Here is a 71,195-nt window from a genome sequence, read left to right on the forward strand (position 1 = left end):
ATCATGACCTGAGCCCCAATCAAGAGTCAGACACTCAACAGCCTGAGCCACCCAGGTAGTCCTCTTTTTTTTTTTTTTTTTTTTTTAATTAAACCAAGCGTGGCTGGCTCAGTCAGAAGAGTGTGCTACTCTTGATCTCTGGGTTGGTAGGTTCAAGCCCCACATTCAGTGTAGACATTACAAAAAAAAAAAAAAAGAGAGAGAAAGAGAGAGAGAGAATAAATAAAAACATTCATTTTTCTATGTTCATGAGCACAATCCTTTTTATTTAATTTTAATTTCACTTATTTTAAAATAAGCTCTATGCCCAACGTTGCCTCGGGACACACAATCCTAGAAATCAAGTGTCATAGGCTCTCCTGACTGAACCAGCCAGCTGCTACCGCTCCCCTCCACCCCCGGCCACCCCAGGATATACTTTTAAGTAGAAAAAGCAAGTTACAGAACAAAATGCTTGATGGTATTCCATATTAGGATAGGAAAAATAGGTTATAATTCTATTGTGTGTCACGTGTACACATGGAAATGTCTGGAAAGATAATATCAAAGTTAACAGTGATGTTGAAAGTTAACTTTATGTAATGATCTCTTAATATTGTACAAATAGCTTTTATTTTTTTAAGGGAATGACAAAGTCACACTGAGATGTAAGAAAGAGCCCCCAAACTTAATATTTCCCTGTAGTTCAATGACCTGAACTTCACCCTGATGTTCTTCCCGTCAGAAATGTTGTTAAAGAGAATATTCAAGAAGGAGACCATCTCAACCTTGGCCGATACATTTCAGGAAAATAGGAAATCTTTTTTAAGAATGCAACTATAGGAGTGGTTGGCTGGCTCACTTGAAAGAACATGCGACTCGATTTTGGGTCTTTGAGTTTGGAGCCCCACCTTGTGTGTAGAGATTACTTAAATAAATAAATTTTAAATAATGTAATTATCGATTTTTAGGATTCTTCCAAATAGATATATACCTCTAAATTCTGACATGCAAAGAGGTTGAAGATATAATGCTAAGTGGAGCAAAAAAAAAAAAAAAAAAAAACACCTCTCAGAAGAGAATGTATGGTATGACCCTGTTACAATATATATAAAAATTCGCATAAAATCACCCAGGGGGTGCCTGGGTGGCTCAGTTGGCTAAGCATCTGACTTTGGCTCAGGTCCCGATCTCACAGATTGTGAGCTCTAGTCCTGCATCGGGCTCTCTGCTGTCCGTGCAGCGCCCTCTTTGGAGCCTCTCTCTGCCCCTCCCGCTCTCTCGTGCACGCATGTGCACACTCTCTCAAAAATGAAAAAATTTATGAAAAAGACCATCCAGGGGCACCTGGGTGGCTCAGTTGGTTAAGCGTCCGACTTGGGCTCAGGTTATGATCTCACGGTCCATGCGTTCAAGCCCCGCGTCCGGCTCTGTGCTGACAGCTCAGAGCCTGAGCCTGTTTCAGATTCTGTGTGTCCCTCTTTCTCTGACCCTCCCCTGTTCATGCTCTCTCTCTGTCTCAAAAATAAATAAATGTTAAAAAAAAAAATAAAAAAAAAAAAAGACCATCCATATGACATATACTAAAATACCTGTAGAAATTAAACTGTGCTTACTAGATTTGATTTATTGTTCATTTCTCTATTATTTAAATTTGTTCTCCATAGCACGTTTTAGTTTTGCAGTCAAAAAGGTCCAGGCAGCTTCTTTCTGCCTGTAGGCGTCCTGTGCTTTGATAAAAACACCTTTCTGTACTGGGGTGGGGAGGGTGGGGAGAGGCCCAATCTCTTAAAAAAGATAAACCCAGACTCTGGTTCCCTGATGATAGTGGGGTTCCCTGAGGTGTTTTGTCTTTACCCTGACAGGTGCCTGTTTGAAGACACAGGAGGTGACTGGCATTTCCAAAATGGCTAATCCCCAAAAGAAAACGCTAAACACCAGAAATTCTTTTTTCCTTCTTTCAATCCTTCTTTTCCCCTTCATTTTCAGAACCATGTTTTAAATGTAACAGGTGTTCTGCCACTCTAAATCTTTAATTCTTAGCCATTCCCTTGCCTATTCCCAATGTCTTATAGCTGAACTTAGTCCAAAGCAGAAACAAGCAGCGATCAAGGGTGTAAAAACATCTGTTACATGACAATGTTCAGTACTAGAGAGCTAACTGGAGTTTCTGAAGACTTTGCGGGGCCTGGGTGGCTCAGTTGGTTGAGTGTCCGACTTTGGCTCAGGTCACGATCTTGCAGTCTGGGAGTTTGAACTCTGAGCTCTGTGCTGACAGCTCCAGGGTTTGGAGCCTGCTTTGGATTCTGTCTCCTTCTGTCTCCGCCCCTCCCCCACTTGTGCTGTCTCTCCCCAAAAATAAAATTTTAAAAAATTAAAAAAAAAAAAAAAAAGACTGTCACTTTATACTAGCTATTTTCCCAAGGTCCTAAGTTCTGGTCCACCATTTAGTATTTCCTCATATGTGTTGGCAATTCGTTATGTGCATTTAGTTTTAGAGCAAAGGATTTCATAAAAATGTTAGTGACATATTATCTTTTTTTTTAAAGTTTATTTATCTATTTTTGAGAAAGAGAGAGAATGGGGGGAGGGGTGGGGTGGGGGGGACGGAGTATCCGAAGCAGGCTCCACGCTGACAGCAGAGAGCCCAATGCCGGGCTCAAACTCACCAACCGGGAGATCATGACCTGAGCCAAAGTCCAATCCTTAAAGGAGCCACCTACGGGCCTCCCTTTTTTTTTTTTTTTTTTTTTTAATTAAAAAAAAAATTTTTTTTTTTTCTTAATGTTTTTATTTATTTTTGAGACAGAGAGAGACAGAGCATGAGCAGGGAAGGGGCAGAGAGAGAGGGAGACACAGAATCGGAAGCAGGCTCCAGGCTCTGAGCCACCAGCACAGAGCCCGATGCGGGGCTCGAACTCACAGACTGTGAGATCATGACCTGAGCCGAAGTCGGACGCTCAACCGACTGAGCCACCCAGGCGCCCCTCCCTTTTCTTTTTTTAAAGTAAGCCCTACACCCAACATGGTTTGAACTCAGGAACCTGAGTCAAGGGTTATCCGCTCCACTGACTGAGCCAGCCAGGCTCCCTAGTGACATATCTTAAAACGCTCTAATCTCTTAAAAAAGAATTTTTCCTTCACTCAATACACTTAAATGAAAAGGCCAGGTGGCAGAACAGTGAAATCACATTTGTAAAAAGTCATACTGGGGGGGGGGGGGTCGGGGGGCATCTGGGTGGCTCAGTTTGGCTCAGGTCAGGATCTCAGTTTGTGAGTTCAAGCACCCCATTGGGCTCTCCGCTGTGGGCACAAAACCTGCTTCAGATCCTATCTGCCTCTCTTTCTGCCACTTCCCCAACTTGTGCTGTCTCTCAAAAGTAAACATTAAAAAAAGTCATATTCAAATTTGCTTGAATAACAAAATGAAAATAGTAGGGATTTAGAGATTTCATGTACTATTTTAATTGTTCAATCAATGCTTTGTTTTCATGATTTACTCAGTTCATAACGTGCTTGGCACAAAATTCAACTATCTGACAACTTTTAAAAGAATATTGTGTTGTACTTAGGTATAGGCAGAAATTACCCCTGATGTCATTTGTCAAATGTCTAGAGAATTTGGATGGTCCCACAGCAACATTGGAAAATTAGGGAAACCATGAGGGAAATGACCAGGAAAACTGCCTAGTGGACCGGTCTCTGTGTCTGCTTCAGAAAGTAGATGTTGCCATGGAGCAAGAAGGCAGTGGTGATTAAAAGTGCTCTGATTCAGATCAATTCGGGGTGAACTGGGATGGAAAAGGATAGTAAAAAGAACTATTAGTATAGTTCATAGATGCCTACTCTGCTTCTTCTAAGGGGAAAACATAATTTACCTGGGAAAAAAGTATTCCCAACTAGCCTCAGAATTTAAACATGTCTCTGATCCAGTTTATGTTAACACTAATATATTTGTAGATTTAAGTTTTTATTTTGAGAGAGAGAGAGCGTGCGCACCAGCAGGGGAGGGGCAGAAAGGAGAGACAGAATCCCAAGCAGAGCACAGTTCGAGGCTCGAACTCATGAACCACGAAATCATGACCTGAGCTGAAATCAAGAGTCGGAGACCTTATCAACTGTACCACCCAGGTGCCCCTATACTTTATTTTTTAAAAATTTTTTAATGTTTATTTTATTTTTTTAAAAATTTTTTTTTAACGTTTATTTATTTTTGAGACAGACAGAGACAGAGTATGAACGGGGGAGGGTCAGAGAGAGAGAGGGAGACACAGAATCGGAAGCAGGCTCCAGGCTCTGAGCCATCAGCCCAGAGCCCGACGCGGGGCTCAAACTCATGGATTGTGAGATTGTGACCTGAGCTGAAGTCGGAGGCTTAACCGACTGAGCCACCCAGGCGCCCCTTAATGTTTATTTTTGAGAGAGACAGAGACAGAATGCGAGTGGGTTGGGACAGAGAGAGAGGGAGACACAGAATCCGAACAGGCTCCAGGCTCTGAGCTGTCAGCACAGAGCCCGATGCGGGGCTCGAACTCACGAGCTGTGAGATCATGACCTGAGTTGAAGTCGGACGCTCAATGAGTGAGCCACCCGGGCGCTCCTATACTTTATTTTTTAAAAGATTATTTTAAGAGAGAGAGAGAAAGGGGAGGGGCAGAAAGACAGGAGCATCCCAAGCAGGCTCCGCACCGCCAGCAGGAAGCCCAACGCAGGGCCCGAACTCAGAAACCGGAGAGGTCTGGACCTGAGCCAAAACCAAGAGTTGGATGTTCTAAAACATTGATATTGTGCTTTGTAGCTTGTCTATAAACTTAAGTCCCCTTTTAAATAAAAGCTGGCATTAAAATGTTTTAAAAAAGCTTATTTCCACACAGTGCCTTCTGGCACAGTACAATTGTAGAGAAGAGTGGACACATCCCTGGTGTGAGTTACAGGGTGAGATTCCAATTGGTTGACCTTTTCCCCTCCTTCTCCAGTCTTCTCTACCTTCCATTATTACCTATTCCCTGGCTGCCCTTTATTTAAGCCTCTTTACAAACCTAAGAGCTCTGTTTATCACTTTTCTGCTTCTAATCTTCCAGATGGGGCACTCGTCTTTAACTCCCAAGAACCACAAATTTTATTGTTTCAATATTATTACACACACAAGGAGGAAAAAAGTTTGTTGAGATTTAATTAACTAGTCACCTAGCTTTGTATACTTAGCTATCTTTTCCTTACTCTTTTTTTTTTGTCCCTTTACTTTTGTCCCTTTCTAAGAGCAGCCTCTTAGCAGAATCTTAAAGAGATTTCAGTTAATTGGTCCTTCCCACATCAAAAGACTCTAATAAAGACCCGTGTTTAGTCAAGTTTTTTAGTCACTGAGCTACTGGTAAAATCAGGGTAGAGACAACTAAAAGATAAAGTGGGTATTTATTTGTACTTAAATCTATCATAAACCACTAGCCAAACTGGTCCTATCATCACGACACATTAAAATATAAAAACAGCTTTCTACAAATACTGGAATAACGAACACGTCAGGAGTTGTAGTTAAACCAGCACAGGGGGCAGAGGAAATCAACGACGCACATTATAACTTAACCCTCCACCATTAACAATTGAGGTTGTTAAGCCTCACTATCTCAGAAAATACAAATAATCCTTCATCACATCTTTGTATTTTTACTTCCTATTCTTGTGGTTAAATTCTGGAGCCTAAAGATATACAAATTAGTATTGTATCTAGTTATCTAGAGCCAGAAACATATTTCCGCATGTTGTTCAAAGCAGCCAAAGCTACGGAATCCTCTTTGATGAGACTCCTGCCGTTCCCCCTTGATGGACAGAATAAACATAATGAAAAACAGAATATCAAGGCAGAGATACAGACAAATCCTAGAAGTAATACAGCCATCGCCCAAATGGAGATGGATTAATACACTCATGATCATGCGACTTCAGGCTGTATGTTCAGGGTAGTTTGGGAATAAATCCATTATTTGCTGGGTACTAAAATACTTAGCCGTTTGCTGTATTACACTGTGGCTTTCCCCAGTTGTTTCTAAGAGGGACTGCAAATCGCTGACAGAGTTTTGCTGTAACTGTATCTGGGGCTGCGGGGATTCCTCTCCACAGTCGTGCAGCTGACTGTTCCAGGCCTGGCCATTCCAGGCTTGGGGGCACCAGGTCTGACTGTTCCAGGTCTGGTTGCTCCACGACTGACTGTTCCAGGTCTGGTTGCTCCACGACTGGCTGTTCCAGGTCTGGTTGCCCCATATTGGAAGGTTTCCGGAAGTGTTCATCAGGTATCCCTGGTGATAGGAATAGAAGCCTGGGTATTCTGGATTTGCAGAGCTGTTCTGAAAGAGAACGGTAGATCAACTGAAAGGCTAGAAAGAAAATCAGGATGGTCTGCAGCTGGGGTTCTAACTCATCAGCAAGGACCAAAACGAAAAAGCCATGGAAAAGAAAACAGAGGCATGCCTGGCTGGCTCAGTCAGTAGAGCATGCTACTCTTGATCTCAGGGTCGTGAGTTCAAGCCCCACGCTGGGCATGGAGCCTACTTGAAAAAAAAGAGGAAAATACGTTTCCTGTTACCTGAGTCACAGTGTTGTTATTCTTTGGCCAGTTGTTTTTTTGCCACCTCTTACATTTCATTCTCTGGTTCTGGAACCAGGTCTTAACCTACAAAGAAAAAGGTGACAGGAAAACAGGAAAACATAAAACACCAGTAATGTGGATGTACTAGGGATCAAAGAATATTGTTAACAATTCTCCTCCCCCCCCCCCCCCCCCCCCGACCCCGTCCGCAACTACAACTATTTAAAGCTCAGGAAACTGAAACTTCTAGAGTACTTTCTGAAATCTTGAAACCATTTTCTATGAATGAGTGTCACAGCCCCTCAAGTCAGTTGGCTGCTTTATTTAATAAACCTAACCAGTTTGAGAAAAACCACTGCATATCTATTCTAGAACATTCACATTAAATATGTCTACCTATCTCCCTTTTCATAGTTTACCCACGCCAGTAGTCAGCTAAAGGTACTTTGTCTGCAATAAAGAAGGCTCCCCCACATAAGCACACTTCCATTTAACGTGATAATGGTGGTCATTTCAACTCAAGAAATATGAAATATACCACAAGGACAACTATTTGGAAAATATCAAATCTATTTAAGCATCCAAGAGGCTTAAATTTCCAGGTGATTTGTAAGGTATAAGGTAGAAAATGACATTAAGGAGGACCAGAAGTATTTATATACTTAGACTAAGTATGGCACCAGTGACAGAAAACCATACAATATCTGTCTGACTGCAAAATATGCAAGAATATGGAAAATGATTAACCTCACTAGTAATGAAATGCACACAAACAAGAGATTCCAGTTTTATTTTAATGAGGAGCAGTGTTGGTTAGGGACTCTCCTAACCTGGAAGATGGGAATACATGCATCTCCTTTGATTAAGGAAAAATTGGCAACATTTTCACGATTTTGGCTTGTGCAACAGGGAAAAGTGGTTAAATAAACCATGGCATATTAACACATTACAACGTTAAAAAAATGGTCACGGGGGGCGCCTGGGTGGCTCAGTCGGTTGAGCGGCCGACTTCGGCTCAGGTCATGATCTCACAATCCGTGAGTTCGAGCCCCGCGTCGGGCTCTGTGCTGACAGCTCAGAGCCTGGAGCCTGTTTCAGATTCTGTGTCTCCCTCTCTCTGACCCTCCCCCATTCATGCTCTGTCTCTGTCTCAAAAATAAATAAACGTTAAAAAAAAAAATTGAAAAAAAAAATGGTCACGAAACATTGCAAAGATCCTACTCTCATATGAAAATTATCTGTAGGCGGTACCTAAGCCTACAAGATGCACACACAGATGTTAGGAAATGCTCATCTGCAAATTGGGTTTTTTATTTCGCACTGCAAGAACAAGTAGGCAAACTCTACCTGCTTATAGCTAAGGTTCAGAATGTTGGAAAGTTCTTGCATCTGCTGGAGACTGAGGTATTTCTGTCTCTGAAATCTATCATTGAGTACATATAGCTGGGTCTGAGAGAAGACGGTTCTGATCTTCTGTTTCTTGCCCTGAGCTGGATCGTCCTTCTTCGCGGTGATCTCCTCTGCAGAAGTGGGCAGCACTTTTACTCTGGGGCTGGTGGAAGAATCGGGGCTGTCCTGAACAAGTAGATCCATGCAGGAAGGAAGAGGAGAGACTGTTGGGAATAAAACAACACTTTTCTCTAAAACCTTTCAAATAGCAAATTACTTTCGCAAACCTATGGTTGTCAAAGCATTTTTTGAGAGCCCTCAACCTCAGGTAGTAGGTAAAAACAGAGGTGATAATGGTGGTCATTTCAACTCAAGAAATAGGAGTGACCCCCGAACACTTCGCTGATCTTTGTAGGAGGCCAATCCAATAACTTACCAGTCGCTGCCATCTTACAACCAAGGGACATGGCCAATGGCTTACTAGTTGGGAAGCAGAGTGGGACTCAACTTTTTTTTTTTTTAAAGACTTTATTTTTTAATGTTTGTTTATTTTTGAGAGAGCAGAGCATGCGCATTTGGGAGAGAGAGCGGGGGAGGAGCAGAAAAAGAGGACAAGGATCCCAAGTGGGCTCTGCGGGAGCCCAACACAGGGTGGGGAGGCGGGGTGGGGGGGGTGGGGGCAATTCAGGAACTGAGCCGAAATGGGACACTTAACCAACTCAGCCACCCAGGTGGCCCAAGATTTTATTTTTAAGTAATCCCTATGGCCAACATGGGGCTGGAACTCACAACCTTGAGATCAAGAGTCACATGCTCCACTGACTGAGCCAGCCAGGTGCTCCTCAAACCTCGTTGACAAAAGCTTTCTACTGCAAATCGATGCTCAAGAGTCCATGCTGTGACTGTTCAGAAAAGTGGGAATGATCACTGGAGTCCCCTCCCGCCCCTATCATGTCCCTTCCTAACTTCCTTTTGTAAAGTTAATCATCCCTTACATCATACTTAATACTGTAGGATCAGTTTCTGGGGACCCTTTAAAATCCACAGTTTAGGGGCGCCTGGGTGGCTCAAGTCGGTTAAGTGTCTGACTTCAGCTCCGGTCTTGATCTCCGGGTTGGTGAGTTCGAGCGGCCCGCATTGGGCTCTCTGCGGTCAGCAGAGTCCGCTTTGGACCATTTGTCTCCATCTCTGTCTGCCCACCCCCACCCCCCGCCCCCGCTCGCGTGCGTGCTTCCTCCCCTCCAAAAAAACTAACAAATATTATATTGCCTAGATTTAGTAGCCGTTTAAACTCTTTAATTTCTACCCTAGTCATGGAATAAAGAGACAGCCTTTACGAGGCAAAAATTCACAATCTTGTGCTTCTTGTAAGTGGGCGAGACCAAGGACTTCAGTGGGGGCATCTCCTAAAAAAAACCGGTCTCTATAAACTTGCACTTGGCTTGCTAAGGAGGACACGCCCACTTGCTCATTCCCGAGCCATTTCTCACAATCCAGCGCTGTATTTTCAATGTTCGGAATTATAAAAGGGCATCGACATGAAGTTTAGGGAAACCAGGGAACATTAAAATCCAACAATCCAATAAAGCAGTTTCTTAGTCCTTCTCCAACAGCTTGGTTTTAGAGGTAATCATGTAAACAATGTTTAAACGATTATTTTTACCATGAATCTTAAAAGTGGTTTTTCTTGGGTAAACATTCGTTTACGTTTTCATTTTTAACAATTACTGCCGAATTGATTCACAAAAAAGCGGTGCGGACTTTACAGCAAACTGATCATCCCCCACGCCTGCGGTTACCATGTAGAAGCCAACCTGAGTTTCAAATTTGGGCTCTCGCCCCTGAATGTCAGCAGGTTAAACCTTCTGGGATCTTCTACCATAAAATGGGGTGGACATTTCCTCAGGATATAGGAGACTTGAGCATAGCAGGCTCTCAGAAATTCGGAGCTGCCCCAATTACCACCCACAGAACCAAAGAGGCAGGAGAGCCACTGCCGCTGTTGTACGAAGGTAGAACTTTTCAACAAGGTGCGATTCATAATTGGCCACGCCATTTCTGGAACTCCTTGAAAACCCGACAAATCAAAAAGGTGATGCTCGCGGCATCCCCTACGCCTAGCTGTGATGTTAGCACTTCTGACTTAATAGTAACATTTACTGTTACTATGTGCTCAGCACCCAGTCTGTTAAGATGTATATATCAACTCATTTTTCACAACACATTTGTGTTTCCACAGGGCCTATGCACCTAATGCCTCACTTACCCAGTGAGCCATTGAAATGCCAGCGTCCTGCGGCCCCTGTCGCTTACCTGACACCTGGGACCTGGGTGCAAGGGCACGCACCCACCAAGTTACAATTGGGACAGGTGTCGAGAGGCTTAATAGAGGACACCTGCTTTCATTAATGGGCTGTAATTGCTCACGAGGGAAACGAATGACCCTTCCCCTCCTCAGATTTCACTCTCCCTCAAGGAAATCAGCCTTTCAAGGATTAATTTTCTCTTACCGGTCTCCGTGTGGGGGGTCTCAGCAGATGACATTTGCAAGGGTGCATAATTTTCTTCAGGCCCATCAATCTCAGGCACTGGAGAAGAGTCCCTAGAATCGGGCGCTTCGGGGCAAGGCGGGCATTGGAGCTGAGCTGGATCCGTATTCATGTTGCTGAGTTGAGGGAAGAGAGAAAAAAAAGAGGGAGATGCAGGCTTACGTGTCTAGGTGGAAGAACTTAAAAGAGAAATCTGAAGATCTCCAGATGTAAGAGTATCAGAAAGACAGGATGCAGTGGCGTCACCACCGAAAGGGCCAAGCGCCAACCAACCCAATTTAGTAAAAGGTGAAGATTCTGGAGTCTCTAGATTTATAAGGAAAGTTCGCCCATCCTTAGACCCGCCCCTCCCCGCAGCCCCACGCCCACACACACCCTCGAGAATTCTCAGTTAATCCTGTCTGCCAGTCTCACCAAGGCCATTGTCATGCAAAAGGTAGCTGCCGGGTAGTCCAGACTGGGTGGGGAACGGGAAAACTGGGGCCACAGGACCTAGGAGCAAAAGTAAACCAGGCAATTAAATATTTCTGGGTTCACCACGTTTCCGTCTTTTAAAATCAAAGATGCACTTGAGGCACCTCAGACGACTGAATCTTCCACTCGGGCAGTTAATATCTTGATCTAAGGCCCCGTAGGGTCTCAACATCGAGCTGGTTATGGCAGAAGCTCCAACCACGTAGCTCTATTTTCCTCCTGAGTCCCCCTAAGGTCACAATAAGACACACATTGTATGTTGCTAAGGCGTCAGTGGATGTTAAAAATAGTACTTGTTTTCAACTCCCTCTTCTTGTTTTTTAGCTTTGGAGAGACAGGCTTGTCTTTGCCCCAGGACTGTTGTCTCCTTTAACAAAAGCCAGAGGAGGGGACCTGTGGCCTGCTGATCTGTAGCTGACTTTGGTGCCTCGTAGGTAATTATGCATTCGCCACCAGTATGGAAAAATTTTCAGTAGTTTTTAGACATGCGTGGCTGGATAGAATCTTGACTCGGTATCCTCATCTGTACCTTGTCTGTGTTGCTATAAAAATTAGAGGAAATAAAGTACTGAATCCTCATAATATTTGACACTCAGTGATCTACAAATCGGGGCTATTAATAGGAATTCTGTCTTTATCCTATGCGCTCATGAGCTCCAAGTTTGAAATTACCTTTTTGTTGTGTTTATTATTTTAATGCAGCGAACAACATGATAGATTGAGAGCAGTCCTTTCTTATTTCACCTGGGACGTTCCTAGATCTAAAATAATGAAATTTATTGACCTGTAAACCAACCCAACTGAAAAGAGAAAGGTAGAGAAGAACATCCTCCAAGCAAATGATATTCCTGTGAATGGATTTGCCAACACATTTGCGACAAGTTTCTTTTAGAATCTGTGTTGGACCTCCCGTCTCTTCTTTTTTTTTTTAATGTTTATTTATCTTTGCGATATAGAGAGAGACAGAGCGTGAGCAGGGAAGGGGCAGAGACAGAGGGAGACACAGAATCCAAAGCAGGCTCCAGGTTCTGAGCTGTCAGCACAGAGCCTGACGCGGGGCTCGAACTCCTGAACCGGGAGATCATGATCTGAGCCGAAGTCGGCCTCTCTTTCCTGCTCTGGCTCTTTTTTACGTTAGCTTTTCCTTCCCTGGCCTGGCAATTCTGTCATGTCCTGCAATCCTACTCCATCCCCGGCTTCAATTATTTTTTTTGTTTTCAGTCAGTTTTCCAAAGGAGCAGTTTTTAGGGTTCGGTTTTAGCAGTACATATTTATAGACAAAGATTACAGTCTGCAGCTTTCAATTCTCCTCCCTACTCCTGAATTCAATATTAGAGAAACCTGAGGCACCTGGGTGGCTCAGTTGGCTAAGCTTCCAACTGGCTCAGGTCAAGATCTCAAGGTTCATGAATTCAAGCCCCGCGTCAGGCTCTGTGCTGACAGCTCGGAGCCTGGAGCCTGCTTCGGATTCTGTGTCTCCCTCTCTCTGCGCCCTTCCCCCACTTGCACTGTCTCTCTCTCTCTCTCTCTCTCTCAAAAATAAAAATAGACATTAAAAACATTAATATTGGCGAAGCCTAACATTTCTTCCTCTTTTCCAATCTCCCACCCCTAAAAGTAAACCCTTAGCAAATTCCAATTATGTATTTTTCTGAGCTGCAAGCTGATTACACCTGTCACATTCTCTGCTACTTGGGTCTCCACCTAGAGCTGCTGGCTTTGCTTCCACGCAAAGAGAGTTTTGCTCATAACTTGAGATTGCCAATTCGTGAGCATAGGAGTACTGCTGGGACCAAAGCATGGAGATAAATTCTATGTAATCTTTTCTTTGTCTTCTCAGACCGTCCTGCTGGAGGGGAAAAGAATACAAATAGGAACATCAAGGAAAAGATGGGTGGAAATACAGTGTGCTCAGGCAGACAGTCTCTGTCTCATTACAAATAGAATATGATTTTTTTATACTTTTTAAAATGTTTTTTTATTTATCTTTGAGAGACACAGCATGAGTGGGGAAGGGCAGAGAGACAGGGAGACACAGAATCCGAAGCAGGCTCCAGGCTCTGAGCTGTCAGCACAGAGCCCAATGTGGCTCAAACTCACGAACTGTGAGATCATGACCTGAGCCGAAGTTGGATGCTTAACCGATTAAGCCACCCAGGTGGCCCCATAGAATATGATTTCTTTTAATCAAGGGAATGTAATGTTGGATGTGTACTAAACTTATTGTGGTAATCATTTTGCAACATATCGTACATCAGTTCATTATGCTGTGCGCCTTAAACTAATACAATGTCAAATGTCAATTACATCTCAATAAAACCGGGAGAAAAGTAAATTAAGACGCGGAAGGGGCGCCTGGGTGGCTCAGTCGGTTGAGCCCGTGGTCCATGAGTTCGAGCCCCGCGTCGGGCTCTGTGCTGACAGCTCAGAGTCTGGAGCCTGTTTCAGATTCTGTGTCTCCCTCTCTCTGACCCTCCCCGGTTCATGCTCTGTCTCTCTCTGTCTCAAAAATAAATAAAGGTTAAAAAAAATTAAAAAAAAAAAAAAAAAAAGACGCGGAAAACTTGACTTCCTGCCTCTCAATTCGCACAGTTGGTAAATGAGTGCAGTCAAGGCCACCAGACGCCTTACTTTGCCCACAGCTCTCTAAACTGCAGGTACCAGAAGCTTTGTTCTTTGCTGACTGGAATCTTTGCATGAAAGCCTGGGCTGAAGTCACCCCTCCCCCATCTGTGTCTTATTGTATCTAGGGTCGGAGCCTCCGGAGAGAAAGACCAAAGGTAAGGGGGCTGGTAGCTAGAAGGCAAACTTAACTACATTCTTTGCCCAGGAAAGCAATTTGAATAAGGTTGAGCATGCTCTGGTAGGTGTTGGAGACCTAGGAATTGTTGGGGTGGGCTGCGTGGGTGGAGGAGGGGTGTGTTACAATGCGCTAGAGTCCAGGGCTGCAAATGCAAAAGTGATTTTAGGTTTTGTTTTCCTAGGACCGCCCTCTGGGAAAGAGCTGAAAAAAAGCTAAAAATGAAAAGTATTTTTCAGACAAGATTTATTCCTCACTTTAAAGTTAGGAAACGCACGTTGGGTGACGTAATCCTTTCAGAGCACAGGTGTCCCAACTTTGCACCAGATTTTTGCTGACCTGTCACGAAAAAGAGGAAGTGACAATCATCAGGAGGATGAATATTGACTTCACTGCTCCTCAGTTTAATGTATACATCAAACATGGAATTAATTTCTCACGGACGGGATCGTCGGATTTATTATTGATGCATCGTTGTTTTTACCCTGCACCCATTGTCCATTTGAGTTGACTTGGATGTATCCAAACTGATAGGCATTCACCTGTTTTCTTTTCACTTAATTCTCACGTATGTTTCTGCTCCTATTTTCTCTTTACGTTCTTTCACTCTGGCTAATAAACCCATTCTATAAGTAAGTAACTGTTTCTTGCCTACATATGTACAGACATAGTGTATGTATTTATTTACTTCTTATTCAACTAATAATTCATGAGTGCCTATCATGTGCTAGAGAGAAAAGAAATAATTAAACATCATCTTAATTTTGAGGAGGTAATAGTTTAGTAGAGTAGATCAAAACAGACCAAAAAAAAAAAAAAAGAAAAAGAAAAAAAGAAAGAAAAAAAGAAAAAGAATGTCCTGGGATGAGTATTGAAAAGAAAAATAAATCCAAAAATGATGTATGTACTGGATGCTAAGGGGGCCCAAACAAGAGAAGGTGTGGTTGGGGAGGGGAATCCGCAAAACCTTCTTGGAGGATTTTCCGTTGAACCGAGATGGAAAATTGTTGAGAGAATAGGGGAGGGAATTCTAGAAAATGAACACTTTTGGCAAAGAATCATTATTATTTTAGAAAAATAATGGATGGTTAGGAAGAATTATTATTATTATTATTTTAGAGAAGATAATGGGTCATTGGAAAATAGGGACAAGAGACCTGACAGGTAATGAAGTGACCACAGGTAGCAAAAAAAATTTTTTTAAATATATTTATTTGTTTTGGGGAGAATGCAAGCAGGGGAGGGGCAGGAAGAGGGGGACCGAGGATCTTCGTGCTGACAGGCTGACAGAAATGAACCTGGTGGGGGCTCAAACTCACGCACTGAGAGATCATGACCTGAGCCGAAGTTGGACTCCTAACTGACTGAGCCACCCAGCCGCCCCAAGAAACTGTAAGTTTTGACTTAAATCTTCTTTCTTTAGTTTATGCTCTGTTGGTGTCCTACCTAATGGCCTGATGGTTCTCTCTCTGTCTCCTTTCTGATTCTTCTCATCTCCTTTCATCTAAAGGTTAGAGGGTACCAAAGCTTAGTTCTCAAACCTCCTTTCTATCTTGACTCACTATAGTGGTGATCTTATCCTGTCTTATTACTTTCAATACCGTCTATATGCCTTTGACCTTCAAATGTACATCTTTATCCTAGACCTAGTCCCCAAACTCAATCTCGTATATTCAACTGCCTACCTAACATCCCCACTGGGGTTTCTATAAGGCGTCACAAAATTCATATTTCAAAAACCAAACTCCCAATATTCCTCTTTAGACAGGCTCCTCCTACGGTCTCCGTCTCAGTGTATAACAATTCCATCTTTTCAGTTCAGGCCAAAACCTTAAGGCCATCTCTGTTGATGGTGCCTTCAAAATACATGTAGAACCCAATGTCTTCTTTCTTTTAATTTTTGTGTCTTCCAATGTTTCTTTCTTCAATGGTTGGAGTATTTTTTTTTTTTAATATTTGTTTATTTTTGAGGGACAAAGGGAGAGAGAGAGAAAGCAGGAGGGCGTGACGGAGGGGCAGAGACAGAGGGAGGCAGAGGATCAGAAGCAGGCGAAGGGGGTTCTGTGCTGACGGCAGCGAGCCCCATGTCGGGGCTCATAGTCACAAACCACAACCATGAGATCGTGACCTGAGCCCGAGTCAGACGCTTAACCAACTGAGCCGCTCAGGCGCCCCTGTGGGAGTGAATTTTGATCATCACATGGGCCAGGGCTTAGAGAGCCAGCAGAGCAGCAAGAAATGGTTATTTATTTTATTTTTATGTATTTGTTATTTTTATTTACTTTATAGCCCATGATGGGGCTTGAACTCACAAACCCTGAGATCATGACCCGAGTTGGAATCAAGAGTCTGATGCTTAACAGTCTCGGCTACCCAAGGTGCCCCATGGTTATGTTCTTTTAAAGAACATGTATTTATTGGTTATTGCCTGTGTCACAAGAGAGCCAGGGGCTTGAAATTACGTGTGTCCAAGCTGCATTTGACCTTTTCTAAACTATCTCCCAGGTTACCAGTCTATCCAAACCACCATCTGTCCCTTGGATGATTCCAATAGCTTCCCACCTGGTCTCTATGTTTGCACCCTAGCCTTCCTATTATCTAGTCTTCAACATATTGTCCAGAATGAATTTTTGTTAAGACAACTCATATCAAGCTATTCCTTTGCTTAAAATCCCCGTTCGGTGTTATCACATTTACAGTCACAAATTGAGGTCCTGGATTAACGTGAACCTCTTCTGGCCTTGTAAGACTCTGTCCTGTCACCTTGTGTTCTCCACCCTCCTAGCTGGCCTCCTAACTGATCCTGGAACAAGCCAGGAAATCTCCAGAATCAGGGCTTTTGCTATCATTCTTATCTCTCCCGATCAGTTCTTCCCCTAGAAATCTAAGCAGCTTGATCTCTCCACTCCTTTACATCCTTAATATTACCTTCTCAAAAATGTCCCGCACTCCCTATCATTTTCCACTTGGTGTTTCTTTTTGTTTCACTATTATTATTTTTTAATGTTTATTTATTTTTGACAGAGAGAGAGACAGAGATGGAGACAGAGCATGAGTGGGGGAGGGGCAGAGAGAGAAGGAGACACAGAATTCGAAGTAGGCTCCAGGCTCCGAGCTGTCAGCACAGAGCCTGACGCCGGGCTCAAACTCACAGACCTCGGAGATCATGACCTGAGCTGAAGTCAGATGCTCAACCGACTGAGCCAACCAGGCGCCCCTCCACTTGCTTTTTCTTCAGACCTCCTGTCACCATCTGACACAATATATATTTGCTCTATCCTCATCTGTCTATATCATCTCTTCATCTATCTATCATCTTCTATTTCCCTACAACTAAAATATAAGCTAAGGGGTACTTGGCTGGCTCAGTCAGAAGAGCGTGTGACTCTTGATCTCAGGGTCATGGGTTCAAGCCCCACGTTGTGTGTAGAGATGAGTAAAATAAAAAAAAAAACAAAACTTCTAAAACATTGTTAAAATATAACTACGTGATGGGGCCCTTGGCTGGCTCAGTCGGGAGGAGCATGTGACTCTTGATCTTGGGGTTGTGAGTTTGAGCCCCATGTTGGGTGTAGAGATTACTTGAATATAAATAAAAACTTTTTAAAAATCTTAAAAATACGGTGCCTGGGTGGCTCAGTCAGCTAAGCGTCTGACTTTGGCTCAGGTTATGATCTCACGGTTTGTGGGTTCGAGCCCCACACTGGGCTCTGTGCGGTCAGCATTGGAGCTGCTTCAGATCCTCTGTCCTCCTCTCTCTGTCCCCCCCTCTCTCTGCCCCTCCCCTGCTGGTTCTTTCTTTTTCTGTCTCAAAATAAATACACTTTAAAAAATGTAAAAAACAAAAAGGTTTTTTTTAATCTTAAAAAATAAAATATAAGCCATGTGACGGCAGTTATTTGAATTTTTGCCAGTTTTGTTCCGTGTAGTATTCCAGCCCTAGAAGAGTGCGGCTGTCCTCATCAGCATCACTTGTGAGCTTGTTAGGGACACAAATGGGTGGGCTTAGCACAGAACTCCAGAATAGGAATCTGTGGTGGAGGGGACTGGGAATCTGTTTAAAAAGTTCTCCAGGTGATCCTTTAGTATGCCATTGTTTTGAGAAGTACTATCTAGAAAAGTACCAGGAAAATAATAGATATTCAGTCATTATTTGTTGATGAAGGAATGGGTTTAAAGGAGACCTAGGGCTTTGTAAGCAAATAGAGGGCAGGAGGCATTTCCTTATATTTAAATATTAAGCTGCATTTCAATTAATAATCTTTAAAAAGCAACAATGCTCTTTGCCTCAAGTCTCCTAAACTGTATTCAGTGAGCCTGAAGCTCTTCTAAAAGAGTCAACCTTAATTTGCAACAAACAATCCATCTTTCTGGCTCCTCTGGGAGATAGATGACCCTCAATTTACCTGTGTTATCAGGATGAACCACACCACCAAAGCTGCTGGTTTAGAGATAGCTAGGAGAGCAAAACCACACTTTTTTCCCCTAAAAGAAACTTACTATGAAAAACTTCACACTTTTTAAAAAAAATGTTTTTTATTTATTTTTAAGAGAGAGAGAGAGAGAGCAGGGGAGGGGCAGAGAGAGAGGGAGACATAGAATCTGATGCAGGCTCCAGGCTCTGAGCTGTCCGTACAGAGCCCGCTGTGGGGCTCGAACTCACGCACTGTAAGATCATGACCTGAGCCGAAGTCAGACACTTAAGTGACTGAGCCACCCAGGCGCCCCGAAAACCTTCACACTTACATGGTGGATAATATGATCAACCTTGATAATATATCTGTCATCCACTTCAAGTAATTCATGGCCACTTTATTTCATCCAGTGACTTTACCGTGAGCACAAGTTTCAAAGTTCCGTAAAAATTCACCCAATAGGGGCACCTGGCTGGCTCAGCCGCTAGAGCACGTGACTCTTGATCTCAGGGTTGTAAGTTTGAGCCCCGTGTAGGGTGGAGAGATTAGTTAAAAATTAACATCCTTAAAAAAAAAAAAAGTTTATTTATTTTTGAGAGAGAGCATGAGCTTGACCAGGGGAGGGGCAGAGAGAACCCCAAGCAGGCTCTGCACTGTCAGCACAGAGCCCGACGCAGGATCTCACAAACCAAACCGCAGGATCAAGAATCGGCCATTCAACCGACACAGGCACGCAGGGGCTGCCCCCCACCCCCAATCTTAAAAGAAAATTCACCCTACAAAATAGGTGAGATATCACTGACTCCTTTTTCCACCACCCAAACTTCTATTCAGTCAGTCAATAACTATGTCAAGGTCACTTATTCACGCTGCCATCTTAATGGCCTCACTTGACCCTTGTTCAAGCACCATCTCTTGCCCCCATCTCTGTATGCCTCCAGTGAACCTTCCACACGCCGAACCAACTCTGTGCCGGGGTGATTTACTTTCCATTCAGCCTTACTGTCCCTCTGCTTAAGTGTTGGCTAAGGAAGCACGCAGTCATCACTCTGCCTGCCTCTCAAGCCAGTTCCAAGCCTTGGCAAATTGTTCTACCCAAGCAATCCCCTCTACTCTGAATGCTTCCCTCCGGCTCTTTGTTTGGTTCGTGTTTTTAGGGTTTTTTTCTTAAGCTTTTTTTTTTTTTTTCCCTGCCTTATCTTTTTTTTTTTTTAATTAAAAAAAAGTTTTTAATGTTTATTTATTTTTGAGAGAAAGAGAGTGAGCAGGAGAGGGGCAGACACAGAAGCCAAAGCAGGCTCCAGGCTCGGGGCTGTCAGCACAGAGACGGACATGGGGCTCGAACTCATGAACCATGAGATGATGGCCCGAACCAAAGTCAGAGGCTTAACTGACGGAGCCACCCAGGCACCTCTTCCTTGGTTATCTTTTAAGACACAGATCGGGCATCACCTTCCACTGTCCCCTTCTCTGGGTGAATTAGATGTCTCTCTTCTGTACCTCAATCTTCCCACAGCAGTGGTCACTGCATTTTAGTTGTTATGTTAGGAATAATAATAACTGGCGGGAATAATAACTCTTTAAGGGCCTGGTTTATTTCTAGAACCTAATGCAATGCTACTCCAAGTATAGTCCTTTCTGGCAACATCAGCATCACCTAAGCGCTTGTTAGAAGTCAAAATCAGGGGCGCCTGGGTGGCTCAGTCGGTTGAGCGTCTGACTTTGGCTCAGGTCATGATCTCGAGGTCCGTGGGTTCGAGCCCCGCGTCGGGCTCTGGGCTGATGGCTCCCAGCTTGGAGCCTGCTTCGGATTCTGTGTCTCCCTCTCTCTCTGCCCCTCCCCCGTTCATGCTCTGTCTCTCTCGGTCTCAAAAATAAAAAAACTTAAAAAAATATTAAAAAAAGAAGTCAAAATTATTGGGGCGCCCGGGTGGCTCAGTGGGTTGAGCGTCCGACTTTGGCTCAGGTCATGATCTCACGGTTCGTGAGTTCAAGCCGCACGTCAGGCTCTGTGCTGACAGCTCAGAGCCTGGAACCTGCTTCGGATTCGGATTCTGTGTCTCCCTCTCCCTCTGCCCCTCCCCCGCTCATGCTCTGTCTCTCCCTCTGTCAAAAATAAATAAACATTAAAAAAAAAATTAAAAGAAAAAGTCAAAATTATGGGCTCCATGTTATCCCAGACTTACTGAGTCAGCATCTCAGGGAGTGGGACCCAAGAATCTGGCTTTTATTTTATTTTATTTTTAGTGTGTGTTTATTTTGAGAGAGAGAGTGTGTGCACACTAGTCAGGGGAGGGACAGAAAGAGAGAGAGAGAGAATCCCAAGCAGGCTCTGGGCACTGTCGGCACTGAGCCGGACATGGGCTCCATCTCACGGAACAGTGGGGTCAAGACTTGAGCTGAAATCAAGAGTCAGACACTTAACTTACTGAGCCACCCAGGTCCCCCAAGAATCTGTTTTTCAGGAATCTGTAATTCTTGTGCATCCAGTAGTTTGAGAACCAGTGCTCTAGAATACAGTGCGTAGCAGTAGCAAAAAAACTCAATACATATGGTTTTAAATATTTTTTTTTTAATGTTTAGTTTTGAGAGAGAGAAAGAGAGAGGGAGAGAAAGCTGGGGAGGGGCAGAGAAAGAGGGGGACAGATCTGACGCCGGGTCTACTTCACAGCGGCAAGCCCAACGCAGGGCAATGCAGAGCTCGAACTCACGAACTGAGATCATGACCTGAGCCGAAGTCGGAGGCTCAGCCAACTGAGCCACCCAGGATCCCTTCAATACATCTGTATTGAATTAATGAATCAGCTCATGTGGTTAAAACACTGATATTCAGAAAACTGGAGAATTACAAGAACTCTCAAAGAAAAAAAAAAATCCCCCCCCCCCAACCCAACCATCTTCTTCCCTGTGGCTCTGTTTTGCATTTGTCAGAGTTTACTCTAACTAAAGGCTTTTAATATTTAAGAACTGAATTCCTAGGTGTAGCGAATTCTAAGGTGTCCCTGTGGAGACCTCTCAAGGGTAAACTGAATTGGCAAAGAGCCTTGACCCTGAACCACACTACTCCCTGTTTCCCACCCTACCCTCAGGGGATCTTGACCCAATGTAAAAAGGGAATCCTTTCTCGTCCCTAGCGGGGCTAGCCCCCAGGGAGAGGAGACATACCTAAGAATGTCCAGCAAAACTTTTCCGAGCATAAAATTGCTCTGGAACAAGCCCGGAAGAGAAGTGTGCTTCTCGATTTCTCAGTAGGTGTGAGAGAATGAGGAAGAAGAAGAACTTGGAAAAAGTAGGTGGTGGGAGGGGCTGGGGGGAGAATAAAGGGAAAAATCTAACACCTTGCCAGTTGCTCTAATTTGCTGGTAGTGGGATTAGATAAAGCTGTTAACTCTCAAAATACCACATCTAAATAGTTGACTCAGAATATCTCTGGATACCAGAGTATTCTAATATTATAAAAGGACTAGAGGAAGAGGTAACAAGAGCATCCTGCCTTCCAGGAGTAAGTTTAATTGTGAAAAATGAGTTCAAGGTTAAGGCAACTAGTTTGATGTTGAGAAAGGAATTCAAATTTTAAGGAAGCATTTAAGGAAGCATTTGTTGAATGCACTAGAAAGGGTTAGGGCAAAATGAAACAAAGATTTTTCTTTTCTTTTTTTTTTTTTTTTAAATTAATACTGAGAAATTACTTGCATAGAATGAACAAATCTCAAGTTGTACAGCTTGGTGAATTTTTTTACTTATGTATACAGATCAAGTTACAACCACCCAAATGAAGACAGAAGCCTTCTAGCACCCCAGGAGGCCGGCTTGCATTTTTGTTAAAGGCTCAGAATCTCAAAATCCAATGTCTCTCAGACCTTGGTCAACTTCTTTTGTGTTTTAGATATAAGGTAAGACAGCCTGAATTTTTAAAAAATTTTTAAAAATGTTTATTTTTGAGAGAGAGAGAGAGCAGGGGAGGGGCAGAGAGAGAGAGGGAGACACAGAATCCTAAGCAAACTCCAGGCTCTGAGCTGTCAGCACAGAGCCCAGAGCCTGAAAACAGGCTCAAACCCACAAACCATGAGAACGTGACCTGAGCCTAGTCGGAGGCTTAACTGACTGAAATTCTGTTCAGGCGCCCCTGAATTTTTTTTCTGAAGTAGGCTCCACACCCAACTCAACTGACTGAGCCAGCCTGGCACCCCCACTAGCCTGAATTTGAATCCCCATTCTACCCACTAGCTATGTGACAAGGTTCACATTTCTGTGCCTCAGTTTCCTTCCTATGAATAACAAAGAGTGAGATAATACAAACTGATCAGATTTGGACGCGGTATTTTAGAAGTGCTCCGTAAGTGTTAGCTCTTATTATTTTCTCTATGCAAGCTATATTTTAGGGAATCCATGAATTCATTCACCCAACAAATACCTATTAGCATCTCTGAAATGTCAAGTGCTAGGAAAAAGAAATGAGTTAGCGTGCTTCCTGTACCAAAGTACTTTATAGCGTAGTATGGAAAAGAAGCCATGCGAACGAATGCGTGCGTGAAGATATTGTGAAACTGGGGTATGAATATGGGGTAGGCAGAAGGAGTACAAAGGAGGGACTTCTGTGCTGGAGGGAAATGAATTAAGAATGTCATTATACCTGGCGTCAGCTGGCTCAGGGTCGGGCCAAGATGTGGTGTGTGCAGAGCCTCTGAGGCAAGTCCTGGGCCTTAGCTTCCCACTGCTGACCCTCCAGCTGCCTTTCCTCTGTCCTCACTTCGTGGAGAAGCCACTCGTCATGTTTGTCTTGGGCAGTCCCAGCACTGGCAAGGGGACCCAGTGTGCATCGTAGAGAAAATGAGCTACACATACCTGTTTGCAGGAGAACTTCTTTGTGATGAAAGTAAGAGCCCAGATTCACGGGATGGTGGACTCACTGAAAAGTGCATTAAAGATGAAAATACCGTGGGGCACCTGGGTGAAGTCGGTTAAGGTCCGACGTCAGCTCAGGTCATGATCTCATGGTTCGTGGGTTCATGTTTCTCTTCGGGCTCTGTGCTGATGTCTCAGAGCCTGGAGCCAGCTTCAGATTCTGTGCCTCCCTCTCTGTCTCTCCCCCACTTGTGCTCTGTCTCTCAAAAGTAAATAAACCTTAAAAAAAAAAAAAAAAAAAAGATGGAAAGATTGTGCCAGTTGAGATAACCATCAGTTTGTCAAAGAAGAAAATGGATCAGACAATGGCTGCCAATGCTCAAAAGAATGGATTCTTGATTGATGGGTTTCCAAGGAATCAAGACAACCTTTAAGGTTGGAACAAGACCATGGATAGGCAGGCAGATGGATCTTTCGTTCTGTCTTTTGACTGTAATAGTGAGATCTGTATTGAACAATGTCTTGAGAGGGGAAAGGGTAGTGGTAGAAGCGATGACAACAAAGAGAGCTTGGGACAGAGAATTCAGACCTATCTTCAGTCAACAAAGCCAATCATTGACTGATACGAAGAGATGGGGAAAGTTGAAAAAAATAGATTCCTCTGGCCTGGATGACTCAGTCAGTTGAGCATCTGACTCTTGATTTTGATTTAGCTCGTGATTCCTCCATTCATGAGTTCAAGCCCCACGTTGGGGCTCTGCGCTGACAGTGCAAAACCTGCTTGGGATCCTCCCTCTTACCTCTCTCTCTGTCCCTCCCCCACTCACACGTGCTCTCTGTCTCCCAAGATAAATCAATAAAAATTTAAAAACAAAAACAAAAAAAGAAAATAGATGCCCTAAGTCTGTTGATGAAGTTTTCGATGGAGTTGTGAAGATTTTTTTTTATAATTTTTTTTTCACGTTTATTTTCTAGAGAAAGAGAGAGAGAGAGAGAGAGACAGAGTGTGAGGGGGGGATGGGCAGAGAGAGAGGGAGACACAGAATCTGAAGCAGGCTCCAGGCTCTGAGCTGTCAGCACAGAACCCAATGCGGGCTCAAACCCATGAACCGTGAGATCATGACCTGAGCGGAAGTAGATGCTCAACTGACTGAGCCACCCAGGCACCCCGGAAATTGTGAAGATTTTTGACAAAGAAGGCTGACTCTAAACCTGAAAGCATCCTTGAAATCATGCTTGAATATTGCTTTGATAGCTGCTATTACAACCCCCTTTGAAGGCAGTTTTAATCTTTCATAATTACCTCTTAATGGCTAGAAAGTATGTAGTAAGACAAATTAAATTAAAAAAAAATTTTAAATGTTTGTTTATTTTTGAGAGAGAGACAGAGACAGAGTGCTATCTAGGGAAGGACAGAGACAGGGAGACCCAGAATCCGAAGCAGGCTCCAGGCTCTGAGCTGTCAGCACATGGCCCGATGCAGGGCTCCAACTCAGGAGCCACGAGATCATGACCTGAGCCAAGGTCAGACGCTTAACCACCTGAGCCACCCAGGTGCCCCGACCAATTGCATTTTTATTTTTGATTTTTTTGGTCACAGGAGTAGATCATGAATTCGGGTCTAACCTCATCTTAGCTATGGTACCCACAAAACAAAGAAGGATATCAGCTAATTCTTTGTTTTTCCTCAAAAAAGCATATCCCTTTTATAGCTTGTGCCTTCTGTGAGCAGAACTTTAGTCTGTGTGTATATCCCTTTAGTAATTACAACATGTTAGGATTAAGGATTTTCTACTTCCTTGTTTTCTTGCAGGTTTTAAATTTCCAACATTTTAAGTGAATTTTATGGACCAAATTCCACAGGAATTTTTGTGTGGTCAGTTCTTGCAAAATGTGTTTGATAAACAAACTCATAAAATGAATTCCTAGAAGTGTTTTAGTATTTATCAAATAACTGAGCATTTCCTATAGAAAGGTAAGAAACCTTAGGCTTTGTTTTATTGCAATTTACAGAAAGTTGTGCGACAAGGCATCTTTTTTGCTTCCAGGGATCGGGATGGGGTCACTGGGGGTTCGGAGCCTGGCAGAATTATCAGCTTTAGTGTGACATGAATCAGAGGGTTAGGGGCAAGGATCACATCTAATGACATGTGTTCCTGTGCCCTTTTATATAAGCGTTATTCATGAGTAAACTGATTTTTAACAAAATTCCTAGCAGTGGAACCTTGAAATACATGTACTAGGCTTATGGTAAAATGATTTGGTTAGTGTTTTGTTATTTTGATTTTTACTTACGCTTATTTTTGAGAGAGAGAGAGAGAGAGAGACAGAGCACGAGTGGGGGAGGGGCAGAAAGAGAGGAAGACAGAATCAGAAGCTGGCTCCAGGCCCTGAGGGGTCAGCACAGAGCCGGATGGGACTCGAACTCACGAATCATGGGATCATGGGATCGTGACCTGAGCCAAAGTCAGACGCTGAACCGACTGAGCTACCCAGGAGCTCCTGGTTAGTGTTTTAGTAACACTTCATTGGAATTTCTTTTGTTTGTTTTCTTTTTTTTTTTTTTTTGCTTTTGAAGTTTATTTATTTCAAAAGAGAGAGAGGGAGAGAGAGGGAGGGAGAGAAGGAAGGAAGGAGGGAAAATCCCAAGCAAGCTCCACATTGTCAGCTCAGAGCCTGACATGGCTTGATCTCAGGAATCTCAGGAACTGTGAGATCATGACCTGAGCTGAAATCTAGAGTCTGAAGCTTAACCTACTGAGCCACCCAAGAGCTCCCCCCCGCCCCCCCACCCACTTAATATTCATATAAAGGTAAAATAAACATTTCAATAGGGAAGATCTTTGGCAGATCTCACTCCCATTGGAGTACAGCAGGGAGTCCAGGAGACCGTAGGTAGGGTGTGGTGGGGACTAAAATGATGACAGGTATGGAGGTTGTGTACAGAGGCAGCCGTGTGGACTTTCACTCCCTGAGACTGACCTGGCTACCTCCACTGCTGAGTGCCCCGTCTGCTTGTAGCAAAGACCAATACTGCATCCCCAACATGGCGCCATTCCCTGGGGTGGGCGATCAGCCATCTACCTAGCGGCCGGTTGATTACACTGGATGGCTTCCACCTTGGAAGAGGGAACACTTTGTTCTTCTTGAAATGGACACTTACTCTGCGTATGAATTTGCCTTCCCTGAGTGCAGTGCTTCTGCCAAAACTACCATCTGTGGACCTCCAGGACGCATTATCCACACAGCATTGCTTCTGATTGAGGAGCTCACTTGGTTGCAAAGTGAGCTCCTGTTTATGGAATTTACTGGCCTCGCAATGTTTCCCATCATCCTAAAGGGGCTGGGTTGATAAAATAGTGGAACAGACTTTGGAAGACTCAGTTACAGTGCCAACCAGGTAGTGATACCTTTCAGGGCTGGGGCAGTGTCCTCCATTAGGCTGTGTGTGCTCCAAATCATCCAGTACATGGTGTTGTTTTCCCATAGCCAGAATTTACATGTCCAGGAATCCAAGGCTTAGAAATAGGAGTGATATCCCCTACTGCTATCTCTAGTGATCCACTAGCAAAATTTTTGCTTCTAGTCCCCCTGGTGCTATGCCCTGCTGGTCTAGAGATCATGCCCTACCGTTAAGGTCAATAGAAAATTATAATAACCCAATCTAGGCAGGACACTAGTGGCTTAGACCCCTGAGGAATGAAGGTTTAAGTCACTACCAGGAAAAAAATTACCAGCTGAAGTGCTGGTTGAGGACAAAAAGAATACGTTGTAGTCTTTTGATAAGTTTGACGAGTATAATGCAATATTGTTGTCTATATTCACTATACTTACATTAGATCTCTATTACTTATTTACTACTCGTTGGGTTCAAAGGGAATATGGAATGGAAAATGAAAGAAAGTAGATATAAACGTCACCTGTGACCATGTGATCAATTTCAGAAACAAAGACTGTGATTGTTGTAAGTGTTTCTTCCCTTTTTTGTTATTGTATAAATCTGCTCCCGGCTCCTATAACAGAATATCACAGACTTGGTGGCTTAAACAACAGAAATTCATTTTCTTGCACTTCTGGAGGCTGGAAGTCCCAGGTTAAGGTGCTTGTGTGGTTGTGAAGGGGAGGAAGACATTATTTTTAGTCCACATTTCATCTAGCTGGACTAAGAATTAAATTTACAAAGGACAGATTAATAGGGGAAACACCCAGAGTTTTATTACATGCACATAGAGGCCCAATAATAGCATTGAGACATAAAGAAATAACCAGGACAGGCAGTTTTCATACTGTTCAGACAGAGACAATCTGTGAGGAATTGAGAGGAGAAAGAAAACTTAACTTTGGGAGCATCCATTAAGGAAGACATTCTAAACAGAATTTGGGCTGGGGTATGGGCGCCTGGGGGGCTCAGTTGTTTGAACTTCGGACTTCAGCTCAGGTCATGATCTCACGGTTCGTGGGTTCGAGCCCCACTCCGTGACCTCAAGGAGCCTGCTTTGAATTCTGTGTCCCTCTCTCTCTCTGCTCCTCCCCTGCTCTCTCTCTCTCTCAAAAATAAATAAATATGAAAAATAAAGAAATAAAGAAGAATTGGGGCTGGAGTAGTAAATTAGCTCAAAGCAATAAGGGTTGTTTACAGTCTTCTGGGCTCTGAATTTCCTATCTCTAGGGGAGGATGTCTCCTTACTTCCTGGTACAGGGACGCTATCTTTCATGTGGGAGATGTTTCTGCTTTCAGGAGGACAGAGGAGGATCTGAGTGTCTTTATTGAGTAGACTGTCTCTTACAAGTAAATTTTGTTCAAAATAATCAATATGCCAAAGTGGCACATTTTGGGGCAGGCTGCTTTTGGCTCCTGCAGCTGGGCCTGATGAGAACTCTCTTCTGGGATTGCCCGTGGCAGCCTTCCTGGTGGGGCCTCACACAGCCTTCCCTGTGTGTTTGTACTCCTGGTGTTTCTTCCTCTTCTCACAAGGACATCAGTCCTGTTGGATTAAGGCCCTACCCTTATGACCTCATTTAATCTTAATTACTTCCTGAAAAGTCCTTTTCTGCAAATAGAGTCACATTTGGAGTTAGGGCTTCAACATATTAATGTGAAGAAGACATAGTTGAGGGGCTCCTGGGTGGCTCAGTCGGTTGAGCGACCGACTTCGGCTCAGGTCATGATCTCGTGGTCTGTGAGTTCGAGCCCTGCGTCCGGCTCTGTGCTGACGGCTCAGAGCCTGGAACCTGCTTCGGATTCTGTGTCTCCCTCTTTCTGCCCCGCCTCCACTCATGCTCTGTCTCTCTCTCTCTCTGTCAAAAATAAATAAACATTAGAAGACATAGTTGAGTCCTTAACAGTTACAAATGTGTGTGTGTGTGTGTGTGTGTGTGTGTGTAGCAAATATTTTTATTTACTTTGTTCTCTTATCCCCATGACATCTACAACAAGACGTATTCATAGTTAACTTTACATTACAGTATTTAAGTTACAGGATATCAGGGAGAAGAGTGAACATCACCCAAAGACTTTGCATTATCTTATGGGGAGAGAACATGTTTTTGGTTTTACCCCGGATAGTTGTCTTATGTAGGCAGGAGTAAGACTTTGCTCTCTGCCTTAGTTGGAGATTAAATACGGTTTAAAGAGATGTATACGGGTGCTAAGTTGATAAGGATTGTTTCCAGTTTAGGGCTATCGCTCACAATGTTGTATTATTCTTGTATATTTTTCCTGGTGTATGTGAGTATTTCTAAGGACATACACTGGGTAGTGGAATTGCTGATTTAGAGAGTATGAGTATTTTTATTATCTATTTTATTTTTAAATGTTTCCTTATTTTTGAGAGAGAGAGAGAGAGAGCGTTAGCACGATCAGGGGAAGGGCAGAGACAGAGCAGGGGACAGAGGATCTGAAGCAGGCTCTGTGCAGACAGCACAGAGCCCCTCACAGGGCTTGAACTCATGAACTGTGAGTTCACGACCTGAGGCGAAATCAGATGCCCAACTGACTGAGCCACCCAGGTGCCCCTAAAATTTTAGCTGTTCTTAAGAGTGAATATATAATTATATTTCGTAGTGTTTGTAACTGGCATTTCCTGTCGGTGTCAATAAAGCTGGGCATTTGCATTTCTCTTGTGAGATGTCTGCTTAGCTCTTTTGCCCATTTGATTCTTATTGATTTTAGTATTAGTTCTTTATATCTTTTAATGAACAGAAGATCTTAATGCAGTCTAATTTGTCCATCTTTTTCTTAATGCTTTTTGTGTCGTTTTTGAGAAATCTTTCTCTGTCCTGAGGTCGTTTTATTTTTCTATATTGCTTTTCTCCCCCCAGTTTTTTTTATTGTGGTAAAATGCACATAACATAAACCTTACCATTTAATGATTTTTCAGCATACAGTTCAGTGGTAATATACTTATAATGTGCAGCCATCGTCCTACTCCATAACTCTTAATTTGTAAAACTGAAATATTATACCCATTAGATAGTAACTCTGCTTTCCTCCCTCTGTCCAACCCCAGGAAACCACCGTTCTTCTTTCTGGCTATGATTTGACTACTCTAAGTATCTCATATAAGTGTACTCCTACAATATTTGTCTTTTTGTGATTGGGTCTTTCTTTCTTTCTTCTTTCTTTCTTTCTTTCTTTCTTTCAGTTTATATATTTATTTTGAGAGAGAGAGAGGAGAGAAGAAGAGAGAGAATGAGCCAGGAAGGGGCAGAGAGAAAGAATGAATAATCCCAAGCAGGCTCTGCACTGTCAGTGTAGAGCCCATGAACCTTGAGATTGTGACCTGGGCTGAGATCAAGAGTCTGAGGCTTGGGGCGCCTGGGTGGCTCAGTCGGTTAAGCGTCCGACTTTGGCTGAGGTTATGATCTCACGGTCCGTGAGTTCGAGCCCCGCGTCAGGCTCTGTGCTGACGGCTCAGAGCCTGGAGCCTGCTTCAGATTCTGTGACTCCCTCTCTCTGACCCTCCCCCGTTCATGCTCTGTCTCTCTCTGTCTCAAAAATAAATAAACATTAAAAAGAAATTAAAAAAGAAAAAGAGTCTGAGGCTTAACCTACTGAGCCCCCCAGGGACCCCTTGTCATTAGGTATTCCACTTAATGTAATGTCCTCAGGGTTCATCCATATGTTATAGCATAAGTCAGAATTTCCTTCCTTTTTAAGGATGACTAATGTTCCATTGTATGTATATATCACATTTTGCGTATCCATTCGTGTGTCTGTGGCCATTTGGGTTGATTGCATGTTTTAGCTCTTTTAAATAATGTTGCTGTGAACATGAGTACAAATATCTCTTTGAGATCCTGCTTTCAGTTTTTTGGAGTATATGTGCAGAAGTCGCATTGCTAGATCAGATAAGAATTCTATTAAAAAAAAATTTTTTTTTAATGATTATGTTTATTTTTGAGACAGAGACAGAGCATGAGCAGAGGAGGGGCAGAGAGAGAGAGGGAGACACAAAATCCGAAGAAGGCTCCAGGCTCTGAGCCGTCAGCGCAGAGCCTGACGCGGGGCTCGAACCCACGAACCGTGAGATCATGACCTGAGCCGAAGTCGGACACTTAACCGACTGAACCACCCAGGCGCCCCAGGAATTCTATTTTTTTTTTAATTTTTATTTTTTCATTAAAAAAAATTTTTTTTAACGTTTTATTTATTTTTGAGACAGAGAGAGACAGAGCATGAACGGGGGAGGGGCAGAGAGAGAGAGGGAGACACAGAATCGGAAGCGGGCTCCAGGCTCTGAGCCATCAGCCCAGAGCCCGACACGGGGCTCAAACTCACGGACCGTGAGATCGTGACCTGAGCCGAAGTCGGACACTCAACTGACTGAGCCACCCAGGCGCCCCAGGAATTCTATTTTTAATATTTCGAGGAGCTGTTGAACTGTTTTCCGTAGAGGCAGTGCTATTTTACATTCCTACCAACAATGCACAAGGATTCCAATTTCTCTACATGCTTGCCAACACTTGTTTTTTGTTTTTGATAGATAGCTATTCTAATGGGTATGAGGTGATATCTCACTATCATTTTGATACATTTCCCTAATGATTAGTGATATTGAGCATCTTTGCTTATTGGCCATTTGTATATCATTTTTTTGGAGAAATGTCTATTCAAGTCTTTTGCCTCTTTTCTCCCCAGCATCCCCCCCTTACAATCCCATTTTTTTTAATGTTTATTTATTTTTGAGAGAGAGAGAGAGAGAGCGAGAGAACGAGAGAGAGCGAGCATGCGTGGGGGAGGGGCAGAGAGAGAGGGAGACACAGAATCAGAGCTGTCAACACAGAGCCCGACACGTGCCTCGAACCCATGAACTGTGAGGTCATGACCTGAGCCGGACACTTAGCTGTCTGTGCCACCCAGGTGCCCCAACAACCCCATTTTTTTATTTAAATAAATGTTTTCAGTTGAAGTATAAGTGAAACATGGTGTTAATCCTTTGTCGTGTGTGTGTGTGTGTGTGTGTGTGTGTGTGTGTGAATTTATTTATTTTTTAAATTAATTTTATTATTGTTTAAAATTTACATTCAAGTTAGCATATCAATGATTTCAGGAGTAGATTCCTTAATGCCCCTGACCCATTTAGCCCATTCCCCCTCCCATAACCCCTCCAGTAACCCTCTGCTGGTTCTCCATATTTAAGAGTCTCTTCTGTTTTGTCCCCCTCCCTGTTTTTATATTATTTTTGTTTCCCTTCCCTTATGTTCATCTGTTTTGTCTCTTAAAGTCCTCATATGAGTGAAGTCATAGGATTTTTGTCTTTCTCTAATTTTGCTTACCATAATACCCTCCAGTTTCATCCACATAGTTGCAAATGGCAAGATTTCATTCTTTTTGATGGCTGAGTAATACTCCATTGTATATAAATACCACATCTTCTTTATCCATTCATCCTTCAATGGACATTTGGGCTCTTTCCATACTTTGACTATTGTTGATAGTGCTGCTATAAACATTGGGGTGCCTGTGCCCCTTCGAAGCAGCACCCCTGTATCCCTTGGATAAATGCCTAGTAGTGCAATTGCTGGGTCATAGGGTAGTTCTATTTTTAGTTTTTTAAGGAACGTCCATACTGTTTTCCAGAGGGGCTGCACCAGCTTGCATTCCCATGTCAATTTTTTTTTTTTAAAGATTTTATTTTTAAGTAATCCCTACACCTAACAGGAGGCTCCAACTCACAACCCTGAGATCAAGAGTCACACGCTTTTCTGATTGAGCCAGCCAGGCACCCCTACTTTGTCTGTTTTTGAATTGTTTGGATTTTGTTTTTGTTTTTGTTTTTTTGTATTTATTTATTATTTGTGAGAGAGAGTGTGTGTGTGTGTGTGTGTGTGTGTGCCCGAGTGGGGGAGGGACAGAGAGGGGGACAGAGGATCTGAATCAGGCTCTGCACTGACAGCCGCCAGCCAGATGCAGGGTTTAAACTTGAAGTCAGGTGCTCAACCCACCGAGTCACCCACGTGCTCTGAGTTGTTTGTTTTTTTGTTATTGAGTTTTAAGAGTTCTCTATATATTCTGGATATTAATCCTGTGTCATCAGTTGTGATTTATGGATATTTTCTCCCATTCTGTGGGCAGCCTTTTTACTCTGTTCATATGGTCTTCTGGTGCACATACATTTTTTACAATTTTAGAATTTTAAATTAAAGCCCACAATTTATTTAAATTTTATTGTTGTTGTCTGTGACTTGGTGTCATAGCCAAGAAATCATGGCCAATTCCAGTGTCGTGAAGCCTTTGCCGTATGTTTTCTTCTAGGAGATTATGGTTTTAGGTCTATATATGGTGTTAGGTAAGGATCCAACTTCATTCAACTCTATTGCCTTTGAAAAGTTTTATAGTTGTACCTTTCCCATTTAGATCTATGAATTACCTGCAATTGACATTTGTGTATGGTGTGAGGTAGAAGTCTAATTTTATTATTTTTCATATGGATGATTAGAGGGAGAGACAAAAGTCCTAGTACCAGCTAATGAGATTAGTTTCCCATTTATTTTTTATTTATTTTTTATTTTTTTTATTTAAAAAAAATTTTTTTTAATGTTTTGTTTATTTTTGAGACAGAGAGAGACAGAGCATGAATGGGGGAGGGGCAGAGAGAGAGGGAGACACAGAATCTGAAGCAGGCTCCGGGCTCTGAGCCATCAGTCCAGAGCCCAACACGGGGCTCGAACCCACGGACCGCGAGATCGTGACCTGAGCTGAAGTCGGACGCTTAACCGACTGAGCCACCCAGGCGCCCCATAGTTTCCCATTTTTCTTCAGTGCTGCCTTTATCAAGTCTCCGTATATATGTAGTTTACTCAATTTCACTTGTCTACTTGCCTACATGTGTGCAGGGCTATACCGTCTTAACTGGTATAACTATAATAAATACTGATATCTAATAGAATAAGTTCATATATTTTATTTGTGTTTTAAACAAGTGTCTAGGCCCATACTATTTTTGGCTCATATTATTGAGTCAAAGTCCATCACATAAATAGGGAGTCAGTCAAATTTTTAAAAACATATCTTAAGAATTTGTTTGGAATCACAGTGAAGACATAGAAATTTGGAGGATATAACAGCGCCTGGGTGGTTCAGCGGGTTAAGCAAGCATCTGATCTTGATCTTGGCTCAGGTTATGATCTCGTGGTTCGTGAGTTTGAGCCCTGCATCAGGCTCTGCACTGACAGGGGGGAGCCTGCTTGGGATTCTCTCTCTGCCCTGCCCCTGCCCTCACTCTGTCTCTCTCAAAATAAATAAATAAACTTAAAAAAAGAAAAGAAATTTGGAGGATATTTACACATTTAAAATATTGAATTTGTAATACGACAAGGATTTATCTCTCATCTTCTTAAAATTTTTTAAAGTTTGTATTTATTTATTTATTTATTTATTTATTTATTTTGAGAGAGAGACTCAGACAGCATGAGTAGGGAAGGGGCAGAGAGAGAGGGAGAGAGAGAGAGAATTCCAAGCAGGCTCCACACTGCCAACACAGAGCCCTATGCAGGGCTCGAACCCACAAAGCCGTGAGATCATGACCCGAGCCGAAACTGAGAGTCGGATGCTTAACCGACCGAGCCACCCAGGAGCCCTTAATTTTTTTAATTAAAATATAGTTTTCTCTGTAGACACATTACGTAACTTTTGTTACATCTATTACTAGGTCCTTGATATTTTTTGATGCTATTGTACATCACATGCTTTTATTAAATTTTATTTTCTTCTCTTGTAAGTTGAAATATGATAGAATTTGGGGGTACCTGGGTGGCTCAGTTGGTGATGGTCCAACTCTTGATTTTGGCTCAGGTCATGATCTCATGGTTCATGAGTTCCAGGCCCGCATCGGGCTATGAGCTGACAGCGTGGAGCCTGCTTCGGATTCTCTCTTTCCCTCTCTCTGCCCTTCCCCTACTTGCATGCACGATCTTCCCCCGCCCCCAAAATAAAATAAAAAACATGATAGATTTTATGTATCGATTTTTGATCTAGCAACCTTGCTCATTTTTAAATTCTAATAATTCATCTGTAGATTAAAAATTTTTATGTACCTGATTATCATGCAAGTAATCATATATTTCTTACTTTTACAAATTCTTATATCTTGTAATTTTGCGTGTAGTCATTCTACTTGCTAGGATTTCCAATACAATATTAAACAGAAGTGGGAATACTGAGCAGCTATGAATTATTCTCAATGTCAAAGCGAAAGCTTTTAATGCTTTACCATTAAGTATGATATTTGCCATGGCTTTTAAAAAAAAAATTTTTTTTGGATGTTTATTTATTTTTGAGAGAGACAGAGGGTGAGCAGGGGAGGGGCAGAGAGAGAGGGAGACACAGAATCTGAAGCAGGCTCCAGGCTCTGAGCTGTCAGCACAGAGCCCCATGCGGGGCTCAAACTCATGGACTGCGAGATCATGACCTGACCTGAAGTTGGCTTAACCAACTGGGCCACCCAGGTGCCCCTGATATTTGCCGTGGCTTCAACGCACACTTTGATTAACAAGCATGCCTGTTTGCAGCAGAACACCTTGTCCCCAGCCAACTCTGTCTAGAAATTACAGTGCAAGTAGGTAGGCTTCATAAAATATGTAAATCATCCAGATGCCCCCACCCCTATTCTTGGGGTGGCCCTGTGGCCTGTAGACAGAGAGGCGGGGAGGGGAAGAATTCCTGCTCTGCCTTTGTTTACAGAGGGATCTAGTGGGGCAATCTGCCTTTGGGGACTGAAGTTGCTATTCAGCCCAACAGCGACACCATCTGGATGGAACAGGAATGAACTGAAGTCCAGTGAGTTGAACTTAGAACAGTTGGGCTGATGATCACTCAAAAACCCTGGCCATTAACGCTTTGTGCTGACAGTTGGACTGTTCTAAAGGGGTTTACCCTATGGCTTGGACAATGAGAAGCCGAGAGGTGGGTATTCAGGAATAAGCCCTTGTAAAGTCAGAATATATGGATAGAGAAGCACCTGGCTGATTCAGCTGGTGGAGCACGAGACTCTTAACCTTGGGGTTGTGAGTGGGAGCCCCACGTTGGGTGTAGAGATTACTTAAAAAAAATTTTTTTTAAAGAAAAAAAAGTACGTGTGGGAGTTCCTGGGTGGCTCAGTTGCTTGGGCATCCAACTTCAGCTCAGGTCATGATCTCGCGGTTGGTGAGATCGAGCCCCTCATTGGGCTCTGGGCTGACAGTTTGGGGCCTAGAGCCTGCTTCGGATTCTGTGTCTCCCTCTTTCTCTGCCCCTCCCCCACTTGCACTGTCTCTCTCTGTCTCTGTCTCTCTCTCTCTCTCTCTCCCTCCCTCTCTCAAAAATAAACATTAAAAAAATAGTAAGTGGAAAGACATTTGGGTTCCCCTGCAAGAGCCTGAAGCAGTCTTCACTGTCTTCCCAGTCTTAAGGGACTGACAGTCAGGAAGCTCATGTCCTAGCTCTGGTCTAAGCCCCAGGAACTGACCCTTCAGTAGATACGAAATTGGGTGCAGAGAAAGAGTGGGTACTGCAGTGCTAGAGTAGGGTGGCACGGAGCCAGAGATGCTGGATTGCTCTGGAACTACAGTGATTTGGTTAATCCAGTAACAGCATGCTCTGTGTATTCCAAACAATGCCCAAGGCAATTGCCAAAGGAGTTTGGGTCCACCTACCAAGGTTCCCAACCAGTGAGTGAGTGACGAGTAGATTATATTGGCCACCTCCTTCCGAATGAGGGTTCTAAATATGCCTTTGTGTGGACATGACAGCTGGTTGAACCCAAGCTTTTCCCTGTCCCTGTGCAAACCAGGGTGCCACCATGAGGAAATTAGAGAAGCTGAGTACCAAATACTCCCACTGAATCGACAGTGTTTGGGAGGTGGCATTTCAAAGGTCGTGATATCCAAGACTGGGCAAAAGAACATGGCATTGAATGGAGCTTTCATCCCCCCTATAATCTGCAAACAGCAGGACTGGTAGAGAGGAAGAATGGAATATTAAAGCAGCAGATGAAATTATTAACAAGTAAAACCACTTTGGCTGGGTGAATGAAGGTACTGCCCCGGGCTCTAATACTTTTGAATGATCAACCAGTAGGGACTATTGTTCCATATGCCAGACTGGGGACGCCTGCTGAGACACTCAGTGTTGTAAATGTATAAAAATCATGGGAGGGGCACTGGATGACTCAGTCGTTTAAGCATCTGACTCTTGATTTCGGCTCAGGTGATGATCTCATGGTTTGTGGGATCGAGCCCCGTGTCAGGCTCTGCAATGACAGCGCAGGGTCTGCTTGGGATTCTGTCTCTCCCTCTCTCTTGCACTCTCCCCCACCCCCTGCAACTTGCACTCTCTGTCTCTCTCAGAATAAATAAATAAACTTAAAATTGTGGAAAACAGCCATGACCCCAGTTCTTACTCTGGATCAGTATGCTATGTTTCTGAGAACACCAAGCCCCCACCGTGCCTGAAGAAGGAGTTCTCTACTAGAATTTGCAATGGGATGTCCCATCAGGGTGGGTGAGTTACTTTTCACCCCCAAGTAAGGGGGAACTACTCAGTCTCACTGGCATCCTGTTGTCCTGCTTCAAGTTGCACCAGTTGAAATGCACTCTACCTGGAATGTAACATGCACCGTTGAGAGGGGAGAAGGTAGTGGTCCTTGTCTGGCATAGTTCACCCTTAATCCATCTCTCACACTAAATGGTGCTGTCCCCCTCCTCCGCTCCCCACTCCCCCGCCGGGGCAACATGTACAGCATGAACAAGGAGGTCAAGTTCCTAACGCTATCCATTCTCCCCAAGGCCAGGTGGGTGTGTTCTGTTTTCTGGCACAAGTATCTGCCTGCCATCTTTGTCCCTCTGTGTTGGACTGGAGAAAAACGTAGCACCCATAGAAGCCTTTGCTCTATTTACCCAACAAGCCTTAAGTGATAGCTGGCGAAGTTTGTATTTACTGAATACTGAAATGTCTCTAGAGAGAAAAGCCGTCCCCCCAACTAGGATGGCCTTGGACATCATTACTGGCTTGCAAGGGAGCACCTGTGCCATCATCCAAAGACGATGCTTTGTGCTCCTACCTGATGAATCTGCTACTGTATCATCGGTATTAAATCACGTGAGAATACAAGTGAACACCCTGGACGATTTAACCCCCAGCCTAGGGGATTAATAAATCACGGGCTTTTGGTAGAAAAAAGACATTGTTACTTATTTTGGGAATTATTATCTTAATCTGTGTTTTTTTCTTGCAGGTGCCTATATTGCTGCTACGGTGTCTGCCTCCAATGCAGCCAGATAGCCACCAAATGAGCCATCCGTATGCTAATGAAAGCCTTGGCCGACCGCTCCGGGCACACTTCAGTAGAGGGAGGCTTGTAAGATTATAAGAGACTGTCCCAGAAGGGGTAGAGTGTCGCAGTAAATCGTGCAGGAGAATGTGATCTCTGGTTGACCTGTGACCCGGCCCTGGGCAATTGGAGGCTCCTGATCCCCACCCACGTCCTTGGAATGTATGTTCTGTTTACTGTTCCCACAGTGGGAGCCATTTGCAGGGACAGAACCTTAAGGGAACAAAGTTTTGTTGAGACCATCTGGAGGTATACGTGACTGAACCCACTTAAGGGCTCTATAGAAACTTTTAAGACTCTGACAGGCAGTTTCAGAGATCTGTTCATCTTGTGGCTGCCCGAAGCAAGGCTCGTAAATAAGTTCCCTTGCTTATTAAGTCTGACACCTAGTAATCTGGAGTGGTGGACCTCTTTCTTCCGTCTTTCATTGCCCTGAGTGTGTGAGTGGGGGCCAATTTCAGATTTCACTGGGGAAATTCATGAGATCACAACCAACAGGGTGGAAGGCAAGGGAGGTTTTGCTTTTTTTTTTTTTTTTTTTTTTGTCCCCATGACCTTCAAGTATTTCTTTCTTTTTTTTTTTAAATTTTTTTTTTTTAACGTTTTATTTATTTTTGAGACAGGGAGAGACAGAGCATGAACAGGGGAGGGTGAGAGAGAGGGAGACACAGAATCTGAAACAGGCTCCAGGCTCTGAGCTGTCAGCACAGAGCCCGACGAGGGGCTCGAACTCACGGACCGCGAGATCATGACCTGAGCCGAAGTCGGCCTCTTAACCGACTGACCCACCCAGGTGCCCCAAGTATTTCTTTAGAAGGCCCTAATTCATACCTGGAATATATTTGGAGTTCTCATTTAGTGCGGCTAAATTATAATGACTTCTTCAATAGAGTGCACGGTAGGGTGCAAGGTACTTTCATGAACAGTATCCCATTTGATTTTTGCAATCAACTTTATTTTTAATTTTTTAACTTTATTTATTTTAAGAGAAAGAGAGAGGGAGAGAATCCCAGGCAGGCTCTGCACTGTCAGGGACAAGCCCGATGTGGGGCTCAATCTCACAAGCCTCAAGATCATGAATGATCTGAGCTCAATTCAAGAGTCTGATGCTTAACCGACTGAGCTACCCAGGCGCCCCACACTCAACTTTAACCTAGGATGTGGTAACCATTGCTTTCAGGGTCAGAGAGACTTGAACATGTTCTTAGCCTGAGAGGAAAGAATGAGTGTTTTGACTGGTGAAATCTGAGTTGAAGGGGGTGAGTCAATAAAAGGAGGGAAGATCAGATTAAAAAACAACAACAACAACAACGGATAGAACCATCATATATTTATAACCTTGATCTAGCTTTTTCTTTTATGCTGAGTAAAAGAAGCCAGACACGAAGAGTCACACATTTATGTAAAATGTCCAGAATCGGTAAATCCAAGCAGACAGAAAGACTGGGTTGCAGGGGCTAGGATGGGAGAATGTTGCCTGATGGGAACCTGGTATCATTTAGGGGTAGTGGAAATATTCCGGAACTAAGTAGAGGTGAACTATTCACTTTTATTTTCATTCATTCATTCATTCATTCAATCATTCATTTTTATCTTAGAGATTGAGAGTCCCAAGCAGGCTCCACGTTCAACGTGGAGCCTGTTGAGGGGCTCAATCCTGTGACCCCGGGATCATGACCTGAGGTGAAATCAAGAGTGAGTCGCTCAACCGACTGAGACACCCAGGCGCCAAACTTTTATTTATGCTTAAAATTTTACTTATTTATTTATTCTTAATTTTTTAAAATGTTTATTTCCAAGAGAGACAGAGACAGAGGGCGAGTGGGGGAGGGGCAGAGAACGAGGGAGACACAGAATCCAAAGCAGGCTCCGGGCTCCGAGCTGTCAGCACAGAGCCCGATGTGGGGCTCAAACTCACGAACTGCGAGATCATGACCTGGGCTGAAGTTGGACACTCAACCGACTGAGCCACCCAGGCGCCCCTTTTTACTTTTATTTGTAAGTAATCTCTACACTCAATAAGGAGCTCGATATCAAGAGCCACGTTCTCTACCGACTGAGCTAGCCAGACACCCCTATTTACTTTTAAATGGCTTATTTTAGGTGAATCTCACCTCAATAAATTATTTCTATGTGGGGACTAAAGAGCAGGCCCCAATTATCTACCCCCAGAAAAGGCCCCAGGGCAGGGAGCAGCAAAGGTTCCCGCTCCCACCCAACCCCTTACACTGAGGGCCTACCTGCAGGGGACCTGGTTGTGTGTTTCCCAGTCTTCAGTCCCTAAGCTAGCCCACTCACCGTCCCCTCCCCACCCCACTGCCACCCCACCACCTTCTTTGTGCTGAGCACACCTCCCACACCCTGTGCTTCTGTCTCTCTGTCTGTGTCTCTCTCTCTCTCTCTCTCTCTCTCACACACACACACACACACACACACACACACACGCACACGCACACACACTCATCTGCCTAGGTCTGAGGCCAGCCTGGGTTGGCAACCCAGGGCAGGCCTGGACCAGGTCGGAGGGTGCAGACAGATGCCAAGCAGAGCCCTTAGGTAGAGTTCCTTAGCACGGAAGGGTAGGCAGCAGGCCCAGGTCCCATCCCTGGGTAGAAGACAGGCCAGGGAACGAAGGAGCGCTCAGCCCTCTTAAAGGAGCCAGGGGCAGGGGAAGGGCTGGGAGGGGTGTTATATTCAGCAGACGGTGAAGCTAGGCTTCTGAAGGCATCGCTAGCCCAGGGTCCCAGCACTGACCGCAAGAGGGAGGCATGGCAGCACAGCCTCAGGCACAATGGGCAAAGAGGACAAGGACTGGGCAGAAACCCTGGCCTGGGACATGGGAGCGTGGCTCCGCGATGACAGTTTTCCTAGCTTGGGAGGAGTTCTCACTCAGGCACTCAGGATTCCGGGGTCCAGCCAACAGCAACTCTGGCACCATGAGATCAGGGCCTGGGGAGGTCAGGGTAGGGGGGGCAGGATGAGGGGCGGGGCTGTAGCCCACCCTGCAAGAGGGGTGGGGGCCAGGGCATAGCCCTCCCCAGCTTGAAGGGCAGCACCCAGAGCCACCGCTGAACAGCAGGGCCCATGGCCTTTGGTGTCTCTGTGGAAATAAAGAGGTTGCTGATCAAGGCCGCAGTAGTAGAAACGGGAGCTGTTTTCTGAGCACTGTTCCCAGTTAGGGCCGGTGCCCAGAGAGGGGCTCCCGGGATGATCTCCATCTAGTAGACGTAACCTTGGTACAGCTTTTAACATAAACTACTAAGCTACTATTCTGAGTTATAATATGTTCAAAAGAAACCCTGACCTCACCTATAACTCTATCACACCCCTGAGCCATCAATGGTGATAACCAAAAAGTCATGTTTTGTCTTACTCTAATGGGAAAAAAATCTTTTTTAATTTTTTTTTTTGGGGGGGTGGGAGGGAGGGGAGGGTGGGTGATGGGTATTGAGGAGGGAACCTTTTGGGATGAGCACTGGGTGTTGTATGGAAACCAATTTGACAATAAACTTCATATATTGAAAGAAAATTATTTTTTTTTTAATTTACATCTAAGCATATAGTGCAACCATGATTTCAGGAGTAGATTCCTTAGTGCCCCTTACCCATTGAGCCCATGCCCCCCCCCCCCACAACCCCTCCAGTAACCCTCTGCTGGTTCTCCATATTTAAGAGTCTCTTCTGTTTTGTCCCCCTCCCTGTTTTTATATTATTTTTGTTTCCCTTCCCTTATGTTCATCTGTTTTGTCTCTTAAAGTCCTCATATGAGTGAAGTCATATGATTTTTGTCTTTCTCTGACTAATTTCACATTTAAAAATTTCAAAGAGGTGGGGGCACCTGGCTGGGTCAGTGGAGCATGCGACTCTTGATCTTAGGGTTGTAGGTCCGAGTCCTACAGTGGGTGTAGACATTACTTAAAAATAAAAATCAAATCCTTAAAGGGTCGCCTAGGTGGCTCAGTTGGTTAAGCGTTCAACTTCGGCTCAGGTCACGATCTCACGGGTTTGTGAGTTCAAGCCCCCCATCAGGCTCTGTGCTGACAGCTCAGAGCCTGGAGCCTCCTTCGGATTCTGTGTCTCTCTCTGTGCCAACCCTGCTCACACTCTCTCTCTCAAAAATAAATAAACATAAAAAACAAAGTAATAAAATTCTTTAAAAAATTGTTTTTCAAAGAGGTGAACAGGTAAAGTTATGGAGGTGGAGAAGAAGGTATAAGAAATTCGAAATACTCTCACATTGGTATTTCAATAGAGAGCATTATGAGTATATAAACACCACATATAAAACACAAGTTGATACAGCCTTGAATATTTCCCAGGTTAAAACCAAAAATGCAGCATGTGTAGCTGAGAGATGCAGACACAAATTGAGGGTTAGATGTTTAGGGACTGGTACTTTTTTCTTTTAAAAAAATGTGTTTTTTTTTAAGTTTATTTATTTTGAGAGGGAGAGAGAGAGAGTGCGGGGGAAGGGCAGAGAGAGAGGGAGAGAGAATCCCAGGCAGGCTCTATACTGTCAAGCACAGAGCCCGATGCAGGGCTTGAACTCATGAACCTGTGAGATCAGGACCTGAGCCAAAATCAAGAGTCTGACACTTAACTGACTGAGCCACCCAGGCCCCCCCCCCCTCTTTTTTTTTCTTACGGGAAGTAGGATTTATTGATGGGCATGAATAAGGAGGGGGTAGGGCTGTTGGGGTTCTCACGAGTGCCGAGCTCACCATTTGTTCAGGGAACCTCGATTAGGGATGCGTGTGACCCCGCAGCCATCTGGGATGAGCCACTTTTAAGCCCCCATGTCTTCAAATTCATCCACATTAAACTTAGGAAAGCCCCACTTCTTGGAAATGTGGATCTTCTGGCGGCCTGGAGACTTGAACTTGGCCCTTTCTAGGACCTCAATCACATGCTTCTTGTTCTGCAACTTGGTACAGATGGACACGATGACTTGGCCAGTGTGGACCCTGGCCACCGTGCCCTGGGGCTGCCCAAAAGTACCCAACATACCCGTCTGGAGTTTGTCAGCCCCAACACAGGAAACATCGTGTTGATGGGGATGATGGAGAAGAGCAGAGTCAAACATGGATGTGTTGGCTTTTCACCATGTACCTGTTGGCACAAATAAGGGCAGCCTCCAGGGCTGCAGAGGAGAGCTTCTCGTATTCATCTGACCCCATGCGGCCTTACAGTGGGAACTCATCCACTTTTGTCTCTTCCACTTCCGGTCAAAGATTTGGATTTTGGCATTGGGCGCCTCTGCAGAAAGGGGACTTTAAACACGACTTGTTCTTTTTTTTTTTTTTTTTTAATGTTTATTTATTTTTGAGACAGAGAGAGACAGAGCATGAGCAGGGGAGGGGCAGAGAGAGGGAGACACAGAATCTGAAGCAGGCTCCAGGCTCTGAGCTGTCAGCACAGAGCCTGATGCGGGGCTCGAACTCACGAACTGTGAGATCATGACCTGAGCCGAAGTCAGACGCTTAACCAACTGAGCCACCCAGGCGCCCCTAAACACGACTTGTTCTTACAATATCAGTAACACTGGGCGGAGCAGTGGCCCATAGCAACTTCAGAGGTGGGCTGAAAAAAAAGAGAGAAACTGGTACTTGTTGATAAAATCGCATTATTTTTTTTTTTAATGTTTATTTTTGAGAGAGAGAGAGACAGACTGGGAGTGGGGGAGGGGAAGAGAGAAGGAGGCACAGAATCTGAAGCAGGATCCAGGCTCTGAGCTGTCAGCACAGAGCCCGACGCGGGGCTCGAACTCACAGACTGCGACATGATGATCGGAGCCGGAAGTCAGACATTCAACTGACTGAGCCACCCAGGCGCCTCAATAAAATCACACTATTTCCCAGCAATTCAGATTGCTCATTTATGGTGTAGGGTGATGATCAAGTGAGGTAATACATTAAAAATTGTCTACATACATCTACATAAATAATACATAAAAATTCTATATACAAGCTAGTCTAATACTTTGAAAAATGTTGATGTTGTTCTTAAGTTTTTCCACTCATGACGTTCTGCCAATAGGTAACACAGAAAAGACAAGCACCCTAAATATTCAGCATCTAAGGAACAAAAAAAGACAAAATTATTAATTCTATAGTGCAATTAATAAACGTTTAATGGCCATAGTTATATATTTGATAATATGACTCCATTGCAAATGCAGTCATTGCAATATGGATTTTTGTGTGTTGAGCAGAGTAACAAATAGGACAAGGACAATCAATGATTCTCTGTGTCACTGGCTGGAACGTGAAAAGTTTTATTTATTTTTTTTTAAGTTTATTTATGTTGAGAGAGAGAACTAGAGAGCACGAGCAGGGGAGGGGCAGAGATGGGGGGAGGAGGCAGGAGGAGGGGAGAGAAATCCCAAGCAGGCTCCATGTTGTTAGCATGGAGCCCGACTCAGGGCAGGATCTCAGGAAACCTGATATCATGACCTGAGCTGAAACCGAGAATTAGATGCTTAACCAACTAAGCCACCCAGGCACTCTCCCCTCCTCCGCTTTTTTTTTTTTTTTTAACATGTATTCTTACTTTATTAAATCTTACTAGTATTCTTTAATGAAAAACACACAAATGAGTAGGCTATATTGAAGAAATCTTATTTTTTTTAAACTTTTTTTAATTTATTTTTTATTTTTTTATTTATTTTTGAGACAGAGAGAGACAGAGCATGAATGGGGGAGGGGCAGAGAGAGAGGGAGACACAGAATCGGAAGCAGGCTCCAGGCTCTGAGCCATCAGCCCAGAGCCCGACGAGGGGCTTGAACTCACGGACCGTGAGATCGTGACCTGAGCTGAAGTCGGACGCTTAACCGACTGAGCCACCCAGGCGCCCCAAGAAATCTTATTTTTATAACAGGGATAAGAAGCCTTTAAGATGCTTCCAGGTATTATCTTCAGTAATGCTTCTTATCTTTATTCTGGGACTCCAGGTCATATTCAGCCCCTACAGCTACCACAAATGCAGCAAATCCCTATTTGAATCCTTGTAATAATGCACCAGCAAAGGAAACATTGTTTGCAAAGCCACTCATGTATCTCCAAGTTTCATTGCAGCCCAATGGCTCCCTTAGCCCTTGTTCTGCCAGCTTGTTTTGGACCGTTTCTAATGGTGTCCCTTTTATCTTCCATTATTTATAATCTGGAAGTTCTAGTTTACTATGATCATGTCCTTGGGCCATATCTGACGGCAATCTGACCTCTCACGACATCCAGTATTCAACCCTGTAGTCGGAACCAAGTGGGAATGGTGGAACATGAAAAGTTTATGGGAAATCCAATAACTATGGAAACACAATCTGTCTCTAAAAGTCAATAAATTCCTTTTTTTTACTTCCTTACAACCAAGTAGTCTACATATAACACATTCTTACCTCTTAGGTCTCTTCTTATGTTTCCTCTTGTACATCACTTTATTGTATTTCTTCCTCCTTTTATGAAACCACTGCTTTATCTGCAAAAAAATAAGGTGGGGAGGTGATGAATCAAGGAATAAGGTATTGGCCTGTCTGGGTAAAAATACTCCACAGGTGACTCCGTCAAGGAAGAAATATGTTGTCATACCTGTTTTACTGTCATATTAAATTCAAATGCAAGTGATCGGCTATCTCCCGTTGTGGGGCATTTGTTTAACTTAAATGTTGCCCAGAGAGTGTCCATGAGGGGCTTACTGACTAATCTTTCCTGGGGATGTTGTTCTTCATTTTCTTCTTCCATTTCTTGTTCTTCTTCCAGTTTCTCTTCTAGTTCCTCCTTTTTTTCTTCCCTTTCTCTTTCTTTCCATTTTTTCTTTCCCTTTCGTTCATCATCACTATGGTTCCTATTTGATTGTTCTGGGTTTTGATCGCAAAGCACATCTGGTTCTTTCTGTATAGCAAAATCTGTGAAATAAAATCAAACTGCAGCTAAATTTGACTTTTAGATCATAGTCAACATTCTTCAGTGTGAGACTATATATTTGATTTTCATAAAATATGAGTGTTGTACATTGTTGGAAAAAAGAGAGAAAAGAAAAAGTCAAGTTATGAAAATCAGTGAAGATTTTCATAAAAATATCATTTTAAAAATGATTTACTTTTGGCGGTGCCTGGGTGGCTCAGTTGGTTAAGTGTCCGACTTTGGCTCATATCATGATCTCAGGGTCCATGAGTTCGAGCCCTGCGTCGGGCTCTGTGCTGGCAGCTCAGAGCCTGGAGCCTGCTTCAGATTCTGTGTGTGTCTCTCTCTCTGTCCCTCCCCCACTCATGCTCTCTCTTTCAAAAATGAATAAACATTAAAAAAATTTTTTAATAATATCCTTTTGGATTTAAATATACACTGAGTACGGAAAGGGGCTATGTATTGAAATTAACAATCCCTTTGTTATGTTAAAAAATAAGTTATCTTGATATAAATAAGTTACGAATGACCTTATTTAAAGAACTATTCAGGTTTTTTTTTTTTCCTCTTATGAGAGTTTTGGTAAAATATACAATCTTTAGAAATTTGTTCATTATGTTTTGGTTTTCCTAGGATTGTTATTATTATTATTTTTAAAAAAATTTTTAATGTTTATTTATTCTTGACAGAGAGAGAGTGAGACAGAGCACAAGCAGGGGAGGGGCAGAGAGAGGGGGAGGAGACACAGAATTTGAAGCAGGCTCCAGGCTCTGAGCTGTCAGCAGAGAACCAGATGCGGGGCTCAAACTCATGAACCATGAGATCATGACCTGAGCCGAAGCTGGACGCTTAACCGACTGAGCCACACAGGTGCCCCCCTAGGATTGTTATTATTGATAATGATTATGATTATGATTATTTTAAGTAAGCTCTACACTCAATGTGGGGCTTGAACTCCCAACCCTGTGATCAAGAATTGTATTTTCTGGGGGTGCCTGGGTGGCATAGTAGGTTAAGTGTTTGACTATTGATTTTGACTCAGGTCATGATCTCATGGTTCATGAGTTCGAGCCCCGGATTGGGCTCTGCACTGGTAGGATGGAGCTTGCTTGGGGTTCTCTCTCTCTACTCTCTCTCTGCCCCCCCCCTTACGCATTCTCTTTCTCACTCTCTCTCTCAGATAAATAGGTAAACTTAAAAAAATAACAAAGACACATAAGAAAAAGAACATAATTAGAAACACAACAGAAAGCAATAGTAATTAAGACAGTAAAGTATTATTGTACAGATGGACCAATTAACTCCTGGAACTGAAAGGGAGTCTAGAAACAGATCCATGGATATAATCAAAAGTTGATATATGATAGAGGAGAACTATAGGTCAGTAATAAGCTATTTAATAAATACTGCTAGAAAAGATTGATAAAATTTATATTAAAAATTGTAACTGCTGGGGCACCTGGGTGGCTCAGTCAGTTCAGCATCCAACTTCGGCTCAGGTCATGATCTCGCGGTTCGTGAGTTCGAGCCCCATATCGGGCTCTGTGCTGACAGCTCAGAGCCTCCAGCCTTCTTCGGATTCTGTATCGCCCTCTCTCTGCCCCTCCCCTGCTCGCCCTCTATCTTTCCCTCCCTCAAAATAAATAAACATTAAAAAAAAATTATAAGAAACTGCTATTCACCAAAGATCTTAGAAATAACATGGAAAGCCATAAATCTAGGGAAATTTTTTGTAACAGATAACTGACAAATTATTGGTATCTACAATGTACTAAGAATTCCCATTAATTAATAAGTAAAAGAAAAGCAATCCAACAGAAAAAAAAAAAAGTAGAGTGGGGGCAAGTGTCAGAATAGCTCTAAATGGCCACTATTTTAGAAAGAATTTTAACCTCAATAATAGTCAAGATGAAGATAAGAATGAAATGTCATTTTGTACCCACATGAGAGGCAGAAATGAAGAAATCTAATAATACCAAGTGTTAGTGGTGGATTGACAAAACTTAAAAAAAAATTTTTTAATGTTTAGTCATTTTTGAGAGAGAGAGAAACAGAGCAAGCAGGGGAGGGGCAGAGAGAAAGGGAGACACAGAATCGGAAGCAGGTTCCAGGCTCTGAGCTGTCAGCACAGAGCCTGAGGGAGGGCTTGAACTCACGAACCGCAAGATCATGACCTGAACCAAAGTCGGTGCTTAACCAACTGAGCCACCAGGTGCTCCCGAAAACTTTTTTTTAAAGGAACATTTGTATATTTTGGGTGAAAGTGTATAAATCCAAGTTGCTTAGGAAACAATTTAACACATTTTTAGAAAAGTATACATTCTCAGGGCACCTGAGTGGCTCAGTCAGTTGACTGTCTAACTTCGGCTCAGGTCATGATCTCGCAGTTGGGGAGTTCAAGCCCCACATCGGGCTCTGTGCTGACCACTCAGAGCCTGCAGCCTGCTTCGGATTCTGTGTCTCCCTCTCCCTCTGCCCCTCCCCCGCTTGTGCTCTGTCTCTGTCTCTCAAAAATGAATAAATGTAAAAAAAAAAATTTAAAAAAATAATGTAATAGCATTGACTTAAAAAACAGAAGTGAAAAAAAAAACAAACAAACAACCAGAAGTGGAAATAATCCAGTGTCCATTGTCAGAATGAAGTTAATGAATTAAAGCCACATCCAACTAATTTTAGAAACATAATTTTGAGTAAAACAACAAGTCAAAAGTACATAGTAATTAATATTTTTTTAAAGATCAAAAAACACGTAATATTATTGAAGGGTGCATAAATATGTGATAAAAATTATAAAACTGGGGCGCCTGGATGGCGCAGTCGGTTAAGCGTCCGACTTCAGCCAGGTCACGATCTCGCGGTCCGTGAGTTCGAGCCCCGCGTCGGGCTCTGGGCTGATGGCTCGGAGCCTGGAGCCTGTTTGTGATTCTGTGTCTCCCTCTCTCTCTGCCCCTCCCCCGTTCATGCTCTGTCTCTCTCTGTCCCAAAAATAAAAATAAAAAAACGTTGAAAAAAAATTATTTAAAAAAAAATTATAAAACTAAGGCAATAATATAATTCAGGAAGATGGTTGGAAAAACAGCATAGGATAGAGGAGATATACATATAAGTAGATGAAATGTAGGGGTAATGCTATACTTATATTGGTAAATGTTATATTACTATATTATTTAATACATAGTATATATTAATATACAGTTTTATAAAATATATTGTTTTTTGTTGGTTGGTCCTTTCGTGTTCATGTCATTAATTTCCTTATAAATTAAGTATATATCAAATATGTTTTTGCATATTTCAAGCATTACATATTTTTTAATGTTTTATTTATTTTTGAGAGAGAGAGAGAGAGAAAGAGAGAGCACAAGTAGGGGAGGGACAGGGAAAGAGGGAGACAGAGGATCCAAAGCAGGCTCCCGGCAGCGAGCCTGATGTGGAGCTCGAACTCACAAACCACAAGATCACGACCTAAACCAAAGCTGGACGCTCAACTAACTGAGCCACCCAGGTGCCCCTTAGCCTCCTTTTTTATACGGTAATAGTTAAAAACCTAAATCAATCATTAATCATAGGCTCATCTCTTTTACTTTGGTTGGATTTAAGTTCTTCCTAAAACTACGTGAGAAAAACATATATTCAAATGACATCTCTTATACCCTGTTGGTGAGAGTCCAAACCAGTAAAAATCTTTTTGAAAGGAATTTGGAAGTACCTGACAAGGTGTACAATGTACAGACTTTGATCCAGCAAATTCAAGAAGTACTTGCTCCTTAGCATAAAATTGTATGTAAAAAGATGTTTATTGTAACATCCTTATGGTAAAAGGATTGTTTATTATAGGTAATGTTATTTTTTTTAATGATTTTAAAATTTTTGAGTAATCTTTCCATCCAAAGTAGGGCTCACACTCACAATCCCAAGATCATGAGTCCCATTCTCCACTGACTGAGCCAGCTGGGTGCCCCAGTAATGTAATTTATTTTATTTTATTTTATTTTTTAATTTTTTCTTTTTTAACATTTATTTATTTTTGAGAGACAGAGAGAGACAGAGCATGAACGGGGGAGGGGCAGAGAGAGAGGGAGACACAGAATCGGAAGCAGGCTCCAGGCTCTGAGCCATCAACCCAGAGCCCAACGCGGGGCTCCAACTCACGGACCGCGAGATCGTGACCTGAGCTGAAGTCGGACGCTCAACCGACTGAGCCACCCAGGCGCCCCATGTAATTTTTTTTAAACTAATGTTCATCAATGGACGAATGCTGAAGGTTTTTTTTGTTTGTTTATTTATTTATTTTGAGAGAAAGAAAGAGAGAGGGAGCACAAACAGAGGAGGGACAGAGAGAGAGGGAGAAAGAGACAATCCCAAGCAGGCTCCGCACTGTCAGTGCACAGCCCGGTACAGGGCTCAAACCCACGAACCGCGAGATCACGACCTGAGCTGAAATCAAGAGTCTGATGTTTAACCGACTGAGCCATCCTGGCGCCCCAGTAATGACTTTCTATGATTTGCTTATAGGCACAAGAATGATTAAGAATGGAATAAATGATAAGGAACGATTTGCTTATTATTTGATTTCTACTTAATTTGTACTTACTCCAACTTGGTGATTTTGTGAAGTTGTCACCAGCTTCCAGCCCTCGCTGATGTAGGCTCATGATTGTTTTGTTTGTCTCCTAGATGCTCTGCTTGATGTTTAGAGATAAAACAATTCTCAGCCCCAGACAATTTTATCTAAGAGAAGTCCTGAAAGAGATAAAAAAGTGTATTGTTGTAGGAACACACTCAAAAGCTCTTATAAATAAATGACTGCATTTGCTACTTTTCAGAATGTTTCTAAAAAAAATTTTTTTTTAATGTTTATTTATTCTTGAGAGAGAGACATAGAGCATGAGGTGGGGAGGGGCAGAGAGGGAGAGAGACACACAATCGGAAGCAGACTCCAGGCTCTGAGCCATCAGCACAGAGCCCAACGCGGGGCTCCAACTCACGAACGGTGAGATCTTGACCTGAGCCAAAGTTGGACGCTTAGCCAGCTGAGCCACCCAGGTGCCCCCAGCATGTTTTTAATTTGAAAAAAAAAATCATTAAACTTACGAAGTTCACAGCTTGAACCTCATTGCTCTGTTTTTGTTCAAAATACAGAAAACAAAAAAGAATTATTAGAGAATAAAAATATGTCCAAGTAGCATGCTTGCTACGAAAATAAACCAATAAATAAAATACAGAGAATTTTTTTTATGCCTAAAATTTGAGTGACCACTAGTACGGGATTGGTTGCAATGACTCCTAATTTCAATATATCTGAAAGCGTTGTTTTCCCACGTTTTGATCTCTCAAGCAAACGTAAAATGTTATCTTCTGATAATTCACAAGAGACAGTGAATATCTCCTTGAAGATTTTGGGCACCATTATAATTTAGCAAACTAAACTTTTATTATTTTTCTCCCAGCAGCCTCTGACACCTGTTTCAACATTTGCCTTTCCCATTCCCCCAGGCCTCCCAGTTTCCAAACAACCCTGTATCCATCCTGGAGGGCACTGTTCAAACCCAGACCTTATTTTGCTTTAGTTTTTGCAATTAATGCTCTTGTGACTGTGGGCAATTTACTATCCCTCTCTGTGTTTAGTCTCCTTGGCTGAAAATCGGCCCCATACGATTGTTGTGAGGTCCAAGAGTGCTAAAAACAGGACCAATGCTCAGAATTCAATAAACCCTTGCTTTTATTGTTGAAAGCGATAGATCTTTACAGGTCTCTGGTGCTTGGGTGATACTGATGCGGTGTGTGTAACTTGGTGGTACCTGCCATTGCCAGGTGCCCTGGATCATTCCTGCTCTTGGCATCTTCCGTTTCTGGTATCGTAGGCTACCTTTTGCCCTTTTTCTTCCCAAACACCGGCTTTCATATATAGAAACTTTTTTTTTTTTTTTAATATATATATTTTTTTAACGTTTTATTTATTTTTGAGACAGAGAGAGACAGAGCATGAACGGGGGAGGGGCAGAGAGAGAGGGAGACACAGAATCGGAAGCAGGCTCCAGGCTCTGGGCCATCAGCCCAGAGCCCGACGTGGGGCTCGAACTCATGGACTGTGAGATCGTGACCTGAGCTGAAGTCGGACGCTTAACCGACTGAGCCACCCAGGCGCCCCTAGAAACTTAACCACTTTAGTTAGAAAAAGAAATGTGCAGGGGTGCCTGAGTGGCTCAGTCAGTTGACTGTGTGACTCGTGGTTTTGGCTCAGGTCATGATTTCACGGATCGTGGGTTTGAGCCCAGCATTGGGCTCTGTGCTCACAGTGCAGAGCCTGCCTGGGATTCTTTCTCTCTCTCCATCTTTGCCCCTTGGTCTCTCTCTCTCTCTCTGTCTCTCAAAATAAGTAAATAAACTTAAAAATAAAAAATAAATAAAGGGCACTATCTCTAAAAAAAAATGTGCAAAGAAAATTTAGGAATAGGGTTATAACGCTAGCAAAATAGAATCATTAATGAGAAAAACTACATCTAGAGAGAAGGTTCAAGTTTAGGGATAAGATGTATGTCATTTACCAAGCCGCAAAAAAATAGATTTTCTGGGGACTCATTTAATAATTTTCCTTCTTATTAAATTTTACATGCTGAAATTTCTCCTAGGGTGCCTGGTTGGCTCAGCCCAAAGAGCATGTGACTCTTGGTCTCTGGGTTGTGAGTTTAAGCCTCACATTGGGTATAGAGATTACTAAAAAAAAAATAAACTTAAAAAAAATTTCTCTTATTGTGAGATTTTTTCATTTATGCAAGTCTTTTTAAAACAATTTTTTTGTTTTTGTTTTTGTTTTTTTTTTTTAAATTTTTTTTTAACGTTTATTTATTTTTGAGACAGAGAGAGACAGAGCATGAACAGGGGAGGAGCAGAGAGAGAGGGAGACACAGAATCTGAAACAGGCTCCAGGCTCTGAGCTGTCAGCACAGAGCCCGACGTGGGGCTCGAACTCACGGACCGTGAGATCATGACCTGAGCCGAAGTCGGACGCTTAACCGACCAAGCCACCCAGGCGCCCCTAAAACAATTTTTTTGATGTTTATTTATTTTTGAGAGAGACAGAGCATGAGCTGGGGGGGAGGGCAGAGAGAGAGGGAGACACAGGATCTGAAGCAGGCTCCAGGCTCTGAGCCCTCAGCACAGAGCCCAATGTGGGGCTCAAACTCATAGACTGTGAGATCATGACCGGAGCCACAGTCGGATGCTTAGCCGACTGAGCCACCCAGGTGCCCCTCGTTTATGCAATGATCTTACTGGTCCACATACTTTTTTTCAACTGAGTATTTGTAGATAACTCTTACATATAAGGAAGCAATGAATCCAGATTCCCTAGGCTCTATGCCAGACCTACTGGATCACATGATCTTATAAAGTCTTATCTAGATGAACACTCTTATTTTTTTTTTAATGCCCTCTTTATTTTTTTTAAGTAAACTGTCCCCAATGTGGGGCCCACACTCACGACCCCAAGATCAAGTGTCATACGCTGTACTGACTCAGCCAGCCAGATACCCTGTGAAGTCCTTTTTAAACAAAATTTTGATTGTATGGCCACCATTTAAAAAAATCAAGAGATTTGGGGTGCCCGGCTGGCTCAGTTGGTAGAGTATGTGACTCTTGATCTTGAGGTTGTGAGTTCAAGCCCCGTGCTGGGTATAGTGATTACTTAAAAATAAAATCTTTAAACAACAACAACAACAAGAGACTCAACATCAAAATTTAAATTTCTAGATTAAAAAAAATCTGAAATCAGTGGTCCTAAATTTTCATGTCATCACCAATTGGCTGTATCTTGTCCTCTTTAGATGGATTCTGCTTTCTCTAATTAACTGGAGTCCACACTACCTGCTTAATTTCACCTGCCAACCACTGGCAGGCAGAAAAAAAAGAAAAAAATAACACATACACTCATTCTCCATTTCTGACTCAGAAGATCATATATTTTTATATAATAAAACCGCTCTTCCCATTTAACTGTTCAGCTCTGCTGTGGTCAAACTTACACTCTGTTATTACTAAAACCCATAACTATTTTGATTTTTTAAAGCAGGCTCCATGCTTAAGGTGGCGCTTGAACTCATGATCCTGAGATCGAGAGTCACATGCTTTACTGACTGAGCCAGCCAAGAGCACCTAAAATCCACAACTATTCGAAAAATTTTGCTTTTCACTGAGGATCTCTGGCTACAAATGGCTGCAATAGGGAATACCACTGTCAGGCTAGTAGAATCTTGGAGATTTATGTTTGGTTTTGTTTTTACTTGCTTTTCCTCCACAAAATTCCAAAATCAAGGTTTGTCTAAGGGGGGATGGAACAAAGAAAACAAAAACAGAGGACTTGAGAACATGCAAGGGGGCGCGGATCAGATGTTGGAGAACAGAGAGCGCCACTGAAAGAATGCAAGCACATAGATCCTAGCTTTTATCCACAGTTCTATCCTAGTCCCCGACAGATGATAGATAGATGGATGATAGATCGGTAGACAGATGATAGATAGATGGATGATAGATCGGTAGACAGATGATAGATAGATGATAGATCAATACATCTATAGATAGATCGATAAATTGATAGATGATAGATCGCTAGATGATAGATCGCTAGAGCAATAGATCAATAAATCAATCGATAGATGATAGATAGATAGGATCAGTCCAAACTTGCACTACTGGTAAGATTTGTAGTTAGGGTTTAAACTCTGATCTGCCAAGCTAAAAAAAAAACACACACACACACAACCAAAACACTTCATGTATTATACTATGGAATATCATGCACCAATGAAAAAGTATTAAGTAGATCAATAAAGACTAACATGGAAAGATGTTCCAGTATATTTGAAATAAAAGAAACACTTCAAATGAACACATAAAGTAGAACAGATTTCTTGGAGAGAAAAACAAATCTTATACATGTGCACATAACCAAAGGGCTTCACCAGGGAAATACCAACATTTAATAATAATTGAATACTTGCAAACTCGTCCCCAAAAAACCGAAGAGAAAGGAACACTTCCCAACTCATTCTATGAGGCCAGTATTAATTACCCTGTGTTATCAGTCGGGGTTTAACCAGAGAAACAGAACCAGGAGGGGATCTATATCAAGAAACTTATTATAAGGAGTTGACTCACATGATGGTGGGAACTGTCCAGGTAAGTCTGAAATCCTTTGGGCAGCTGTCAGAACAGCTGTCAGAAGCTGCTGTCCACAGAATTTGTTCTCTTCAGGGAAGCTTCAGCTGTACTCTTTTTTTTTTTTAACGTTTATTTATTTTTGAGACAGAGAGAGACAGAGCATGAACGGGGGAGGGGCAGAGAGAGAGGGAAACACAGAATCGGAAGCAGGCTCCAGGCTCTGAGCCATCAGCGCAGAGCCCGACGCGGGGCTCGAACTCACGGACTGCGAGATCGTGACCCGGGCTGAAGTCGGACGCTTAACCGACTGAGCCACCCAGGCGCCCCACAGCTGTACTCTTAAAGCCTTAACTGATAGGGGCCCCTGGTTGGTTCAGTCGGTTGAGCAACCGACTCTTGATTTGGGCTCGGGTAGTGATCTTTCAGGTCGTGAGATTGAGCCCTGTGTCAGGATTCTCTCTCTCTCCTTCTCTTTCTGCTCCCCTTCCTCTCTAGGTAAACACTAAAAAAACAAAAACAAAAACAAAAAACCCCAAAAAACAAAAACCACACACCTTAATTGATTGGATTAGGCTGAATTAGGTGTACTCAGGCCTACGGTTATGGAAGGATAATCTTCCCTACTTTAAGTCAACTGATGAGAGATTTTAATTGCATCTAAAAGATACCTTAAAAATACCAGCAATCCCTACATTAGTGTTTGATTGGGTAACCGGGGTCTGTAGCCTAGGCATGTTGCACAGAAAACTGACCATCACACCCTTATGCCAAAACCAGACAGGGAGATCAAGAAAAGAAAACGATTGACTAACAAACTTTATGAATAGCAGACGCAAAAATCTTCAACAAAATGCTGGCGATTCAAAGCCAGCAATGTATAAAAAGGATTATACACTGTGACCAAGTGGGATTTATGGCAGAAATGTGAGGTTGGTTCCATATTGCGAAAATCCATCAGTGTAATGCTTCAGTAGAATAGAGGGAAAAAACCATATGAACATCTCAATAGAGGCAGGAAAAACTTTCTCTAAAAGTTAAACGTACAGTCACCAGATGACCCAGCAATTTTTCTCTTAGGTACTCTATGCAAGAGATATGAAAACATATGCCCACACAAAAATTTGTTATGTGAATGTTCATAGCAACAATGCTTATAATAGCCAACGAGTAGAAACAATTGAAATGTCCACCAACTGGTGAATAAGTGAAATATAGTGTATCCATACAATGGAATATTATCTAGCCACAATTGAAGGATAAACTATTAATTCATGCTCAGTGTGAATGGATCTTGAAAATATGCTGAAAGAAGCCAGACAAAAAAGGTCATATACTATACGATTCTATGTATATGAAATATCAAGTACAGGCAAATCTACAGAGGCAGAAAATAGATTAGTGGTTGTCAGGAACTAAAGTAGGGCAGAAGGGGAAATGTCTGATAATAGGCTTTTCTTTTTACTTTTTTTTAATTTTAATTTTTTATTTTTTTAGTATATGAAATTTATTGTCAAATTGGTTTCCATACAACACCCAGTGCTCGTCCCAAAAGATGCCCTCTTCAATGCCCATCATCTCCCCTCCCCTCCCCTCCCTTTTTTTTTTAAATTTAGTTTATTTACTTTGAGAGAGACAGAGACAGCATGAGTAGGGGAAGGGCAGAGAGAGAAGGAGGCAGAAAATCCCAAGCAGGCTTCACACTGGCAGTGCAAAGCCCGACATTGGGCTCAAAGTCCCGATCCGTGAGATCATGACCTGAGCCAAAACCAAGAGTCGGATGCTGAACCGACTGAGCCACCCGGGTGCCTCTAACAGGCTTCTTTTTAAGGTGATAAAAATGTTCTGGGATTAAATAGTGGTGATGGTTGTACAACATCGTGAATGTACTAAGAAACCACTGAATTTTACACTTTAAAAGAATGAATTCTATGGTTTGTAAGTCATATCTTAATTTTTAAAAGCACTCACATAGGATTTTAGACCATACTATAGCTAAATGGCTTAGATGCTTAAAAAAATAACTGAAATTGAAATTCAATGTACTAACTCTTTTAAAACTTGCAACTTCAAATTTGCGGGATTCACATCAGTAGTTACATCATTTTCCCCATCACTTCCACCCACAATATAAACATGCTGTAATTATTATCAGGTTAGAAAAACAAAAACACACATCCCTCTAATGCTTCTGCCCCATTTCTGTATTTTCTCTTTAATTTTTTTAAATATTTTTTTAAAATTTTTTTAACGTTTATTTATTTTTGAGACAGAGAGAGACAGAGCATGAACAGGGGGAGGGTCAGAGAGAGGGAGACACAGAATCTGAAACAGGCTCCAGGCTCTGAGCTATCAGCACAGGGCCCGGCACGGGGCTCGAACTCACAGACTGCGAGATCATGACCTGAGCCGAAGTCGGCCGCTTAACCGACTGAACCACCCAGGCGCCCCAAATATTTATTTATTTAAAAAAAAAAAATTTTTTTTTTAATGCTTATTTATTTTTAAGACAGAGAGACAGAGCATGAACAGGGGAGGGGCAGAGAGAGAGGGAGACACAGAATCTGAAACAGGCTCCAGGCTCTGAGCTGTCAGCACAGAGCCCGATGTGGGGCTCGAACTCATAGACCGCGAGATCATGACCTGAGCTTAACTAACTGAGCCACCCAGGCACCCCTATAGCAAAACTCTTTTTTTTTTTTTTTAATTTTTTTTAACATTTTATTTATTTTTGAGACAGGGAGAGACAGAGCATGAACAGGGGAGGGTCAGAGAGAGGGAGACACAGAATCCAAAACGGGCTCCAGGCTCTGAGCTGTCAGCACAGAGCCCGAGGCGGGGCTCAAACTCACGGACCACGAGATCATGACCTGAGCCGAAGTCGGCCGCTTAACCGACTGAGCCACCCAGGCACCCCGCAAAACTCTTTTAAAAAGTTCTCTATGTTTGCTGTTTGCATGCTGGTGATTTTTTTCCTCCTCTTTCTCTCTTGAATTTACTCCAATCAGGCTTTCCCATCCAACCTCCACAGATATTCCTCTTGTCAAAGTCATGAGTTAATAATGCTAACATTGCCAAAATCTAATGATCCATTCCCAATCCCCATCTTACTTGAAGTATCAGGAGCTTTTGAAGTATCAGGAGTCTTCCCTACTTTGAAAAAGCTTTCTTCTGATAGTTTCCAGGACACCATCGTTTCCTGAGTTTCCTTCTATATCCACGGCTGCTCCTTCAAAGTTTTCTTTGTTCCTTCTCTTTCCTCCCACCTCTCCCCAGCCTTGGTCCTGTCGAATCACTCAAGATTAAATCCCTCAATCTCTTCTCTCCTATATATATACCGAGGGTCCTAGCCTCGGTAATCCAATCTCAAGGATTATCCACCCAAATGCTAATCACTGCCAGATTATCTCTAGGCTCATATACCCAACTCTCAATTCAGTATTTCTGCCTGGATGTCTACTAGGTAGCTTAAGTCAAAGCTAAAATTCCCAGACTCGGGGTGCCTGGGTGGCTCAGTCGGTTAAGCGTCCGACTCTTGGTTTCTGCTCAGATCATGATCTCACAATTCGTGAGTTCGAGGCCCAGGTCAGGCTCTGTACTGGCAGTGTAGATCCTGCCTGGGATTCTCTCTCCCTCCTGGAGCCCCTCCCTCGAGTATGCTTGTGCTCGTGTTCTCTCTCGGTCTCAAAATAAAAGTAAAACATACATTTTTTAAAAAGTGAAATATAAATTAGACAATACCATTTCATTACTCAAAACTTGACAATGCCTTTCTATTTCTTTCAGAGTAAAAGCCGAAGACTTTATAACGGCTTATAAAATCCTATAAGATTTGATCTCTTGCTACCTTTTAGATTTCTAGTAACCCTTCCTTTCACTCTCTTTGCTCCATTCCCTTTGGTTGCCATGCTTTTTAGTAAACAAGCCAAGCACAGTCCCAGTTTAGCCTCCAAATGTGCTATTTCCTCTGCCTAGAAAGGTATTTCTCCAGAAAAAAAGCACAACTTGTTCTCCTCCCTTCAGTTTACCCTCCAAGTGCATTTACAGGGGAGGCGGTGACCAGACATGAGATTTGAGTCAGTATTTGATAAGTGGAAACTACTGGGGAGTTTTAATCTGAGTTGTGATCAAGTAAAATTTAAATTGGGAAATTGATTACAGATGTTCCAAACTGGAGACCTGTCAGAAGGCTTTTCCAACTCAGGCTAAGGATTTTGTGCTAAATAGTTAAGATTACCGAATGCCATTGAAGGGTTGTAAATGATGAAAGAAACTACAGAGTAAAGAATAAGTTTGGAATAAGGACTATTAGAGACTATTCCCTAGTAGTAGAGATTACAGTGATAATGGTGACCAGAACTAAGGTAGGTGTCATCTGTATCTTGGACGTCAATAGGCCATTAGAAGGAACAGCCAGTGATAAAGGAGGCAAAGTATTTAAACAAGTTAAAGAAAGAATGAAGGGGTGCCTGGGTGGCTCAGTCGGTTAAGCGTCCAACTTCGGCTCAAGTCACAATCTCACAGTTCTTGGGTTCAAGCCCCGCGCTGGTCTCTGTGCTGACAGCTCGATCCTGGAGCCTGCTTCAGATTCTGTGTCTCCCTTTCTCTCTGCCCCTCCCCTGCTCACACTGTCTCTGTCTTTCTCTCTCAGAAATAAATAAACATTTAAAAAAAAAGAAGAAAGCATGCATTTCCAATAGGTATATGAAAAATGTTCGATTTAATCAAGATGCAAAGAAACTAAATCTTAAACAATGAGATTTATGCATATAGATGTGAAAAATATTATTTGCAGTATGATGCAAGTTTTGTTGAAATTTTGTGAATATAAATATTTATTCAGCACTAGCCCTGTAGATGGCAAATATGTGTATGAGCAATCTAGAATATGTGCCAAAATGTTAAAGTAGTTTTGTTTTGTTTTTTTCTGAAAGATGAGAATGGAAATGATTCTTTTAATATTTTTATTGTTTTGCTTGCTTCTATTTATTAAAATTTCTGTGGGGCGCCTGGGTGGCTCACTCAGTTAGGGTTGTGACTCTTGATTTTGTTTTAGGTCATGATCTCACAGTTCGTGAGTTGGAGCCTTGCATCAGGCTCTGCAGTGACAGTGTGGTGCCTACTTGGGATTCTCTCTGTCTCTTTCCCTCTGCCCCTCCCCTGCTCACTCTCTCTCTCTCTCTCTCTCTCAAAATATATAGATAAACTTAAAAAATAAATAAATAAAATTTCTGCAATGTGCAAGACCACTGGTATAATAAAAATAAATAGAAAAAAGTTGACTATGCATTCAGTGTACCCGCTTGTCCAGTCTTGGAGAGTTTCAAGGGAAGGAACGAATTAGATTTTTTTCTTTTTAGCTACGTAGTTAGTTTCCCAGCAAACAAAGGGTATAATTAAGTTGTTTTGAGTGGTATGGAAATGGTCTCTGATTCGATCTCTGGCTTAGTCGGTAAAGCGACCGACTCTTGATTTCAGCTCAGGTCATGATCTCACGGTTGGTGAGATGGACCCCCACGTTGGGCTCTGCGCTCACAGCGCAGACTGCTTGGGACTCTCTCTCTCTCTCTCTCTGCCCCTCCCCAGCTCCCGTGCAAGCACTCACACGCTCCCTCTCTCAAAATAAATAAATAAACATTAAAAAGAAAAAAAAAAGAGAACATTTGGAAACTATAATAAGGTAATGTCAACCAAAATACTGCGCATTGGGGCGCCTGGCTGGCTCAGTGGGTTAAGCATCCGACTTCGGCTCAGGTCATGATCTCGCGGTCCGTGAGTTCGAGCCCCGCGTCGGGCTCTGTGCCGACAGCTCAGAGCCTGGAGCCTGCTTCGGATTCTATGTCTCCCTCTCTCTCTGACCCTCCCCCTGTTCATGCTCTCTCTCTCTCTGTCTCAAAAATAAATAAAACATTTAAAAAATTAAAAATAAATTAAAAAACCCCAAAATACTGCACATTGATCAATTTTACCTACAACGGTGGCAATATGTCACCTGATGCCAATCTTTCCAAAGCGAGTCTGAAAATTTCGGGCTTAAACTTTGAAATGGTAATAACCATGAGTTTTCAAATCAGACAAGAGTACAGCCAATTCAGGTGGGGTCTTTGAAGGGATGTTTCAGTAGGCAAAAACTGCTTGCTTTTAACAAGGCCGTGTGCACCACGGAAGCTATGAAACATTTCTCTGCGTCTTGTTTCACCTGTGCCACCGTTTGGAAGACAGAAGGGAAGCGGCACATTTCTGTAGAAAAATAATTTAGAAAATGCTACCCACTTCCATGGGCAATTGCTGAAAGAGGAGGCTGGTGGAACAGGCTGGGAGATTTACCAAATGCATTTCTTTCTGTTACTCCTAAAGGCATTGAAGAGGCACGGACTGTGAGCTAAAGCAAAACATCTGAGTATGTCTGTAGGCAGTCTTCCCAGAACGCCCTTCTGGCATGACTGCCTCGCGCTCTACTGGACAATGTGGTGAATGCGGGCTTTCGCTGGTGTTTGCTGGAAAGAGCCAGACACTTTTGCGACCTGATGCTCTGGACTCACAGAAAACTACTTGTGATGTTGTGATTTATAATAAAAAATGTGTATTTGGTCTTCATCCTGTTCCAGGCCCAGAGCTCCTAAAAAAACCTTGTAATTTCCTGGTGAGAGATTCAAAGGTGTCTTCTGTTGTGGTAAAGAGGTGACTTGGAATGTCTCTAAGTAACCGGAAGATGGGGCTGGTTGCCAGGGGAGCCAACCACATGATTTAGAGGGTTGAAACTTCCAGTCCCAACCCCTGACTGACCTCCAGGGAAGGGAGAGGGACTGGCGAATCAGTTCGGTTATCAATAGCCAATGATTTGATAAATCATGCCTATGGGATGAAGCCTCCATCAAAACCTTAGAGGACGGGGTTTGGAGAGCTTCGGGGTTGGTGAACCAGAACCAGAGGCCCAACATGTGCCACCCTGTTGGGCTCCAAACCCACTGGGACAGAGTAGGCAAAATATATAAACAAGTTAAAGAAAGGATGCATGGCCAATAGGTATATGAAAAATGTTCGATTTGATCAAGATGCAAAGAAACAAAATCTTAAATAATGAAACATATATATATAAACATGAAGAATATTATTTGTAGTATGATGCAAGTAATGGCCCCCTTTGTCTGGGGTCTCGCCATCTGTATCTCTTCATCTGGCTGCTGATTTGTATCCTTTAATATCCTTTATTTTTAAAAAAAAATTTTTTTTTTTTAAATTTTTTTTTTCAACGTTTTTTATTTATTTTTGGGACAGAGAGAGACAGAGCATGAACGGGGGAGGGTCAGAGAGAGAGGGAGACACAGAATCGGAAACAGGCTCCGAGCCATCAGCCCAGAGCCTGACGCGGGGCTCGAACTCACGGACCGCGAGATCGTTACCTGGCTGAAGTCGGACGCTTAACCGACTGCGCCACCCAGGCGCCCCCAAAATTTTTTTTTTTTTAACGTTTATTTATTTTTGGGACAGAGAGAGACAGAGCATGAACGGGGGAGGGGCAGAGAGAGAGGGAGACACAGAATCGGAAGCAGGCTCCAGGCTCTGAGCCATCAGCCCAGAGCCCGACGCGGGGCTCGAACTCACGGACTGCGAGATCGTGACCTGAGCTGAAGTCGGACGCTCAACCGACTGAGCCACCCAGGTGCCCCCTTTAATATCCTTTATAATAAGTTGGCAATCTAATAAATAAACTGGTTTCCTAAGTTTTGTAAGCAACTCTAGCAAATTAATCGAAGCCAAAAAGGGGGTCATGGGAGCCTCCTATTTGTAGCCAGCTGGTCAGAAGCACAAGTAACAACCTGGATTTGTGATTGGTACTCGAAAGAGGAGCAGTCTTATGGGACTGAGTCCTGAACTTGTAGAATCAGATGCTATGTCTGGGTAGCTGGTATCAGAACTGAGTTGAGGGGCGCCTGGGTGGCTCAGTCGGCGAAGCATCCAACTTTCGCTCAGGTCATGATCTCACAGTTTGTGAGTTCGAGCCCCACGTTGGGCTCTGAGTTGACGGTACAGAGCTTGGAGACTGCTTCGAGTTCTGTGTCTTGCTCTCTCTCTGCCCTTCTTCCACTCCCACTGTGTTTCTCTCTCTCTCAAAAATAAATAAACATTAAAAAAAATTAAAAAAAAAAGAACTGAGTTGAATTATAAGATAACTAGCTGATGTTCAGAGACTTGCTTGGTGTGGGGGAAGAAACCTCACCCATCAGAACTGGTGTCAGAATTGTACTATGTATGCATTTTTAGTGTTTAATGTTAATTCTGTGTACTCATTTGCACACATGAAACCAGAGGGAATTTAAACTTGTGGACTGAATGATAGATTTTGTGAGAACATTCTCAGGTGGCAAGTTTAAAGTTTTTTTTTTTTTAATTTTTAATTTATTTATTTAAAAAAAATTTTTTTTAACGTTTATTTATTTTTGAGACAGAGAGAGACAGAGCATGAGTGGGGATGGGGCAGAGAGAGAGGGAGACACAGAATCTGAAACAGGCTCCAGGCTCTGAGCGGTCAGCACAGAGCCTGACGCGGGGCTTGAACTCACGGACCGTGAGATCATGACCTGAGCTGAAGTTGGACACTTAACCGACCAAGCCACCCAGGCGCCCCTTTATTTTTTTATTTTAAAGAGAGAGAGGGAGAGAGAGTATGAGTGGGGGAGGGAAGCAGAGAGAGAGAGAATTTTGTTTTACACATTTTTTTATCCTGTTTATTTTCGAGAGAGAGAGTGCACATGGAGAGGGGCAGAGAGAGAGAGAAAGGTTCTGAAGCTGGCTCTGCGTCAATAACAGACAATGTGGGACTGGAACCCACTAACAGTGAGACCATGACCGGAGTTGAAGTCAGATGCTTAACCAACTGAGCCACCCACGTGCCCTGAGAGAGGGAGAATCTTAAATAGGCTCCATGCTCAGCATGGGGCCCAACACGGAGCTCGATCCCACGACTCCGGGATCATGACCTGAGCCAAAATCAAGACTCAGACGTTCAACTGACTGAGCCACGCTGGTGCCCTTCAGATGTCAAGTTTAAAGGTATAACACTAAATACATTGTAATCAGATAGAAATTTGAGTTTCCTCTCTCCCTCTCTCTCTCTTTTTGAGTTTTATTAGAGGTCCCCAAAGTTATGAACAGGATGCTCTGTATAAAACATGCTAAGAGATTATGAAACAGATTTTGCTATTAATGGCTTATCACCCACCTGAAGTGTTTCTGAGGCAAGGAAAATGATCAAGAGAGATAATCAAATTTCTCTAAAGAGAGTTGGTGATTGGCCGTGCTAGTCTTCTCTGTCCCACACTCCAGCCTCATATTCTGGTGGAAGAAATGGTTGCCACTTTGTCAGTCTCAGTCAAGTGAAGAGAATTTCTCAGAGTCATTCACAGAGCTTGACTTTTGCCAATACACAGGGACTGGCACCTGACTCCAGCTTGGGAATGTCTAAATGTGAGAGGCACAATTGGGAGCTGTCCATGGTGGTCACAAGGTTTTACGGGTAGAGCTTTCACTAACAAGCAGATCAGATCAGGAGTATGTAAGCCATAAAAATAACATCTGACAGAGTCTGGATTTGGTCTATCATGCAAGGTCACTTCTTATGGCTTCCCAGGTCATCTATCCTAGCAGTCTTGAAAGGGACACCGACTACCAGAAGATTGGTGCGGAGGAGGGAGTCCCACGGGACAGGTGTAAGAAGTGTAGCCCTCCTTAAGAAAAATCATGGAAAAGGCACTCAGGGAGAGAGATTGTAAAAACCAACAGAGGGGCGCTTGGGTGGCTCAGCTCATGATCTCATGGTTCATGAATTCGAGCCCTGCATCGGGCTTTCTGCTGCCAGTGCAGAGCCTGCTTCCCCTTCTCTCTCTGCTGCTCCTTTGCTTGTACTCTCTCGCTCTCAAAAACAAATAAACATTAAAACAACAACAACAACAACAACAACAGAAAATGTCTTGGGAAAACAATCCAGAAGTATGATCTCTGCCTTGCCTGGAAGGCACATTTGGCATTGTTGCAATCATACCAGTAATGGAGGACTTTGTCCTTTTTCTTTAACCTGCCTGTCATCTAGCTGAGTCAGACCCTGTCAGGCTGGGGATGTGCAAGCACTCTCATGAGGTTTTTAACCATTTCAGTGATATATTTGAAATTGTTTTTGATTAGAGAAGGAGCTTCACTCCATGGCTGAGCAATCTGTTATTTGAAGAACATGTTAAATCCTAGACAAATAACTCTTCTGACAATCTTGTCACTAATTTAATTTTTTTTTAACATTTATTTATTTTTGAGACAGAGAGAGACAGAGCATGAATGCGGGAGGATCAGAGAGAGAGGGAGACACAGAATCTGAAACAGGCTCCAGGCTCTGAGCCGTCAGCACAGAGCCCGAACTCACGAACCGCGAGATCATGACCTGAGCTGAAGTCGGACGCTCAACCGACCGAGCCACCCAGGCGCCCCTTAAGTCACTAATTTAAATGGCAGTTCCTGGGACCACCTAGGTGTCTCAGTCAGTGAAGTGTCCGACTCTTAGTTTCAGCTCAGCTTCGTGGGTTCTAGTTCCGCTTTGGGCTCTGTGCTGACAGTGCAGAGCTCGCTTGGGATTCTTTCTCTCTGCCTCTCCCCTGCTCACACTGTCTCAGTCTCTCTAAAAATAAATAAATAAATAAACTAAAAAAAAAAAATTACATGAAAGTACAAACTTTGAGGTCCAAAATCTTTGAGGATACAACTAGATAACATATTTGGAGATAGTTTCCTTTTCTGGTCCTGTGCCTATGCTTGCGATCTTCCAACAGTCATCTATGCTGCATGGTAAGATTAAGGAATAAACTAACTTCACAAATTTGACGCTTTGTTAATTATGCTGAAACTTGTATAGTGACAAACTTGTAAAAGCCAATAGAAATTCTGGATTTTCAGGAGTTACTTCCAGGTGAAAAAAGTAATGAATCATCATCATCTCTACCTCAACTAGCCAATGAGTTCCTTTTTTTTTTTTTTCCTATCTAGGCAGTTGCTTTTTTCAAATTATATTTTCTTTTTTTTTTTTTTAAGTTTATTTATCTGTTTTGAGAGAGAGAAAGAGACAGTAGGGGAGGGGCAGAGAGAAAGGGAGAGAGAATCCCAAGCAGGCTCCTTGCTATCAGTTCGAAGTCCGACATGGGGATCGAAGCCACAAACAGTGAGATATGGCCTGAGCTGAAATCAAGAGTCAGACACTCGGGGTGCGTGGGTGGCTCAGTCGGTTAAGCTCATGTCATGATCTCACAGTTTGATGGTTCAAGCCCCATGTCGGGCTCTGAGCCATGGTCCAACTCAGAGCCTGGAACCTACTTTAGCTTCTGTATCTCCCTCTCTCTCCATCCCTCCCCTGCTCACACTCTGTGTCTCTCTCTCTCTCTCAAAAATAAACATAAAAAACAAAAACAAAAACAGAGAGAGAGAGAGAGACGCTCAACCCACTAAGCCACCCAAGTGCCCCTCAAATTGTATTTTCAAGCCCAAACTTGTCCTTCCAGGGCACGTGTCTGTCTCCGTAGGTGAAACATGTGACTTTTAATCTCAGGGTGGTGAGTTCAAGCCCCACACTGGGTACGAAGCCAACTTAAAAACAAAACAAAACAGAAACAAAAAACCAAAACACTTGTCCCTCCAACCTCCCATGAAAACCTGGTAAAAACTAAACTGTTGTGATTGAAGTATGAAAGTTGGCTAGAGACCCTTGGAACTCCTAGGCATCCTAGAGGCATAGTTAAATTACAGAACTGAGGTTTGCAATGAACTAATGCTTATTTTTTCCTGACCTGTGCTGAGGGGGAGCATCAGACACTCTGGAGCAGTATCATGAGTGTTCTTTTTTATGCATTTAAGTTAAAATATCTATTGTCTTCTAGGGAAACTGTGGGGACTATCTTAGCCCTCTAGGGTATAGACACTAAATAAACCCATTTCTACTTAATGGTTTGTTATTTGGGAGAACTTACTTAGACAGTGGGACATGGGGTTGTCTCTATTCTCCATATCTTAAAAAGGGGTATTCTCTCATAGTCCCAAGTGTTAGATTTTGCTGAAGGCAGAGTATAGATGCAAGGTTTCCTTCACTCACATTATACTCCAAAATATGGCATGTTGGTATATTGAATATTCTAAGCTGAACTGGTTTGAGAAAACTACAGAAGCAGTAAGGTCACTCTGACCTCCCCCACTTTCCTTCTCTCCTGAAATAGGCCAAAAAAAACAAACAACAACAAAAAAAAAAAACCAACCCTCATGGGAAAGGTGCCCTCCCTATACCCAAAGGGGAAAGAAAAAAAAAAACATCCTTATCTCTGGAGACAAAGAGGCACCAAAAAGAATCCTAACAAACAGGCCTGGCTGAGTTTCTCCCAGTTTACTACAATTACCTCATAATCTTTGACAGGTCATATTTCTTCTCAACCGTCTACTTTTCATCACACCAGGCATAAAAATACTCAGGTTTAACTATTTCTTTAGGGTCTTCATTTTCTTATGGACTCGCCGGTGTCATGTAAAACTTAAATGCGGATGCGTTTGTTCCCTATTAATCCGTCTTTGTTAGGTTGATCTTCGGACCCCAGGGAGTTAAGGAAAACTTTTTCCTCCCCTACATTCTCTAAATCAGACTGCAAACTCCTTCCTGTACTTGAAAGCAGCTTTGATCCACATGCAGTAACGGAGAGGGGAAGAAAGCTAGTTCCGTTTAATTGCATTTTGCCTATAGTCCTTGGTAGCTGAAACCAGGCTGCACATTGTGGACTTAGAAGCCAAGAGCTTCGACATTTTTGTAGTCTGATTTTGCCATGCCAGTCTAAGTAAATGAACTGGCACTGAGGGGACACACAGAAGGGACACGTCTGTTGATTTTTTGCCTATCATCCTACCGCGGCGGAGCTAACGTTGGAGTTCTTTGGCTTCTAGCTTGATGAAGGATGGTTCCGCCAGCGGAAACAAAATTTTGGAGAGAAATAGGTGTGTGAATTAGTTAGTTTGCAGATACAAATGAGGACCTATCACTGCCACTTGAAGATTCGACCTTAAAGGCCTTAGGAAAGGTTGGAGCTAGAGAACGCGGGAGCCTGAATCATCACGGCACTGAGATGACTTGTTTGGATGAGACACATCCAGGAACTGCTTAAAACAGCAAATGGATTTTCTGGAGTTACTTCAGGGTGAAAAAAGTAACAATCCATCACCATCTACATCTCAACTAGCGAATGTCTCCCTCCTTTTCTTCCCCGCCCCCCCCCCCCATCTATGAATTTGGGGTTTTTTTTCCAGTTATCTTTTCAAGGTCAAAACTTATCCCCCCAACCCCCCATGAAAATCTGATTTTTGAGAAGATGGATATTTGGGGAACAATAGAATTAAAGGGGAAGAAATCAATCAGCTGTATGATGATGATAATCGCTGACTGTCTTTTCTTTCATTTTTTCTTTTTTTAAATTTAAGTAATACCTGCACCCAACATGGGGCTTGAACTCACAGCCCTGAGACAAAGAGTCTCACGTTCTTCCAACCGGGCCAGCCGGTATCCACCTGACAATCTTAATGTAAACATCTTCTGTGGCATTGGGGGAAAATGGACAAGGAAATATGGATAACGCTTGTCAGAAGTTTGGGCGGAAAAAGGAGAGAGACAGATGAAGCTGTTGTTAGAGCAAGTTAGAGCAAGTTTAAAGGAAATAGAAAAAGGCAGAAATTATCTCGACAAGGAAAAATAAAAGTTAAGGGCTCAGGTGAGTGGTTGGCCTTGAACAGAAGGAAGAAAAGGAGGAGTCCTTCAGCCTTTATATTAGACCCCAGAAGTGACAGATACCAGGTAACTTTGTTGGGGGTGGGTGGGTTGAGGAAAGCCATACTTAGTGGCCTTATTTTTTGTCAATGAGCAAGGAGAGAGGATATCTGCTTACAGAAAGTGGGGCAGGGTTCCATGGGTGACATGAGGATTAATGAATAACAATATTAACTGTTTATTGAATGTTTGCTATTTATTAATTTTTTAATGTTTATTTTTGAGACAGAGAGAGACCGCGTGAGCAGGGAGGTGCAGAGAGAGAGGGAGACACAGAATCTGAAGCAGGTTCCAAGCTCTGAGCTGTCAGCACAGAGCCTGACGCGGGACTCGAACTCACGAACTGCGAGATCATGACCTGAGCCAAAGTTGGAGGCTTAACCAACTGAACCACCCAGACACTGTTGAATGTTGGCTATTTAATAATATGCTATTAGGGGCGCCTGGGTGGCTCCGTCGGTTAAGCGGCTGACTTCAGTTCAGGTCATGATCTCACGGCTCATGAGTTGGAGCCCCACGTCGGGCTCTGTGCTGACAGCTCAGAGCCTGGAGCCTGCTTAGGATCCTGTATCCCTCTCTGGCTCTGCCCCTCCCCCTCTCATGCTCTCTCTCTCTCTCTCTCTTTCTCTCTCTCAAGAATAAGGAAACGATGGAGGGGTGGGAGGGAGGGGAGGGTGGGTGATGGATATTGAGGAGGGCACCTGTTGGGATGAGCGCTGGGTGTTGTATGGAAACCAATTTGACGATCAATTTCATATTAAAAAAAAAAGAATAAGGAAACATTAAAAAAATTTAAATAATATTCTATTAAAATAAGAATATTACATGGTTTTATTTAACACTTCAAATAACCCTGTGAGATAGAAACTACGAAAATCCTCATTTTGTGAATGAGGAAGCTTAAGCTTAGAGCACATCAGTCGCTTGTCTTAGGTCACGGTTCAGGAAGTGGCAAAGCCTGGAGAGGAAGAAGGGCTATCTGACTCCAAATTGCAGAAGTAATAATGTCATCCAGGAAAGCTAAAGGGATCATCCCCGGGGCGGGGGGGGGGGGGGGGGGGGGGGTAATCTGAGAACCATGATTACCTCGCTGCTTGAGAATAATAACCATCTGTACTTAATACATTAACAGAAGGCTTGCATTTCCAGAGTGAAAAAGAACAGGACCAATAAGTGACACAAGGAGATGAGCCGGGACAGTTCCAGACAAAATGCAGATAAGCAAACCTTCCAAAATCTCTGTAGGACCCATTTATCGAAAGGACAAGTCCGCTTAGCAACAACCTGGTTAAAGGGGGGAGGCAGAGGTTTCGTGTAGAAGTTCTAGTACTTTTTCCTTCTTGCAAACGCTCCTTCTGTTGGAGAGGAACAGACAAACGAAATGAGATTAGCAAAACCCTTTGGCAAAATTCCCTACCACCCCCTACTTCCATCACCTCCCCACCCAGCCTACCCCTCCACCTCTACCCCACAGGTGGTTCTCAAACTTTTGCATGCATAATAATCCCCAGGAGTCCTTGTTAAAACCGAGGCCCCTGGGGGCCATCCCCAGAGCTTCTGATTCAGTAGCTCAGGGGAGAGGCTCAAAAATTTGCCCGTTTGAGAAACTCACTGGTGAGGCCAAGCGGCTCCTCCGGGAACACACTTGGAGAATCACTACTCTGGCTTGTTTCACATCACATGCTTAGCTGAAATATTGCAAAGGGTAGATTCTTGGGTCAGATTGGAAGTCCCAGTCCGCAAGCTAATGCCTGAGTGACAGTTGACTCTCTGCTGGCCACAAGGGACTGCCTACAGTTTGCTTCCGAGAACAGAGAGTGAAAAATGATGAGTTCTGGAATCCTAGCAGCTGAAACGTAATGGGATTACATGCATAGCTGAGAACTCAGCTCATTTAAATTTTAACTAACTGAAAGCATCAGGTTTTTACGACAGTATTCTCTTGCATCATAACACTGATGTCCTGGGGCGCCTGGGTGGCTCAGTTGGTTAAGCGTAGGACTTTGACTCAGGTCCTGCGTAGGGCTGCGTGCTGACGGCTCAGAGCCTGGAGCCTGCTTCGCATCCTGTGTCTCCCTCTCTCTCTCTGCCCTCCCCACTTGTGCTCTGTCTCTCTCTGTCTCTTAAAAATGAATAAATGTTAAATTTTTTTTTTTTTTTTTTTTTTAAACACTGATGTCCTTAAGAATCATAAAGAGCTGCTGTTTAGGTATTTTCTACAAAATAAATTTCTGGACACCTCAGAGCTTTATTTATTTATTTACTTTTTAAAGTTTATTTATTTTTGAGACAGAGCATGAACAAGGGAGGATCAGAGAGAGAGAGAGAGAGACACAGAATCTGAAACAGGTTCCAGGCTCTGAGCAGTCAGCACAGAGCCCGACACAGGGCTCGGACTCACTGACCGTGAGATCATGACCTGAGCTGAAGTCGGCCGGTTAACCGATTGAGCCACCCAGGCACAC

At 43.0% G+C, this 71,195-nt stretch overlaps 2 protein-coding genes, 1 non-coding gene and 2 pseudogenes across 3 annotated transcripts; 2 read left to right on the forward strand and 3 right to left on the reverse strand.

Annotated features, from left to right (window-relative positions):
- Positions 1-5,372: 5,372 nt before the first annotated feature.
- NANOG (Nanog homeobox) lies at positions 5,373-10,807 on the reverse strand. Its single transcript, XM_060658475.3, has 4 exons — positions 10,462-10,807; positions 7,910-8,175; positions 6,560-6,646; positions 5,373-6,320 (listed from the first exon to the last, which is right to left on the reverse strand). Exons 1-4 carry the CDS (start codon positions 10,610-10,612, stop codon positions 5,919-5,921), a joined length of 906 nt encoding a protein of 301 aa, XP_060514458.2. The 5' UTR covers positions 10,613-10,807; the 3' UTR covers positions 5,373-5,918.
- Positions 10,808-14,901: 4,094 nt separating this feature from the next.
- Positions 14,902-24,238, forward strand: LOC132677662 (UMP-CMP kinase-like; annotated as a pseudogene).
- Positions 19,879-19,963, forward strand: TRNAQ-UUG (transfer RNA glutamine (anticodon UUG)). Its single transcript has one exon. It is a non-coding gene; the product is annotated as a tRNA-Gln (tRNA).
- Positions 24,239-42,561: 18,323 nt separating the features above from the next.
- LOC132695400 (large ribosomal subunit protein uL16-like) lies at positions 42,562-43,625 on the reverse strand (annotated as a pseudogene).
- A 286-nt stretch (positions 43,626-43,911) lies between these two features.
- NANOGNB (NANOG neighbor homeobox) lies at positions 43,912-58,089 on the reverse strand. The gene is made up of 4 exons (XM_081796291.1): positions 58,008-58,089; positions 45,426-45,742; positions 45,236-45,315; positions 43,912-43,918 (listed from the first exon to the last, which is right to left on the reverse strand). The coding sequence occupies exons 1-4, from the start codon at positions 58,087-58,089 to the stop codon at positions 43,912-43,914; spliced, it is 486 nt and encodes a 161-aa protein (XP_081652417.1).
- Between the last annotated feature and the right edge of the window lie 13,106 nt (positions 58,090-71,195).

This window comes from Panthera onca, chromosome B4, assembly GCF_046562875.1.
Source record: "Panthera onca isolate mPanOnc1 chromosome B4, mPanOnc1 haplotype 2, whole genome shotgun sequence".
NCBI lineage: Eukaryota > Metazoa > Chordata > Mammalia > Carnivora > Felidae > Panthera > Panthera onca.

Coding starts and splice junctions, on each gene's coding strand:
- NANOG (XM_060658475.3), bottom strand. CDS start 10,612: ATGAATACGGATCCAGCTCAGCTCCAATGCCCGCCTTGCCCCGAAGCG. Junction 6,647..7,909: donor TGAACCTTAGCTATAAGCAG/GTAGAGTTTGCC, acceptor TTTTCTTTGTAG/GTTAAGACCTGGTTCCAGAA. Junction 6,321..6,559: donor ATAACAACACTGTGACTCAG/GTAACAGGAAAC, acceptor GTTCTCTTTCAG/AACAGCTCTGCAAATCCAGA.
- NANOGNB (XM_081796291.1), bottom strand. CDS start 58,089: ATGGTGTCCTGGAAACTATCAGAAGAAAGCTTTTTCAAAGTAGGGAAG. Junction 45,743..58,007: donor AAAAGCTCCTGATACTTCAA/GTAAGATGGGGA, acceptor TTTATTTCACAG/ATTTTGCTATACAGAAAGAA. Junction 45,316..45,425: donor TTAATATGACAGTAAAACAG/GTATGACAACAT, acceptor ATTTTTTTGCAG/ATAAAGCAGTGGTTTCATAA.